The sequence below is a fragment of the Talpa occidentalis genome, unplaced genomic scaffold (assembly GCF_014898055.3).
Source record: "Talpa occidentalis isolate TD23 unplaced genomic scaffold, MPIMG_talOcc4v2.1 talOcc4.4, whole genome shotgun sequence".
Lineage (NCBI taxonomy): Eukaryota > Metazoa > Chordata > Mammalia > Eulipotyphla > Talpidae > Talpa > Talpa occidentalis.
Genome location: NW_023604295.1, coordinates 146,777,539 through 146,846,476, shown reverse-complemented (window position 1 = coordinate 146,846,476; position 68,938 = coordinate 146,777,539). Strand labels below are relative to the sequence as shown.

The following is a 68,938-nucleotide window of genomic DNA, read 5'->3' as shown; positions in this document are numbered from 1 at the left end:
GAAAGCAGCAGAGCTGCCTGCGCCAAGCCCGCATGAAGCAGTGAGCCGACAAAACGGCCTGACAGGCTCCCAGGGACGCCCCACTGGGGCAGAGCAGAGCCAGCTGACTGGGAAACGCCCTTATTTTGTGAAGGATGCCTCCTGTGCCCCACCCACAGAGCTGTGGCTGGCGGCGTCCAGTTCTCTGCAGAGACCAGGGAGCCCTGCGGGGCCCCCCCACCCCCAGCCTTGGACCGCAGTGTACTCAGAGGGGACTTGGTGTCCACGTTCGGTGCCCTGGGTTTGTGCCTGGTGCCCAGAGGACACAGCCGTGGCCAGCAGGGCGGTGGTCACGGGTTTGACAGGATGGGGTTGAAAAATAGTTGCCCACTGGCTGTCACCGCGGGCTCCACGCTGCGAGCAGGCACTCCGAACACAGAACAAGAAAGAGAGAATAGGGCCTCCCCGGTGGCTCAGTGGTTGCGAAGCTGCCCGCAGCCTCTGCAGCGCCAGTTCGATCCCCGGCCACCGGGTGAGGGTCCCACATGGTGCAGACCTCTCCTGCCGCCCGCTGCTCCCCTCAGCAGTGTCCTTCAGTCCTCCTGCCTGCTCTGCTCCCCGCTCTGGCTCTGGTGGATCCTCTCACCCTCACGCTTCTGACTGTACCCAGTGCTTGTATATATAAATAAATAAATAAACAAATAAATAAATAAATAAATCTTAAAAAAAAAAAGAAAGAGAAAGAATAGTGAGCATAGACACCTGTGCAGCACAGCATTAACCAGAAGCCATCGTGCAGGGGCCCGGGAGGAGGAGACGGAGGAGGGGCAGGAAACTGATTAAGGAATTAGTGGCTGAAAGTTTCTCTAATCTAGGGACACAGAAGTCCAGGTTCTGGAGGAAGCTTAGAGGGTTTCATTAAGGAGAATCCAAAAGACTCCCAGCAAGACCCAGTATAATTATATCGTCAAAATTGAAGAGACAAGCAGAGAATCTCAAAAACAAGAAGAGAAAAGCCCCGCGTCGTGTGCAAGGACACTCGATGACAGTCCAGTCCCCACGCTCTCCGCAGGGGCGCTGCAGGCGGCAGAGGGGCGCAGAGCGGCGCCAAGGCAGAAGTAAGAAGCGGCTCCAGCCTAGCAGCGCGCTCTGCCTGGCAAGAAACCCCTCGAACGGGGGACAGAAAGAGTTTTCTCAGATTAGACTTTCAGTGGTGAACTCAAGGCGGTCTATACAGACGTGGGTTTGCAGCGACGCAACCTGAGACCTCTGTGTTGTGGTGCAATTTTACCTCCATAAAACATTTTTAAAGAATATGCAAAGGTAAATACTTATCAACTAAAAAGAGACCATTATGGATGTTATTTTAAAGCCTCCCCCGGTAACCACAAAAGAAGAACCTAAGGTGGCCGCCCACACAGAGGTGGAATGAAAGGATTCTAAACCACAAGAGAAAATATCAAATATCCAAGACAGAGAGCAAATGAGGAAGTACAAAGAAACTGCAAAAGAACCCAACAACAAGGAGTGAAAAAGCAATTATTCTAACCCTGTCAATAATTTCTTTGGAGAATTTAGTCCATTTACGCTTAATCAGAAAAGAGAGGCTGAATGGATAAAAACAAAGCCAAACCATGTAAGTGTTGCCTACAAGAGACTCACTGTGGCCCTGGCCGGGACTGAGGTGATGGAAACAGACACTCCAAGCAAATAGAAACCAGCAGAGAGTGGAGACAGCTACACGGTGTCAGGCAAAATAGACTGTGACGCCTAAGGAACAAAGTGACCACGTAATTAGGTCAGAAACTGTGCAAGCCAGAAGCGTCAAAGTGACATCTTCAAATATGTGAAAGAGGAGATGTTTAAGCCCTGTGACCTAGAGTTCTGTTATCTGTTAATAACATCTTTCAAAAATGAATGAAAAAGGGACTTTTTCAGAAAAACAAAATCAAAGAAAATTTATCACCCCCAGACCTGCTTTCAGGAAATGTTCAAGGATGTTATTTGGCAGCAGGGAAATGTTTTCCACCTAAAAAATAGCTGGGAATTTGGATCAACATGGGGAAATTAGTCCTGGAAATGGTGAATGTGTGTGTGGGTAAAGATATTTTCATTTTAAAATATTTTCATTTTAAAATATTTCAAAAAGGCAATCGAATGGTATCAGCCAGAGTAATGACCATGTATTCTGAGTTGAGATCTAGCTGGAGTATGTGACAGCTGCTGCTCAGCGTGAACCGTCAAGGAGAGCGGACCAGAAACCATCATCTGGGTCAGAAACCAGCTTTCTCGGGACTTGGGATGGCAGGTGGGTAGGGGCGGGGGCAGCGTCTGTGTGCTGTGACCTGCGCCGACTGTCCCCTGCCCCCTTGTGTCATTTTCCTCCCTTGCCTGCATTTCTCCACGGCTGTCCTCTGCAGAGGCCTTCGCTGGGCTTTCCACGCGGGCTTGAGTCATGTGAGAATGAGTAAGAGAGTAGCGGGCGGGGGAGAGGGGTTGGGATATTACTTCTCCCATTCCTGACTGCGCCAGGGTTCTGGCAGTTTCTATATACCTGTATGGCCGCAGACCCCACTGGGCAGCCCTGCTTTAAGGGAAGCTCCAATAATGACATTCCTGGTTCTTACTTGGCAGGCTTACGGGCAAGCACTGCAACTACAGACGTGAAGACTCAACTGAGTGTTTACAAGAGACAGACTCTCAGTATAAGGACGCAGGTTGAAATGAAAAGATATAAGAAAGTAAGCGTGAAGCAAAAGAAGGATGGCGTGGCTATACCATTAGGCAAAGTAGACTAAGTCAAAGTATCCTGGAGATACGTTCAGTATCTCTAGATGTGAAGAGATAAAGCTGAGCAAATTTAACGGAGATAAAACAATTAGTTTGAACGTAACTAATTAAGCTTCAAAATCTATAAAGCGAAAATAAAATGAAAAAGAAATATAGGGACACCGGCGACTGCAATCAGGATGCTGACACACGTCTCCTATTAAACCGTACATCGAGGACACGAGAGTCAGCGCAGGCCTGGAACACTGACCTGCCCGTGAACATCACCTGAGGGACGCCCGGGACGCGGCCGAGCGGCTGCAGAGAACGCGTTCCTGTTCTTACTGCTTATGAACCCAGACCCGGCAGGGCTGGGGGAAACGGCGCCAGGAGCCCTTCAGCGGGGCTGGGGTAACCATTTAGGGAGGGGCTCACGCCCGGGGTGTCACTGGGGGGGTGGCCATGGTCCTTTGCTGGGGCTGCGGCGATTAGTGCAGGGGCGGGGCAGTTACAAGGAGAGGCTGACTGTGTCGTCCTGGGGTCTGCGGGCACAGTGTGGGCGGGGTCAATTCCAGGCCACCCCAGCCTGTGGATGACACCCCCCATGTGCCCCCGTCTCGGGCCTGCCTGTGTGCTCCAGAGCCCCTCTGACAAGGGCAGCGTCACCCTGCAGCGAGGCCCAGCCGGGCGCCTGGCTTGGGCCGGGTGACCTGCGCCTACCCTGTGGCTCCAGGCGGGCACGTCCTGAGGCGCGGGGCGGGGGCCTCCCACTGGGACTCGGAGGGGACCACGATTCACCCACCGCAGGGGGGTCTTGTGTGGCTGGGGTGGGACCTGGTGGAGGCGGGACCCGTGGGGAGGCCGGCTGCGTGGGAGGGGCGGCCGGCCGGCTCCCCGAGGTGGGCGAGGGCTGTCTGCGGAGGCGCGTTCCTGGAGACTGGGCGCGCGGGGGAAGGAAGTCAAGCACCTCCCCGGCACACGCCTTGTCACCTCAGGGAAGGTGAGGACACGCCCCTGGGCCCGGCCTGGTGCCCCCACCCGGGTCTCCTCATGGTTCCGATGGTCACTTAAGTGCTCGCTCCTACTCTGCCGACCAGTAGGTTTCCGTGCCCCGTCCCGCGTGACTGCCAAGGAGGTGGCATTTCAGCAAAGCCCTTATCTGCCTGGTCACGGCCGCGCTACCGGATCTGGGCCAGCACCTGGCGCGTGCGCTCGGCAGCGGATGACGTGAGCAGGTGCAGGTGGGAGCGCCCGCCCTGGTGCCCCAGTGGGCATCAGCAGGTGAGGGACAGGGTGACCTCCGGGCCTCTAGCTCACCTGGCTGGGTCCACAGTGGGACAGTCCAGCACGTCCTCTAACTCTGAGAAGAACGATCCGGCTGACATGGACGGAACCGCATAGTTTGGGGACCTGCGCTTGTTACCTGTTGCTTTGCTTAAAGCCACAGTTTCAAGCAGCTGCCGTGGTCCCCAGAGCAGCCCCCCACTCCCCTTGCCCTGGGGTTTGCTCCCTCCCGGACCTGGAGGCAGGAGGGTGTGGTTCATCTGCAGGAGGGCCTCCAAGGCTTCTGTGCTGGTCTCCACCTCCCTTCTGGGTGCCAGCCCCTCAGACGCCCCCAGCGGTGCAGCCCAGCTCTCCCCCCACGTCTGTGGTGACGGCAAGGGCAGGCGGAGCAGCTCCCAGGGGGCCAGGGCTGGGGGGGGCAAGCTTCTCCAGAATCTCCTGTCTCCTGTGGAGGGGTTTCAGCCCTCCTCCAAAGCTTGGGGGAGGGTGGGTGTCCTCGCCCTCGGAAGCGTGGCTCGGCCCGGCTTTCTGGAACAGCAGTCCCGCCCGCTGAAATTTACTGCATTCGGAATGAAAATGAGGCGCGTGCAATGCCGCTGGAAATAGCGGCAATAAACCCAGAAAATGTCAACATTTTGGTGGAAAATAACTATTTTCAAAGCAAATTTAAGAAGGAGACAGGTGCATTCCTCGGCCGCTGGCAGCGCTGGGCACCCCGGGCCTCTGTTCCGTCTCGGGCGCACGGCCCAGGTGGAGGACGCGCACTTCCCACGGGCAGCGGGGGGCGGCGCTGGGAACGCTCTCCTCAGATTTACTAGAGTTCGGGGGCTGGTCATTACTCAAGGACATTAGCAAAGTGGGGTTCAAAACGCAATGATTTTTGGAGCCTGTTCTGTTAAAATCCATCGGCCTAACCTTGCACCGGGAAGGACAATTTCCCCCGCGACTTCTGGACACCACACGCCCGACTTGCAAAGACCGGCTTGCCCGGCGCGCAGAGCTTCCAGATTTTGACGTCATCATGACAGCTGACATCACCGCAGAATTCAAACACGTGTTCATGTGCTGGGAACGTGCGAGGTCATGGGAGAAAATGGAAGTTTTCCAGAACGCTAATGTTCACTGGCAAACCCCACTTTATCATTGACGACACTACCAGCTGCCTCCTCCCGAGAGGCGCGCTCCATCCGGTCATCTCTGAGAAGTGTCTGCCGCGTTGCCCAGCACTTACCTGTTACTCTACTGAGTAAAACAAAAAGGCATGTTAAAGACTTTTTTTTTAAAGATTTACTTATCTATGCATACAAGAGCTGGGGTGTAGACCAGAGATGGCGGGGGTGGGGGATGAGAGGAGTCACCACAGACAGAGTGGGGAGCAGAACAGGCGGATCCATTGAAAGACACTGCTGAGAACAGCAGGTCAGACAGGAGAGGTCTGCTGCGCCCTGTGGGTAGCTCCCTGGCCGGCCTAGGGAATCAAACTCGTGCTGCAGTGACTGGCAATAGCTTGACAGCGCTGTCTTTAACCCCTGCGCCACCAGGGAGGCCTCTGAAGACATTTTAAAGACGTCCTCAGTTCAGCTGTCAGCCCGAAGGTGTCCAGAGGAGGGCTGTTCCTCAGCAGCCAGTTGCTTCACACCCCTGCCCAGCACCCTGGGCCCAGCCCCGTAAAAGGCCTTTCTGCCTCCAGGGAATTCTTAAGTTAAACAGGTGGTTTCTGCAGACCCCGTGTGTGAAGGTGTATCTGGTACACATTACACGCAGGCCAAACAGCCACTTTGGGGATTTGAGAGGAAGTTGGAGCTTGCAAATTTTGTAGTTTTTTTTTAATTCAAAAAATGGTACCAAATAAAAAGATACTGTGAGTGGGCTGGAGCCCCTCCCGTGCACAGCCTTACCTGTTCACAGTCTGCAGGGCTGGAGCCAGAACACGGCCCTGGGAGGCAGCCACGGGGCACTGCTGCCTGCAAGTAAACCAACCTCCACCTCCCGTGGCACCCAAGGGGCCAGAGAGACTTTAACCGTGGGCGCCAGCCTCTGCGCCTCCATAGCGCATTGCTCAGAAGTGGGGAACAGAAGGCATCGACTCGTCCTCAGACTGTGCTGTCTGAGGTGTGCCGTCTGAGCAAGGTGATTCAGGGGAGAAAAAAATCTAAACCTATATGAAAAGCAGAAAGGCCCTGAAGCCATGAAGACAAGTTTATCGCTCACGGCTCGCTGTCCCTCCTCCTGCGTTTCTGCCGAGCAGCCTGCAGGCCACGTCCCGCCGGTGGTCGCCACTGACCCCACACACGCTCCCGGGGCCTCAGGTAGAGGGGCCATCAGGCCTGCCCACCATCGTGTCTGCGCCATCAGCTCAACACAGCCCAGAAAGCACAGAATGGGTGGTGTCACTATGAAAATATTTATGACCTTGGACCACCTTAAAAGGTCGCGGGGAACTGTAGGGTTCCAGTCTGTCCTACCCCACCATGCTGCTGCCTCCCTGAAACTTGGCCCTCCCGGGTGGGCGGATGGGCCAGCCCCCCCCCCCCACCCGCACATGAGCTGTTGGGGGGGGGGAGTGTGACGATCTTGGCGATCAGGGTGAGCAGGGCAAGGGACACGCGCGGATGGAGGTGCAGGAAGGTCATTTATTTATTACAACTGCCACCTCCAGGGGAGACAGGGATTTAGGGCAGCAGGGAGGGAGACTTGCACATTTCCCTCAGCACTCAAGAGCGCATTGTCCAGGTCTGTCAGCACAAGAATGGCTTCTTGTTTTAATTTTACAAAGACAACATGAATGGGAACAGCCGAGCTGAGGCAGAGTCCTTGGCGGCACACCGAGCAGTCCCCGAGCGTCCTGAATGGAAGGTATTCTTGCTCAGGGCCTGCCCACTGGGCGCAGAGGCGTTCTGGGCTGCACAGGCGCCCTGTCCTGACCCCACAGGGCGGTCAATGGCTGCAAGGCTGCTAGGGCACCCCAAGGTCTCACAGCCCTGGGGTGGGGGGAGTCCGGTTTGTGGTACAGATACAAGCACATCTGCCCCCGACTGCTCCGTGGGCACCTCAGGGGCACCCCCTGCCCCGGGAGTCCGTCACTTCTCATCATTTGTCTTAGTATCACCCCAAGAAAAACTCCACCTGAACATTGTGAAACTAGAACCTCATGGGGTTTTTTGGGCGTGTTTAGTTTTAGGTTTTTTAATTACTATTTTCTATATTTAAACCCCATCTGACCTCTATTTTGGTGTAACTCATGTTTATAAGATTGTTCTGAAATACGTATAGAATTGTACTAAATAATTTGACTAATTTCACTGTTTCCTTGGAATTTAAGTGTCACTGCCATAAAGCACAAAACACAGTCCGTGTTCTTCAGGGCCCTTTGCTGTGCCCCCCGAAGGCGCCCTGTTCTGCGCTAGGAAGTGCTGTCCTGCAGCCCTGCAGCTGCAGCCCCAGTGGCAGAGACCTGTCATCCGACAGTTCTGGAGGCCACAATGGCCTCTGGAGGAAAGGCGGGGCCTCCCGGGGCTGTGTTCCTTCTGGAGCTCTGGGGGAGAAGCTGCACCCCTGTCTTGGGCAGGTTCCAACCCTCCTGGCGCCTGTCCTCCCTTGTCACTCCCTCCTTTAGGGGCCTTCGTAAGTCCTTCCAGCCTCCCAAGGCCTGGCCCTCATCTGCTTCACGGCCCTCCCCAGCGCACCCCCGTCCTCCACCAGCCGTCTTCACTTTGGGCCTGGGTGCCCCGAGAAGGCTCTGCGCTCATGGGGGTACGGAAGGCAACTTCCAGAAGCCGCAGCGCCCAACACTGATGTGCGGCGAGGACCACCCCCTGCCCACTGGGTCACTCAAAGCCCCTGCCCTGCACAGGGAGGGAGGAGAGAACCTTGAGGACACCAAAGGATAACCGGCTTCTTTTCATTAAGGCGCCTTTAAGAAAATACATTTCCGGGCCTCCCCTGTGGCGCAGCGGTTGAGCGCTGGGTTGCGAAGCTGCCCGCAGCCTCTGCAGCACCAGTTCGATCCCCGGCTGCTCCCTGGCCACCAGAGGAGGGTCCCACATGGCGCGCAGACCTCTCCTGCCGCCCGCTGCTCCCCTCAGCAGTGTACTTCGGTCCTTCTGCCTGCTCTGCTCCCCGTTCTGGCTCTGGTGAATTCTCTCACCCTCCCATGCTTCTGACTGTACCCAGTGCTTGTATAAACAAAACAAACAAATAAATAAATAAATAAAGTTATAGAGCACCATTAATAATTTAAAAAAAAAAAAAAAAAAAAAGAAAATACATTTCCAAGAGCAGCTTCTGTTTATCCTCACGCGTCCGACTGGGCGGCCCACTGATGAGAGTGTCCAGTGTCCGGCCCGCACTGATGAGTGTCCAGTGCCCGCAGCTCCAACAGCTCCATCCCACAGAAGCTCTCATTCTTAGAACCCTGATGGTGTTTTACATAAAAGTCACATTCCGTTGAGATAAAACTCTTTGGTTCAAGAAGAGAGGCTCCCTGCGGTATTCGAGTCAGTAAGTTAGTCCCCAGCACAATCCCAGCCCCGGCCCCGCTTCTAAGGTTCCCGCGAGCGCTTTAAAACGTCACGCGCGGCTCCTTAGCTGCTTCTTTTGCAACGAAGCAAATTTGGTAAAAACAACCGAGGCGCTGACCGGAGGGGGAAGCAGGGACCCGCGAGCTCCTCGGGGCCTGTCAAAATTTGAAAGCTTGGAGGCCGGTCCCTCGGGCTCCGGCTCTGTCCGCGCCCCCCGCACCCCAGGCCGCGCGGGGTGTCCGTGGGGCGTCCTGCAAGGGGCGGCGCCCGGGCCCCCCGCGGCCCTGGGGAGCGCCTTCTCCTCCGGCGCGCGCTGGGCCGCAGCGGGGCCGGCCGGGCTCCCCGGACAGCGCGGGGGACCCGCCCTCGGGGCCGGTGTCCACGCGTCCCGCCGGGAGGCCTCGGGGCGCTCCCCCTCCCCCGGCGCCCGCGCCAGCCGAGGCGGCGTCTCGGGCCCGGCCTGTCCCCAAGGCGCGGCCGCCGCCGTGAGGACGGAGCGGCGCGCGGGCCGCCCGGGGTGGGCCCCGCAGGCCCCGCGGCCTCCCCCGGCGCGAGCGGCTCCGCGCCGCGACCGACCCGGGGGGGGGGGGCCCGGCCGGCTCCCGGGGGTCCCCGCCCCGGGCCCGTCCGCGCGCGCCCGCGGCCCCCACGCAGCCCCGGGAAGGCGACGTCGGGGCCCGCGGGCGCCCCTGGGGCCCCACAGGGCGGGAGGCAGCGCGCGGGCGCCGCCCCCCGGCCCGCGCCCCCGAGGCCGCGCCCCCTCCGCCGCCGGCCGCTCCGGAGCATGCGCGTTTCCCGGCGGCCTTTGCGCCCCAACCGCCCGCCGGGCCCGGCCAATCAGCAGCCGCGTTCTTGCGGAGGCGCCCGGCCGGCGGGGGCCTTGGGAACGGGCGGCCAACCGGGGGCCGCGTTGTTGCCGCGGCGCCCCGCCCCGACCCGGCGCTGGGCGACGGGCGAGGGTCATGGGGCCGCGGCGCTCCTGAGCGGCCGAGCGGCGGCGGCGTCCCGGGCCTTCCCTTCCCGCGGCCGCGAGGGCGCCGGCCCCGCACTCGCCCGCCCGCGCCCCCCCGGCGGCGGCGCGGCCCATGCGCTGGGGGCGGAGGCCGGGCGAGTGCGGGCGGCGGCCGGGCGGGCGCGGCGATTGGCCGGCGGCGGGGAGGGGCGCGCGGGGCGGCGGGCCGGGCCGCGGCCGCGGAGATGCTGCTGTCCCTGGTGCTCCACCTGTACGCCATGCGCTGCGTGCTGCCCGCCGCCGTGCTGCTGGGCTCCGCGCCCACCTACGTGCTGGCCTGGGGCGCCTGGCGGCTGCTGTCGGCGCTGCTGCCCGCGCGCCTCTACCAGGCGGTGGACGACCGGCTCTACTGCGTCTACCAGAGCGTCGTGCTCTTCTTCTTCGAGCACTACACCGGGGTGCAGGTGAGCCCCGCGGCCCCGCGCCCCCCGCGCCCCCCCGCGCCCCACCCCCTGCACCCGCACCCCTCGCGCCCCACCCCCTGCGCCCTCCGCGCCCCCACCCCCCGCACCGCACCCCCTGCACCCGCACCCCTCGCGCCCCACCCCCTGCACCGCGCCCCCCGCGCCCCCCGCGCCCCCCGCGCCCGCACCCCGAGCACGTGCCGCCCGGGCCGTCCCGGCGGGCCCAGGCCCCGGGAAGCCGACGTGGGGGCCCGCGGGGTCCCCGCCCAGCCAACCTCGGGCCTCGGCCGCCGCGGGGAGGGGTGGGCCTCCGGAGGGCGCGTCTGGCACCTGCGGGTGGGGCCGAGGGGGGTCGCGGGGGACGGGGCGGGGGGGGGGGGCGGGCTGTGACTCCTGCGGGCCGCGTCCCGGGGGACTGGGGGCGGCGGCGGCGCGGGGCGGGCTGGAGCGCGGCCGCCTTGGTCCCTGTCCCCCTGCGGAGCGCGGCCGGCAGCGCGTGCGGGATGGCGCCGGAGCTGCCCGGAGAGGCCCGAGGCAGGGGCCTGCGCAGAGCTAGACTGGAGCTCACACCGAAGGCTTCATGCCCTTCCGTGAGCTCCCGGAGCCGGGCCTTCCGGCAGGCGGTCTCAGCCCGACCTGCCTTGGTGCCAGCCCCGGGGGGGCCGCGGCCAGCAGCCCCGGCCGACTGCCTTCCGAGCAGCAGAGGGGGGGTGTGAACATTTCATAAAAATGTAGACTCAGGAGTTTCTTGTTTCTGCTTTTCTTTTTCTCTGTTACTTGTCGGTTAGCTTCAGACACTGGGTCTGCTTCAGGGTGTTTCCTGCAGCCTGTACATAAGTAGTTTTTGTTCACAGAGTTTTTACACTGAGGAGAAGTGAGCTCCTCCTCGGGGCTTTGGCGGGCAAACCTGCTTCCTCAGGTGTGGTCGGGGGCCCCGTCGGGCTCCAGGGACTGTGCCTTCCTGCTCAGGTGCATCTTGGAGACGGAAAATATTTCAGTTGCGGTGCTAAAATTTCTGATTAAAACCTGTTTGTCCTTTGAAGTTTTTCCAGAGTTGCGTTAGTACTGACAAGCAGCCAGGTGCCTTCCTCACCCTTTATTCTTTAAGAATAAACAATAAAGGCTTTTAAAGTTTATGTATCTTAATTTGAGAGCCACTGAGATCACATCATCTCTTTACTACTTTGGGGGGTACTGAGTCAAGCACTCACGGTACTTTCTTGTGGCCGCCATAACAAACCCCTCCAACTGAGTGCCTTAAGACCACAGGGCTGGGTTCTCTCCCAGCCCTGGACACCCCTCTCTGAAATCAAGGTGTTGCTCGCCTGCCCTTGTCCCTGCCTGCTCTGCGACTCCCTGCTCCCCTGGCCAGCCTTGACCTCCACTGACCCATCGCCTCTTCCTCTTCGGTCTCACGTCTCCCTTTGCTTTTCTGTCGCTAGGACCCTTGTCATTGTCCTGTGTCCTTACGTACTTGCTAGTCAAGCATGTTGGCCTCCACTGTTCTGGCGTGCTAAAGGAGGTGAAGGAATCCTGGTTCTTTATGCCAAGTTACTTCCACAGTAACTTCCTGGCTCTTTAGATCCTTATTTACCAGGTTACCCCCACATACTCCTCCAAGAGAGCCTTTGAGTAGTTGTCTTCTTTCCAAAGCCAGTCCACACCCTGAATAATAACCAGCTTCGTATGTTCTTTTAATTCCCGAGTCTTACCATCTTGGGATATTTTACGAGCGAGAGAACGGAAAACCTGATAAATTAGAGGCAGCTCAACTAAGAACGCACTGTGCAGGCTGCGGATGCAGCGGCCTTCCCTGCTCCGGAGCTTGCGAGCTGGTGCTCAGACTCCGTGGGGCCACATGTAGGTCACGGAACTGGGGTTTAATAAAACTTCTGGGGCGAGAAAGTGAATGTGGGGAGCGCGCCGAGGAGCACTTCAGACTCCTGCCAAGGGAGCGAAGGCGCGGGTGTGCTAACCTCTGCCGCTGCCGTCCTGGATGCCGAGCGTTGCGTTGCAGAAGCACTGACTGCAGTGGTCACGATAGAGCATGAGCCGCCGTTGTTAGCGTGTTGTTGTGGAAGCTGTTAGTGTAATTTTTTTCCAAATGCCAGAAATCTGTTTTAAAATTTCTGTTTTTATCTTCATATAAAAACTGATGTTCAGTCTTTGCAGACCAGCCAGTGATGTGCCGCAGGCCTCCTCAAGACCCAGGCACTCCTCTGTTTACCATTTTGTTTCTGCTTAGATCAGTTTGTAACCTTGGAATACACTTTAAAAATTTAGTGTAAAGTGTATTTTGCTCTAATGACTCTGCCTGCTAATTCCTTCTCCCCCCAATGCTGACCTGATACATTATGACAACAGTGTGAAATTTGATGATAATCGGTTTAACTTTTCAGCCCATCTACTTCAAGGGTAAAATAGTTCAAAAAAACACTGGAAGCAAGAAACAGAATTTAAGTAATTTTAGACCCCTGTGTAAAGTGTTCAGGTACGGTGCTCAACCTCTCTAACTGGTCAGACTTTTAATTGAAGCATTGTTGAAAGTTCCGCAGACCCAGTCAAGGCCTTCCTAGCCAGAGAGGTTTGTGACTGACTGGTTGTTCTTTCTGGGGTACTGCCTCATCACAAAACCCTGCTACACGCCCGGGGAGTTTCAGCTGCCACCTGCAGCTTGCTGTCATGGCTACCTAAGGGGAGAAAGAAACAGTATTTCCAGTCAGGGAAGGACCCTGCACACCCAGGGGAGTCCACCCTTGTCTGCTAAACCGAGGCCTAGAGTCCTCACTACCACGGCCCTGCGAAGACAAGCTATTGCTTGTGTCTCCTTTATTCTGCTTTTCTCTGCTTGTTGATCATCTGCCCCAAGACTTGAAGACCTCGGCTTCCTGCAGTGGAGCTGGGAAGACCAGCTGGACAGACTTGGGTGGGCCTCTGCCGCTGCCAGCTTCAGCAGAACAGCCATGTCCCTATCCAACAAGACTCCATTCTCGCAGCTCTGGTCTGGGCAGGGCGAGCTTTATCTTCATTTGAGAGCCACTGAGATCACACCATCTCTTTACTACTTTGGGGGGTACTGAGTCAAGCACTCACGGTACTTTCTTGTGGCCGCCGTAACAAACTCCTCTAACTTAGTGTCTTAAGACCACAAGACTAATGTCAAGCTGCTGTTAGAGAACTCTAGCTAGACTCTTGTTTTTACACTTTTTATAAGTAGCGATCTGGCCTTTGATCTAGTCTGGGATCAAACCAGTTATTTTAAGTTGCACCTCTGTGTTTTTTATGTCTTATTTTTTTAATTTTAGATCACAGAGGCAATGAAACATTCAGAGGCCACCCAAATATTTAGAGAAAGTTAAAGCTCCCCCGCACGCTCCCGCTTGCTTCTTTGTCTTGTGTGCAGCAGTTGGTGTGTAGCTCTAGGTTTCTTCCAGACGCCTGTAGGTAGGGTGTGCATTGTGGGGGGACCCCCTCCATTCAGCTACCTTCTTGGCCAGGCTTTGCAGGGGCACGGGAGTTCTGCGGAGAGCAGTGCAGTGCGCTCGCCCCCCAGGCGCCATGCACTCGCCCTCTTGTAAGTCTGCCTTATTCGCTGGAGCTGAATGAGCTGAGTGTTGACTCTTAAATGGCGTTAGAGGCTTATTTTCCTTTTACCATTGTCATAGTACTATGGGGGTTCCACAGAGGCTGCTTTTCATAGACAGTCCCAGACTAGTGGCTTCTCAGGAGGCTCCCCCATAGGAAGGCACTTCTGCCCCTGCCTCAGGGCCTGAGCTGGGCCGGTGGGTACGTGGAGTCAGCCCAGACAAGGTCCCTGCCCTCCTGGAGACCCTTTCCAGTGAGACCCAGACAGTCACAAGGTCCTGAAAATGGGCTGTGCAGGAAGAGTGTTGGCCTCGTGGGGGTGGGGAGGCCTCCCTGAGCAAGTGGCATTTGCATTGGGGAAGGTGGTGTAGCCCAGGGAGGTGGTGGTCATGGCAGGGGGAGGAAGGGGGTGGAGGGAGCGAGCGGGCCCGGGCTGTTGGGAGAGGGCTCTGTGGAGGCCATGGCAGGAAGGGCAAGGCCAGCTGGGAAAGGAGAGCAGGTGCTGGCGCGTGCCCAGCTTTGTGGGGCAGAGAGCCCCTTCCGCCGGGGGAGCACCTCCCCGCCCTCTCCCGCGCCAGAGAAGCTCAGGTTTGCAGTGGGAAGCCAGGGCTGGGGGGAGGCGGCTGCCTTCAGGGCCCATTTTATCAAGATACTGTGCCAGGCGCCCCAAGGTAGTCTCAGGAGGCAAAGCATGAGCAGACACGCCTGCCCGCCCACCCGGAGAGCAGGTTCCGAGATGGGAGTGTTTGCACTCCTGGCTGGCGCCGAGGAGGTGACCTTGCTCGCTTACCCAAGAGCCAGCATAGGTGAGTCTTTCCCGTCCGAGCTGGGATGACGGGGTGTTTAGGGAAAAGAGGTGCTTGGTGGATCCCTGAGTGCGAGTGGAGAGCCCTGCGTGGCCCAGTCACCCCAGCCTTCTTCGGCTACTGCCCGGCTGCCCTTCTCTGCCTCCATCCCCCGCCCCCCCTGGTCACTGCAGCATGTGTGTGTGCCCGGAGCCCATCCTCGTGCGCGGTTGGCCCCTCCCCAAGGCGGGTGCGGGAGAGGGAGTGCGGCTTGACTTGGAGCCGCCCTTTACCAGCGGGCAGTGCCCACAGCCATGCTCTGCATTTTCCTCCTGGGACTGGCAGAAATAGGGGTTCCTTAGCGGCCTTACTGGGAAGGCTGGATCTTACAGGGCCCACAGGTCAGGGGAGTCCAGCCACATTCTCAGCTTCCACACCCAGGAGGAACCTCCGCTCGCTCGCCAGGCTGAGGACTAGGTCAGGGAGCTTTGGAAGGGAACTCGGAACAGCCAGCAGCGGGGAGAAGCTCTGCTTATTGGTCAGTAAGAATGAGTAAAAAGGTCTGCTTTCTGCAGGTTTTGGACAGGAAATTTACCTAAGGTTCACCCTTCTCTGCTGCTCTGTAGGAATGAGCAGGGGACAGCCCCACGAGCAGCGCCGCGCGGGGCTCTGAGAGGCTGCGGGTCTGGGGAGGACGGCCCTGCTCTGCCCCTGCCGGCGGGGGTGCCGTGCGAGGAGAGGGCGCTGTCGCGCCGTGGCGGCCCTGGGCACTGTGGCACCGGGAGCTGCCAGTCAGGCACACAGCGCGTGGGGGGCGCGCGGCGACCATGACGCTCGGAGCGGGACTGAGCGCTGAGCCCCGGTGGCCGCCTGACCCGCTGCACCCGCGGCCCGAGGCCTGTGCGGGCAGCCTGGGGGGTGGAGGCCGCTCCCTCTGGGCCGGGCCGGCCCGGGGAGCCCAGGGTCTGCGGCTGGAGGCCGCTGTGGTCGCCGCCGCCCCGGGGCGCTCGGGCGCTCTGCCCGCTTTGACGCCCGTTTTTCATTTTTCCCTCCCGGGTCGCGTTGCTTGCGGTTACCGCGACACGGAAACGTGTTATCAGTGTCTTCCGTGGACGCCTTCGCCCCTGCCCCGGCTGCGCTCGGGTTTTGCAGAGAACAGTTTTGTTGCAGCGGAGAGTCTTGAGTCCTGGCCTGAGAAACCGCCGTGTGGTTCCCGGTCCCCTCAGACAGCGCCTCGCGGAAGTCAGCCTCGGGCTCGGTGTCCCGGGGGCGCTCTCGCCGGCCTCTCCTCTCGAAGACGGGCTGGGCCGAGGTGAAGCCGCCTGCCTCGGCCCCCACCGGGGTGAGGACGCGCCCGGCCGGGAAGAACGGTGTGGAGACTCTGGGGCCCGGAAGGCTCCGCCCGGGCTCTGCCTGTGGCCGTGTCTGCGCAGAGTCTGGTCTCGCCTCAGGGGCACATCGAGTCGGCCCGCGTGTCGCACGTGCGACAGGGTCGTGCCGCTGATGGCGTCCCGCGGGCATGAACGTACATTTAAAAATTCATTTCAAACAACGGGCGTCCTCGCGTGTAACTCCCATGTGCCGCTGTGCTGAAAACGAGCTGTAGCTGCATTTCTGTGTCATCAGGGACCCTTTTAAAGGATGTCGACGAGACCACTCTCTCTGCGATCTGCTCGTCATTCAGTGGCGTTTTGAATAAAAAATTCTCTTCATTGGATGCTGTTAATAGCAACAGTGAACGTGTTCTGGGGTGGTCAGTATCTCCCAGGCGTATAGTTTAGTCTCATTTATTTCGCCATCACCCTGTGAGGGGCAGTCACAGCTGTCACACGCATGTCCATGTGACAAGTAGGTGTGGAGAGGCTGCGGGCTTTTGCTCAAGTTCACGGAGTTAGCAGGATGATGGGTTAGGGTTCAAATCCTAATCCTAATCCTAATCCATATTGAATTGAAGCTCAGCCCGTGTTCTCAGTGATCATAACGTGGCAACGTAGATGAGGCAAAACTTTTCCTCTGCCTTCTTGGGTTCTGTCACTAGGGCCTGCAGATTCAAGTGACAAAAGCCGATGAGCAGCAGAGAAGGCAGACACACTTGTCGATCTAACTATTACTGCATGCGCTGGGGCTCACAGTAAATATGTGAAAATCAAAATAAGCGATTAGACTCAGCGTGGCATTTATTGTCCTTTTAAACAGGGCGGGGCTGGGCCACAGGGCGGACGGACATGGGGCAGGTGGCTGGGGAGCGAGTGGCAGGGCAGGGTTGTGTGGGAGGGTCTGCCACGCCGACTCACGCTGCCGCTGCCGCCTGAAGCCTTCCTGGAACGTTAGAGGGGAGCTAGTGTCACTCCTGCAAAGGGAAGTTTATGTGTTTAGGCAGAGGCATCTCCCTGTGGGTGCTGTTCTGTGCTGCCTTTGCACGATAGTGCGCATCTCCGTCCGCAGAATCGTGTTCAGGAACAATGGACCTTTATTTTCTTTTATTTAGTTAAAAAATTTTTTTTAAGATTTATTTATTTATACAAGAACTGGGGTATAGGTCAGAGGTGCGGGAGGGTGAGAGGATTCACCAGAGAGAGTGGGGAGCAGAACAGGCCGACGGACCGAAGTCGAGCGGGTTGAGCGTCACGCTGTGGAGCTGTCCCCAGCCTCTGCGATGCGGGTTCCATCCCGGCCGGCCAGGGAGATTCCCACATGAAGCAGCAGACCTTTCCTGCCTCGCCCGCTGCTCCCCTCAGCAGTGTCTTCGGTGGACCTTTAAAAGCTGTGTTTCCTTCCCATGCTGGAAGAAGTCACATGTGATCACGATAGACGGGGGTGCGCTCTCCCAAAGGGAAGTCTCGCTCTGCGTCCTGCGCCTTGTGAGTTGAATCCGCCGTAAGTGAGGGATGACTTCAGAGTCTGCTTTGCTGCAGCTCCTGCAGGACGCGCGGGTCTCCCTGTGGTTTGCCTCTGGTGGGACCGGCAGAAAGCAGGGCCGGCTCCCGAGGCCGAGGGGGCTGCCTCTCAGCCGCACCTCCTGGACGTCAGGGTGTCCAGGAGACTGAAGCAGATTAGCGGGTCGTGTGTCGGTTGCAGTGAAGACCATTATTCAACAGGCGTTGTTCTTGTCCACTCTTGAGTTAGCACAGAATGGAGAGAGCTGTTTATTTCTCTGAAGGGGTTATGGGGCGCTGGGCAGAGCCAGTGACCGGGCCTGGCTGAGGGTGGAAGGTGGGAAGGTTTCGTGAAGAGGCTTCTGCTGCTGGCGAGACCGTCCCGGCGGTGGGCGTCCAGGCGTCGGTGTGCAAGGCGCGGGTTTTATTTTGAAGTTTAGGGCAGCGCTCTCGCTCCTCGTGCGCTTGCTAGCACGGTGCCACGGACTGCCCTGCAGGGGCTTGGGGACTGCCCCCCTAAAGCGTTTTCTTCCTCTCTTAGTACATTTGAAAACAACCCTTTTACTTAAGTGAGGGGAAGAAAGTTGATAATTTTAAGTTAGAATGAATGTTTTTTCTTGGAGCCTTGGAAGTAGGTTACGGGCGTAAGAACCGCATCGGTCGGGCGCTGCCGCGGCCGGGCCCCCTCCTCTGCGGGCACTGTCAGTCTGAGTGCTTCACCCCGACTCCTGCCGTCCCCGAGCTTGGCAGTTCTTGGTGTCGCCTTTTGTTTTCAGAACTTTCAAAGCTGTAAATATGAACGGCCGCTGTTGTTTAACTTCTTAGTTCTGCTGAGCCCCGAACCCTTGACCGTCACCGCCGAGAACCCTGAGCGAGAGGCGGCTGGGCGGTGGAGGCGGCCTGGCGGTGGGTGCTGGGCCCCTGGGTCGGGCCGTCTTCCTGGGCTGCTTTACTTTCCCTTCTGTGGCTGCGAAACAGGTTTTTGTTCCTTTCCGAGGGGTCAGCAGTGATTACGTTTCCCCGCCTGCCCTGCCCGGGGGATTTCATCACGAGGTCTTTTTTCCTCTCAGAGCGTGATGGGCCGGCACGTCGGGAGTGAGGCGAGGATGTTGGGAGCGGGCGGAGCGTGTCTTCCCGGGCCGCGGGCGTGGGTTTTTGGACAGCGCATTTTGGGCCACGTTTGTGCTCCTCGCAGAGGAGGAAATGGCGGCATTTAAGGTCAGCGTGGGTCACGGGCAGACCAGCCCCAGCAGGGAGGTGCCCACCTGGGCCTGCACCTTCCTCAGCCACCCCGGGGCGAAATCCCACGGCGGGGTTCTCCGGGCTTGTCGTGACTTCAGGGGACGTTAATTTCATGGCTTCCTTTGCACCTCACCGTGCTGATTTTATTTTAAAAGCAATGCCTTCCGTTTTACCAAAGAAAACTTGAAGTGCAGTGTTTTTAACGCTGGTTGTGGAGATGTTGGGTTTGGAGAGCGGGGTCCTTGGGGTCACTCTGGGAAGAGTTCCCCAGACCTTCCTTTTCAGCAGCACCGGCGAGTGTCCCAGGCGAGTTTCTCCACAACACAGCAGGCTTGTTATAAAAGGGAGAGAGTAAGGGACACCTGCATGGACACAGAGGGGCGGAGAGAGCTGCCCCGAAGGACAGGTTTGCTGAGAGAGGCCTGCGTGGTCGCGGGCGGACAGCGTTGGAAGCCGCCCCTGCGGAGGGAGGGCGCGGCACAGACGGGCCGAGATGGCCGTGGTCCTGCCTTCCTGCCTCGGGAGGGGCGCTTTCCCTCGCGGCGTGGCCTGCTTGTTGTTGGGTTTGGTTAACTGTAGAGTTAGAGAGGGGCTGGGGACCCTACAGCAGCCTCGGTCTCCATATCCCACCTCCCTTCTGCACCCCTGATGCTCTGCAGCCTCCGACACCTGCGTGGGTCTCGTGCCTGGGATCTAGACTTTGGTAGCAGCTGGGGCAGTGGCTGTGTCAATCCCTTCTCCCCACGCCAGCCCCAGCCCGCTGTGAGCCAGGTTTGTGGTGTTTTATGCTTGTCCTCCATCATTTTCTAGGATTGATGTTATGATCCTAAGAAAATACCCATTTTATTCATTTTTAAGTTTTTTTATTTGTGACGAGGGTGCGCGGTGTGTCCTCGTGGCACCCGCACACATGACGTGCCCACCCACCACGCATCTCGATGGCTCCCCAGGTGCTTCACAGAGTGGACTCGGGGTGAATCAGTGGAGCCACAGCCTTTAACTGTGAAGAGACCCTACCCGGGAGGCTCGGCCCTGAATTTGGGAGGGGGAGGGGCATCTGTGGCACCTTAAAGCCAGGGCATCCCACCCGTGGTCTCCAAGCTGTGGGAGCTCCTTGCTAAGGGGGTGGGGCGTGTTCCCAGGCCAGACTCCACTTTAACCTTGCAGGTATCAGAACTGCGGGGTGCCTGTGTGTGTGCGCCTGTGTGTTAGGGGAGAAGCAGCTTAAACTTGATTAAACATTATTGGAAAATTATTTAGACACGTTACTGTTCCAAAGAAGAGTAAAAGATGGTAGAAACGATCCAAAACTTTCTGTCATCTAGTTCCACTGTCTAGAGATTTTGGAGTTAATGGCTTTGTCTTTCTTCTGTTGTTAAGCTATTAATGCTGAGGGTCATGCTCCTGGGGACTTTCATTAACTCATAACCCTGCTACTCCCATAATGGCTACAGAACCTAGGAGACCCAGAGTGAAAAACGCCATTAGCAGTGATTGCCTCTGAAGCCTTTAAAGAGACACTTTCAATTTCTGTAAATAATTTATTGTGGCTGCTTAAGACAGAACTATAGAGAGGCTCCGAAAATGGCCACCTGTGGCCTCTCCACCCGTTTTAAGGAACAGGACGTGGCAGCTGAGCGTAGGCCCACCCCGCGCCCCTCTGGCGACTCCCTTCTCCTCATGCTGACTTTTACAGCGGGCACGAGGCTACATGGCTGGGCTCAGAACAAAGTCTCCTTCTCTGGCTTGGCATCCAGAAAACTCCCTGTCTGTGCCACGCGGGACGCAGCGTCCCTCACCCATCCCCGCCCGCTCGACGCGCGTCCCTTCCTTGCTGGTCCCTCCCCCAGCAGCTTCCCTGACCTCAGCCGCTGAAGTCACCCCCCAAGCAGGGGAGCCCCAGCCCCCTGCCCTGGAGGCTTCTCCCGGGTGCCCGTGGCGCAGGCTGTCCTGGCTGTCCCCCTGCACAGGCGGTGGTGAGGGGCGTCTGGGAGGACGCGCCGGGGGCCAGCACGCAGCGGGCGGGCCTGCCCTTCTCTTGCGGATAGTGACTGTTCTTCATTTTCTGTCCATTGATATGGCCCGTGCTTCACTAATTCACGTGGCCTCTGGGCCCTGGAGAAATCTGATTTTTGTTAATTATGGAAGGACATAGTCGTGACATCATGTTTGCCCCATTTTTGACATCCTGTTTTCTGTATTAGTGTGGTATGCTTTAAAATGTCAAACTAATGTTTCTTTTTTGTTTTATCTTTTAGATATTGCTATATGGAGATTTGCCAAAAAATAAAGAAAATGTAATATATTTATCAAATCATCAAAGCACAGGTTTGTATTTCACTTATATGGAACTTAGGTTTTTCTATGGAAAGTAATTGGGCATTCAAAGAAGTGTTCTTATTGCATGTTTTTAGAAGAAATTCTCTTATTAAAACGTGAATTCTCAATGAGATCTTGTATCAGTAACCCTTTGGCTTTTTGGAGTCGGGGCTGTGAGGCTTTCAATTTCTTGGACCTGCCTTCTCCCTGTGTCAGGTGTAAGTGAGCTGTTTGCTTACCCCCCCCCACACACACCCCTGCTTCCTTCCTCGTGTGTGTTCTGCCTCTGGACGCGGAATCGCGGCCCTGTGGCCCCGGTGCTTGTGCACCCTACAGCTTTGGGTGGGAGGCCGCAGGACGCGGGCCCTCGTGCGCCTGTGTCCATTCCAGGTCCGTTTCCAGCATCTGCGCCTCCTTTCAGCAGATGAGACAGGGGAACTTAGCCTGTATCCTCCCCGCACAGCGGTCACAGGAGAGCTCTGGCCTCTGTGATATGCTCGAAATGAGGTTAAGGTGCTTGCAAAAAATCTTCTATTTTGAAATAATGATAGGTTCACCAAAAATTGCAAAATTAGGACATAAAAGCCCATGGCCTTGTCACCAAGTCTGCCTGGTGGGGCACCTTCTGGAACCTTGCATGGTGCCCAGGGAGTGGACTTGAAAGTCAAGTTTTGTTCTCCAGATAATTCGGTCCCAGAACAAATCCTACTTCATGTTTTTATGACACCTGTAACTCCTGATGCATACTCTGTAAATCCCTTATTACTTTAAAGATTATTTTAAAAAAATACGGCCACTAGAAGTTCAACGTCTAGCCCAGCCTGGTCAGCGGCACACCTTCAGAGGAAGCCCCGCCTCCCTCCTGCCCGCCGCTTTTCTCGCTTCTGTTGCTTTTCTCGCTCACTGGACCACAGATGAGGTAACAAAAGTAAACAGCTGAAATGCATTTTTCTCGGTGCAGCCTATTAGTGATGGCCGCCTGTGCCCTGGGAGAACTGAAGGACGTGCAGGCAGCAAACCTGAGCCAGCCTCACGCCTCCTGCTGTGCCGGCCGTGTCGGGCCTCCTGCCCTGCTGCTCCTGGCCTCTCCACCGAGGGGCATTTCCCTGGGGTTCCGGCATCCATGTAGGCCAGGGGTGGCTCGTCCCTGGAGCCCCTGGTTAATTTCATGGGGCAGTTTCTCCTTAACGGGATCCTCAGATACCTTGCTCGAGCTCCTGCCAACTTCCCGTTTCCTAAGTGGCAGTGGGTCCTGCTCACAGCCTGGCCCCAGCACAGACACAGTGCTGGGAGCATGCGCGAGGGGCACGGCGGCCCGGAGAGTAGGGGCCCGCGGCGCCTTGGGCTGCCCCGGCTGGCCTTGTCTGCGTTTGGGGGGCTGCAGGGGCAGCAGTTGGAGGGAGTGGACCTTGTTACTCTGCTGTGTTCGGTCGGAAGGGTGCGGAGCCCTGGTCAGCCCCCATGGCGCCAGGAGCTCCTCCCATCATGGCCCTGACCCCAGGCTTGATGCCTGGCAGCCGCTTGGGCATGAGGAGCCTGCTTTGGGGATGCTTTTAAAGACCTGTCATTTCGGGACGTGACTGTTACAGGTGGTGGCTTGAACCTAGTTTTGAGCTGCAGGCTGTCAGAGGTCCAGCGCTTTCCCCAGAGCAGTGGGTGTGTGCAGAAGCGCGCTCAGTCCTGCGGCTGCAGCTCGCTGGCCCGACGCGGTCAGTCCTCTTGGGAAGACTCTTTGGACGTGAAGGGTTAACGTGTGAATGATCAAAGTAATTAAAAAGAGCAATTTATAATAATTGATAACATTTTTCCAGAAGGGCAAGTTTTACAGGTTAAATGGCTAAGCCTTGCTGGGAAGTTCTCTTGAGTGTGTTGGCCAGAGATTTCCTGAGACCCTGTGGGAAATCGTCCCCTTTGATACACCTTTCATTTCTCTGCTTGTCTCTCCTACATGGTTGGGTTTTTTTGTTTTGTTTTGTTTTGTTTTGTTTTGTTTTTAGCATTTCCACTCTCTGTTCTCATTTCCACGATCCTGATACAGCTGTGGTCTTAGGACTGTAGTTGTAAGTGTCCCATCCTCAGTCTCTGTAGATACCAGGAAAGTCCCCCTAACATTCACTGTCGAGTTTATTCTGTCCAGACAGGCTGGCTTACCGCCCTTTACTTTGGGAGTCCCTCGGGTCTTCAGAGCCCTCGACCGTTTGTCCTCTTGCTGTCCTCTCTCCCTCCTCTGTGCCCTCTCCCCTCCCTCCACCGCTCAGCGACCGCCTCTATCTTTCCAGAAGGGTCTTGTTGCTTTTGTCAGCACCTTCGTGCTTCCCTTGTTTCCGTGGCCCTGGGCTGCAGCGCCTCTGCCTCAGTGGCCTGGGTCATGGGTCGCGGCACAGCCGTGGCCACCTTGCAGGCCGGCATGTGCCGTGGCTCCTTCCTGCACCCGCTCTTGCCTCTGGAACAGGCTGTCACTGCACACACCTGTTTCACATAACCATTTTCCTTGTATGATTTTGTCATGTTTTATAGACTTTATAGAATTAGGGGAGCTTAGTTCTTCTTCATGCTGCTTTTGGGTCAGCCTGGTGGTTTCTGACTTGTGCGGTTTCCTCTGAAATCAAAGTCTTTCCAGAAATGCATACACAAGAACAAGAAACTCGGGATCCTGCTTCCTGAGTATTGGGGTGGCGGCAGGTCACGCAGCAGGGTGCCTGTGATGGGAGCACGCCTGCAGCCTCCCACGTGACGTAACTGTGTGTCTCGGCAGTGGACTGGATCGTCGCGGACATCCTGGCGGCGCGGCAGGGCGCCCTTGGCCACGTGCGCTACGTGCTGAAGGACGGGCTCAAGTGGCTCCCACTCTACGGCTGCTACTTCTCGCAGGTAACTCCGCCCGCCGTCTCTGTGGCATCAGCCGCAGACGCTCGGTTTCAGATGCCCTTGATATAAAATGTGAAATGCGCTTAATGTAAGTGTATGGGGCTCTGTTTTATTTCTGTGGGTTTAGTAGCTTGTTCTAAACGAGGTAATTTTATTTGGCATTTTTAATAGTGTATAATTACATACATGTCTGACTTCCCAGGTAAGCTCAATAAAATGTCAAAAATGCAAATGTCAAGTCAAAAAAAAAATGGGAAATTTTAAAGGTGTAGAATTTGAGTCGTTACTTTAAGAAGCAAATGATAACGGGAGTCATGCCTGTAGTATAGATGCGTGGCGCCTGCTGTGTGTGTATGAAGTGCTGAGTACGCGTGTCAGGCACATCGTGAATACTGAATATATGTCATTTTCCAAAATGCCCTTTAAGATCACATCATACTTGCCAGGCCATGAAATTCTGTAACATGTTCTTTTATGTGGTTGTAGCATTTGTTTCTGAACATATCTTCTATGTAATTTTTTAAGTATTACAAATTTTATACAAGAGCTGTGCTTTCAACATGACTTGAGCAACTGAAGAAGAAGAAGGGCTTGTGTCCTGTCCCGCGAGCTCTGAAACGTGGGGTCCTGCCCCCACCTCCGCTGCCTGGTGCAGGGACGGCCGCAGGTGTGGGTTCTGGCCGGCCTGGGCTGCTGCACACTGCCCACTCACCCGCTCCCGCCCCCGGGTCTGGGGAGGAGAGGGACATGAGGGACATGCATGTACCTTTCACCGACACTCGCGTGCCTTAAACTGTCAGGTACACGTGGAAGAGGAATAGCGGGTAATTGTGAACTTTGTGCCCGGAAGTAAGTTACAGAACAACTTGTTTCTCACGATTTGTGTGACGTGGAGTCGTGCTGCTCACGAGTGGGAATGGTTACTGACCAACATGAAGCAGATTTTCAAGGTTGTGTTCCTTGACAGCACCTGCTAACATAGATTTGTAGAAAACTAAATGCCTCCAGACGGCCTGTGGGAGCGCTGCCTGCGCAGTTCAGCGGCACACTAGTGCCAGGGCGCTCCCCCCCCCTCCCCCAGCCAGCCCCAGGGGCCCTTGGCAGCATGGGCACTGCCACCAGTCAGTGCCAGGTAGGGAGCGCCTGCCCCTGTGGCCCCGCGGACGGTGGCGACGTGCTGGCTTCTCCCACCGCTGGCGCCATTTATGGGCTCCGTCTATTTATAGTGTTGTGCAGCACAGCTGGTGGCCTTGTAAGCAGAGTATTAAATAGTGCATAAATTAAAAATTAAATTCTTGTCTTCCTGGAGAGAGACGCCTTTTCTGCAGTGGTTGTATTTTTACGTTTTACTTTATGTTTATTTCATTACTGTTTTTAACACAAAACTCACTGTTACACTGCAGTAATTTTGAAGGAGTATTTTGGGCATCATTGGCCTGGCCTATAAAATGTCCATAAAGTTGGTAAGATTTTATAGCAGATGCAGTGATAGTTGTTGATGATACAGGCAGCTGGGAAGGCAGGCCTGGCGCCTAGATGTAGGAGAGGAAAGAAATGGGTTTTGTTGGTGACGTTGTGCTTGATCCATGTCGGAGAGGCCCCGGGGGAGGACCGTTCATGAATAGGTTCTATACTGCTGGCCTCTGAAGGAAAAGAGGTCAGAGGCCTTCTTCATGGAAAGGCACTTTGCGCCTGGTGTTCCCCGTCAGGGGCTTTGCGTCTTCCTTCCTTCCTTCATTTCCATTTTACTAGGATCGTTCTCTCTCTTCCCCTCCTTGACCTCGAACCCAAGACAGACTGAGTTCTTAAAAACAAACATAGCCACAGATGTGTTTTATGAAATGTTTACAGACCAGCCTCAGTCACTCAGCGCTCCTTGAAGGATGCCTGATTTTTGGACTGGTAGTTCTCTAGCCCTGTGAGAACAGCACGCTCCCGTGGTCACCCTGGAGGGCTCTGGTCTTCCTTTTATGAAAGTCACCTCAAGCTGAACATGTAGAATCACCCCTGAGGCCCAGCAGCCGGGGCGGGGGGGGCCCTACCTGGTAGCCTGGAAATTGACTGCAGTGTCCCAGCAGCGCCTGCCAACTTGACTTTGGCTACACCAGCTGGACAGAGTGCCCTGCTCCTCTGTTCTCCCTCACCCCAAACTCCCGGCTCTGCGGTGACACAGAGAATTGGTCATGTTTTCCTGCAGCTCCATAGAGGTTTACTTCTCAGGCCCTAACTCTGAGCCTCACCTCCCTGCTCAGCACTGACGTCCTCGCCTGCCAGCTCTGCCAGCTACCTGCCGAGCCCAAATCTGTCTCACCTCCTGACCCTTCACTGCACCTGCGGTTGAGGGCCGCACCCCCTCCTCTCTCCGTCGCCCAGGCAGCTCCTTCCTCTGCCGCCCCCTGCCTGTGTTTTGGCTTTTTGTGGGGGCACTCGTGGGGCTCCCTCGGCGCTGGCGCCCACCCTCTGCTTCCCGCTCGGCTTTCCACTCGTCGGGGGCCTCCTCGCGGCGCCATCCATGGACGGCGCCTGGCCCTGGCCTGAAGTTGCTAGCGAGGCGGGGAGTGGAGGACACAGCCCTGTCCGTGGCAGCAGAGGGTCTCCTGGCCGAGCGTGCGTGCTGTGGCTGTGACTGCGCAGCCGGTGGGCAGTGGGGGTGTCCTGCTTGCCCTCTGGTTTGGAGGACAGGCGGTCCCCTCTGCACCAGCGAGCCGGTTCCTGGGCTTCTGCTCCTCTTCCTGAGCTTGTCCCTTCCTGAGCTTCTCTGTCCTTTTCCTTTTCCTCATATTCTTGACAAAGACCAGGTGAGAATCAACACTTTATTCGACAGATGAGTTCAAATTAGCAGGGAGGTGCTGGCCTGGCTGGGCACAGTTCAGAGAGGACTGCACCGGAGGCCATTGTCACTGTTATGAACGCGCCTGCCAGGGTTGCCATGACAAAATTCCACAGCCGGGGCCTGAACAGCAGAGTGTGTGTCCTCGTCCGGGGGTGGCTGCCCGGCTCGAGGCGGCAGCAGGGGCGGTGCCCTCCGAGGCCACCGCCGGCTCCCGGGCGCCGTCTCCTCCGGTGCTCACGTGGTCTCCCCTCTGCGTCGTCCTCTCCTCCCGTGAGGCACCTGGCCTGCTGGACTGGGTGACCCCTTAGGACCTCTTTTCACCTTAATTACCCTTCGGAAGGCCCCGCCCCAAGTGCTGTCTTGTGGGGGCTTTGGAGCTCAACATAAGGACCTGGGGAGGGCGCAGCTCCCGCCCTGACAGCGCCCCCCAGTCTCCGTCACGGAGTCAGTGTTTTGCTCCATGGCGGCTGCTAGTGTTGGCCTCCCTGAGGACACTTCTTACTCTTATGCATAGAAAAGCTGCAAACTGAGCTCAAGCCGATTGAGTTTTAAAAATTGTACCTTAAAAGAAGGCATTTTCAGCTGCCCCCGGACTCCGTGTGCTTCCCCACCCATGCAGCCGCAGTCACTTGGGTGATGCTGGCACGGGAGAGTCCTGGGGCCTGTTGTTGGGGCGCTGATACCTGGATGTGCTTGTTTCTGAGATGTAGCTGTTCTTCACTGTTTGATGCTGGCCGCTGGCCACTGACGGAACCCCTTCTGTGTGTGCAGCACGGCGGGATCTACGTGAAGCGCAGCGCCAGGTTCAACGAGGAGGAGATGCGGGCCAAGCTGCGGAGCTACGCGGACAACGGCACCCCGGTATGCCCCTGTCGTGCCGCGCGCCCCGGGGGTGGGTTCCAGCTCCAGAGTCTTGTCAAAGAGCATCCCCCTCTGCTGGGGTCCCTGTGGGCGGGTGGCATTGCCAACGGGACCTACTGCTGGGCCCTGGGCTCCTCCCGCCCCTGGGCCAGCTTCCTTCCAGAAGACGCAGCTTTGGGGAGAAATTTGGACTTTTCTATGCATCAAATTATATGAAAAGCCTCTCAAAAGTACAGGTATCTACAGATACAGAATCAGTCGTTGTAAATGCTGTTTTGTAAGGCTCTGCTCCCCAAAAAGGACCCCTTTCACTCTGCCTCACCTTTCACCTTCCGATCAGAAGGTCCGTGGGCCTTGAGTTTTGTTCCCCTTGCTCCTTGGATCTATTCAAGCAACAGTTTGCTTCGTGATCGCCTCTGCTTCTCTGCGGGCACTTTGATCTTGGTTGCTCTTCGGTGCTTTTTTTTTTTTTTTAAGATTTATTTATTTGTGCATACAAGAACTGGGGTATAAGCTAGAGATGCGGGGGGTGAGAGGATTCACCAGAGAGAGCACAGGGAGCAGAACAGGCAGATCCACAGAAATCCACTGCTGAGGGGAGCAGCAGGGAGACAGGAGAGGTCTGCCGCACCACGTGGGTAGCTCCCTGACCCATCGGGGATCGAACTCGTGCTGCAGTGGCTGCGATAGCTTGATAGTGCTGTCATTAGCCCCTGCGCCACCAGGGAGGCCCTCTTTGGTGCTTTTTAAAATAAAGTGATCCTCGGTTTTTGAGTTGGTTTCAGGAGGACTTTGGTCGGAGAACGTTGTCTCTTTCACTTTGGGCTGCTGGGGTTTTTCTGTTTGGCAGGGACAGTCTGGCTTCTTAATGTCTGATGTTGAATATCAAACGGGCAGGCTGTGAGCGGTGCCCGGCGGGGCTGTCGCCTTGAGGCACTTGGGTCCAAGGTCTGGTTTCTTAGACGCTGAATGGTCTCTCACTTTTTAATATTTAAGTGCTAGGAAACAGATACATGCTTCTCATGTTCTTCGTTATCCTCTTTTGTTTCTGAAAGTTAATTAAGTAATGGGCAAAGTGGAACATACTTACTGTATGGATTACAGCTTTTGTATGGATTAATACCCCTCAGTGGAATTTCTTTCAAGAGTGAATCAGTGCTTATTTAGTGTTAGTATTATTTGAGAGATTGCAAAATCTTGCTTCCAAAAAAATACATCTATAGTTATAAATCAGTAATTTTAAATTTACTGAAAAATAAATTTTCTCACTAATAACAATTATTACTGGAACAATATTTTCATAAGGTAGCTATGAGTAATGGATACAAATGATACATGTATGAATAAAAAACTGCATCGACGGAAACCACTCAGTTAGTTGACATTTGAGCTAATACAATGTGTGGTACAAACATGGAGTCTTATTCTTCGGCGCCCCCCAAACTTATTTGTCTCTCTCCAAATGGGAGGTAACCTTGTGGGTGAGAGTGTTGGCATGGAAATCAGATTTGCGTTTAAACCCCAACTTGCATTTAAACTTTGACTTTGCGCTAATTTTAAGTTTTAGTTTCCTTGTATGTTGAATCCATCAAAAATTAAGTTAGTAGCTCGGATTAAATAACATGCTTGAAATTAATCTTATTCTGTTTCCAAATGTTGCTATAACAAATGGCCACACATATTTTCCTGGCTTAAAAGAACACAAATTGGATATGACACCAAAAGCACAGGCACCAAAAGCAAAATTTTAAAAAGTGGGACCACCTCCCCCTGAGGAATGTCCGCACAACAATAGGAACAGCCAACAAAATGAGAACATCGCCCACGGGGTGGGAGCTGTCACCAACCACCCTTGTCTCCGATAAGATGTTCGTTTCCAAAATGTATGAGGAACTCACACAAATCAATAGAAAGAAAAAAAATAACCTGTTTTAAAAATGGGCAAAGTACCTAACTAGACATTTATTCAAGGAAGACGTGCAGATGTCCACCAGGCGTATGGAAAACTGCTTGGCCACCTCACGCCTGTTGGCATCACTCTGCTCCCAGAATGGTAAGGTGGTAGGTACCAGTGAGTCTGGAGAGAGAAAAAGACCTTTAGACGCCGCTGCTATGTGGGCACAGCCATCTTGGAAGTGCTAGGAGAGATTCCAAATAGAATCACCGCATGGTCTGACAGCTCAGCCTCTGGGGCCAGCGCGCTCTCGCCCAGGCCCTGCCGCGCCAGCCACGGGAACCCAGTCAGGAGCCAGCGTGCCCATGGCGGATGGTCGGGTAGGAATGTGGCGCACATGACAGGCTGTGCGTCCAAGTGAGGGGCCCCCGTCACACCACACGCAGTTATGTCCTTCCAGGAAAGGCTAGTACTGCGTGTCTCGCTGGTACGTGGCATCTGAGAAGCCAGGCTGGTGGAAGCAGAGAGTGGAGTGCTGGTGCCCAGGGCGGAGGGCGGTCAGAGGGCACCAACTCGCAGCTGTAAGAGGAGTGAGCTCTGGGCTCCCCATGTGCAGAGGGGACTACAGTGCCCATGCCGCGCCTGAGCCGGGGGAGAGACCGCGCACCCAGCAGAGGCGCAAGCAGGTGACTGGAGGGCCACGGGCTGGCGAACCTGACTGCGGCCAGCTGGGCACGAAGCGCTTATGCGTTGGAGGAGCATGTGTGCCCCGTGAGTAGGTTACCTGTTAGTCCTGCTTCAGCAACTGGGAGGTGATTTTCCTAACGGTCCTGGAGGCCCGCAGCCTCGCAAAGCCCTGCCTTCCTGGCCGTGACTGCCTTTTCCCTCTGCAGCCAGCGCTGGCTGGGCCGGCCATCTTTGGCGGGTGATCTTCTCGCTTCTCACTCTCCTGCTCCCCCTTCCTAAGAGTGAGCGCGGGGCCCAGCTGCAATCCTGCGAGACCATCCTGCCCTGAGTCCCAGCACCGAGCCGCCTTTGTGCTTCTCCCGTGAACCTGCAGCTGCGGGCTTGGTCAGGGGGTGCACATGGGGAGGCCGTGTGGCATGTGCGATTTTGGGGTTGTTTTCTGACCCCGCTTACTGCACCCGGTTAACTAACGAATACACTCTTGGAGGAAAGACACAGGCATTGTATCCTGCGACGTGTCTGGGTCCTTTCCTCCATGATCTTTAATAAGATTAATAAGAATCTTTACTGGGAGCTGATATCCCGGTTTCCACTGCAGAACACCTTGTTGTGATTTGCCCGATTGGATTAATTTGGGGAACCACAGACAGAGATGAACTGTCATGTTTATATTCCATGTATCTTGATACGAAATCACTTTTTAGTTAATGAAAAAGCATTACTTTAAAGATGTCTAGCTAGTCATAGTTCATTGTTCTATTTTTTCTATCCAAATGTGCCCCCTTTGAAAGTCTTCTGGAAACTAGATAGAACTTTTAAAAGCCAAAGGGGAGGGAAAGTTAATATGTCTTAAGAGTCAGCCACATGGTGCTTGATATATTTTCACTTTTTTTTTTTTTTGAGTTTTATTTATTTATGCATACAAGAACCGGGGTACAAGCCAGATGTGTGGGGGTAAGAGGTTTCACCAGAGAGAGAGTGGGGAGCAGAACAGGCAGACTGACTGAAATCCACTGCTGAGGGGAGCAGCGAGCGAGACAGGAGAGGTCTGCTGCGCCATGTGGGAATCTCCGGGGATGGAACTCGTGCTGCAGAGGCTGCAGTTAGGCTCATAGGTTGCATCTTAACCCCTTGCGCCACCAGGGAGGCCCCACATTTTTTCTTAATCCCACAGCCACCCTGAGTGAGAAGCGGAGACCTGCCCAGTGGGGAGAGGCCCTGCTCAGAGTCCAGTAGTCTGTTGCACTTCGAAAACGTTTAAAAGCTCGAATCACTCTCTTCTGTCTGAGTAGACGCTCAAGGTGACATCACTACTCATTTCCATTAGGGCTGGATCGTTTGTTTCTAAGGGTGCATCATCATCTTAATATAGGAAATCGCCAAAGAAAAGAGTCTCTGGTTCCTTACAAATGAAAATTTAACAGAATAAGAGGTTTATTTTGTAACCAGTGGCTGAAGCCAAAGATGATTACAGGTGGTGCTCCCTGAACGGGGGTTGCTGGTGAGGATGGATAGCTGCAGGGAAAATGCTAAAAAGCATCGCATCGGGGGTGGAGTCACTGGTAAGAAATGGAAGGAACTGCAGAAGCAGCTGCAGATTATTCAGGGTTTGGGATTCAGCATTTCCGGGGTCAGTGATTTTTGGCCCCCACCCCAAAGACCGTTGAGAAGGCTGGTGCAGGCCTCCGATGAACATACAGAGGCCTCCGGCAGCCAGCCTCAAAGAGGAAAAAAGTTTGGATGCTTTGCAAGTAGTGGAGTGAGCGAAACTGTACCTGGTTTTGCTGCTGCCACAGCCTGGCAGGGCAGGCGGAGCAGGAGCCTCGCTGAACTGTGAGTGTGGCCATTTGTCAGGGAGTTTGGCCACTGTAGCTGCTGCCTTGAGTGTCGCTTGTCTGGTGCAGCTCATGGAGCATCTCCTGTTGGGTCTTTTGTTGGCTTCGTAAGTTGGAACTGGCCTATAGTCCGGCTGCCACATGCTCCAGGTCCACGGTGGCAGGAAGACGCAGTCTTGGCACGTGGCCTGTTGTTTGGGAGAGGAACGCCCCTTCCTCAGGGGTGGGAAGACGCCATCTTAGCTGCTTTTGTTTAGGACTTGAAAACAGTGGACACTGCTTCGGGTGAGGTAAACGGCCATTTTTGGCCCCAGTAATTTTTTTTCCCCTGATTTGTTAAATCCCATTGTTCTCTGAGCCTGCGTGGTCTTTCAAGCATGTGCGCCAGTCAAGAACCAAGACAGTGACCGGTAAACTACTTGGGCAGTGTCCTTGGCCAGTGTTAGTGCCCCTTGCTGCCTTGTATCAGTTTGAGTAGTAGCAAAAAATCTACATACTTAGATTTGTTTGGAATAGTTCGTCACTGTTTTCTGTGGCCCTTGTAACTTCCCTGGCCCTGAGCAAGGATTTTATTTACACTACCCTTGGGAATGGGGCAAGAAATGTCAGACTGCGGACACTCGTGTCTGGCGCTCATGGGCGCTTTATCGTCTCCATGTCCACAGGAAAGGTAAGTGCCACTTGGCCCCAGTTTGAAAGCTAAGCAAGTATCTAGTGGATGAGAATCCCAGAAGGAGAACAGAGAAGCCTCACAGTGCTTTGAACTCGGACATCTTGACCGTCCCTGCAAGGCCGGAGGCTCGGGCAGGAGCGAGGGAGGAGGGCCTTGAGACTGCCATTCCCGTTCGCAGCCTGCAGGGCTGATGAGGGTCAACTGCTCCTCCTCCCCCATGTCGCCTCCAGCTCTGAGGCCCTGAGTTCTGTTGTCACCAACAACAAACTGCACGTTACTTGCCACCAGCCCTGCGTGGAGTAGATAGCGTCAGTCACTCCCCTGTGGCCACGCTGAGGTGCCCATGCGCAGTGGACAGCGCGTGTCTGCCCAGGCCGGGGCTTGTGGTGGTGGCTGGGGTGTGCAGCCAGCTGCTCGGCCTCCCTGGCTGTTGCCTTTGTCAATACGACAGCATCTGGAGACCACCTGCTTGCTCGGTGGCCATGGGCGACCCTCCCTGGTCCAGCGCTGTGCACCTCCGAGCTGGCTGGGCCTTCATTCTGTGCAATATGATTTTTTTTTTTTTTTTTTTAAATTTGGGAACTTACTTCCTGACTTGTGGAGACAGAGATTGTAATGAGCTGTGGGGTCTTGGGATTTTTTTGTTGTTTCAAAAAATTGAGAGATAATTTACATACTATAGATTTAACAAAATCCACTGCCTTAAAATGTACAGCTCCATGACTTCTCATGTATATGCCAAGTTGAGGGGCCATCACCATTATCTAATTACAGAATTAGGTTCCATCACCCCAAAAAGTGACTATTAGCCATTCCTCCCTCCCCGGCCCCATCATGTGTAGCCCGTCTTTTTGTCTCACTGCCCATGACTGGTGCCCGCCGTGCCTCAGGCTCCCACAGCTCAGTACCCGGCACACTGTGTCTTTTCGCTCTGGACCACCCCCCCCCTCCCCTTTTCCAAAGTGCCATGGCTGAGGGGTGACTGATGCAGTCAGTGGCTGGTGGTCACGGCACCGGATGCCCCGAGTCTGGGCCTAGAGCTCCTACCCACCAGGCCACCTCCACCACCAGGTGCCCGCATGCCCTTTCCTGCAGGTGCTCCCTAGCCTCCTGCCTGTGGTATCCGGAGCGGTCACTGCCCTGCTCTGCCCCGGAGCCAGCCGCAGACAGAACGTGCGGTTGTGCTGCTGGGGGTGTCTTGCTGCTTCCACTGAGCGTGATCATTCTGAGCGTCGCCCATGTCGTCCTGGGTGTGAGTGGGTGTTCTCGTTACTGCTGGTGTCCTGTCGTCACTGCCCCCGGGGGCTCTTGAGAGTGGCTCCTCAGAACATTCTGTACAGGTCTTTGTATCTGTGACTTGCCTTTTCATGTTCATCATGGTGTCTTGAAGAACAAAAGATTTTTAGTTTTGCTTACGTCCGAGATTTTTCTCTCATGATTTCTGCCCCACAGTGGAGCAAGGACTGATAGGACGCCAGCTGCCCCTCGGAGCCAGTCACTCACAGCACCATGTGCGGCGACTCTTCAAGTCGGACTCGATTCTAGACACACGGTTGACTGATGGATAGGGGCTCTTTGTCCTGGAACCGTGCTAAACTGACCATCTAGTAACTTTTAAAGAACATTTCTCGGGATTTCCACCTAGGTAATCTTGCTGTCTGTGTGTAAAAGCTCCCGCCTTTCTTTTTGACTCGGCCTTCTTTCACTGCCTGTTCTTGCCCGGTTGACCTGGCCAGAGCCCCGGTGCCGCGCCCAGCGGGGGCCCGTGGCCTGGCCGCCTCCGCTGGGGAGAGCTCCCCCCTTTCCCGACATGCTTCTCGTTCCTGGCGTGCGCTCCAGGCGCCTTTTCAGGGCCCCCCTTTATCGCACCTTGCTCATGCTCTTGGCATTTTATCTTTGTGTTTACTCGTCTTGTGTACAGTTTCCTCAGTCATCTGCGGAGACCCTGTCTGTCTCATGTACGGGAGCAGACACACAGTAGGCGTACAAGGACGTGTCCTTGAATGAACCCTGAACAAATATTTCATCCTTGCTCTCTTGCTGACCATCAGTGTTCTTTTAAATTAAATGTCCGAGAAGCGTGAAATTGCACCATGGGAATTATTAACTTTTCAAATCATGAATCATGTGATTCATAAATGACAGTGAAAAGCTGAAAACCAAAGCAGTCATTGCTTTCGCGACTTGGAGCACACACCGGGCCGATCGCAGTATTCTGGTGATGCGAATGTGTTTTGGACAACTTCTAATTTTAATAGTTTTTTTTCCGGTTTTTCCTTCTGGTGGCGGGGTTGGCGCAGACGGTGCCGTCTGGATGGAGAGAGCGAGCGTGTGCTGCCCGGGTGCAGGGCTGGGGCCTGCCTAGGCACCTCCGCTCCTCCCCCGCTGCTGCGTCCCGCCCGCGCCTGGGCAGCGGGGAGCGTGTCTGCTGGACCAGCCCCACGTGGTGCTGTCTTTGTGGCCTGGCCCTGAACTTGGGTGTTTTTCACTGTAGAGCTTTGTTGTTTCTGTTTTTCGTTCCCAAGCGGAAAAATGTAAACGCTTAGACCGCTTTCTTCGCGAGCATTCAGCTTGACCCCCTCTTTGATTTGTAGGCGCGTTCATATTCAGGTTATGAGGCTGCTTATAAATTGAGTCCTTCGAAATGCATGGAGGCATCTCTGTGCAGCAGGGCCCCGAGAGAGTGAGTGAGACGCAAACACTGTTGGGGAATCTCGCCCAGTAGGTGTGCGATCCCTCAGGTGAGGTGGCGTTGAGCATCGGTGCTGAGGGACCCTGGTTTCTAAGACGTGTGCCTTTTAAAAATGTCATTTGGCAGAATCTTCTGGACAAAGGCTCTTTCATTAGTTGAGAATTATCAGCATTTCACAGCCGGTTTTTAAATCAGTGCCTGTTAGCGTGTCATCGGGATGTGCTTCGGCTCTGACCCCTCCGACCAACCGGCGGGTGTGGGCTGCAGGTTAAATCGAGCCCGTGTTATGCCGCAGCGCCCCGGGCTTCTGCCTTCCGTTGCTCTGCTTGAAATGAAGCAGAATGTGAATATACATTTTTTCCACATTAGGAAATAGGCAGAGCACGGATAGGGTTATTAGCATTGGCAAGTTAACAACCACCACCAAAAATTTTGCTCACACAATATATACCAAATTTTGTTTGTGCTTTGCAGATGTTTCTTGTGATTTTCCCGGAGGGAACACGATTTAACCCAGAACTAACAAAAGTCCTCGCAGCTAGTCAAGCATTTGCTGCTCAAGAAGGTAAGCAAAGTTTTGTACTTGAAACAGTCATTTTTAAAAGGTAATAATCACCTCCTTAGGGTTTGTTGCTGGAGAAGATTTTTCTGGTTCACCACAACTGGAATGAATGGGTGGGTGCGCCGTCCCTAGGGAGCGAGGCTTCTCCTCGCGCTTCTCCAGCTACTGCAGCGTGTGCCTGAGGGTGCCGCCAGGTGCCTGCTGCGGCGGGGGTCCTGGGGACACTCGGCGCAGACCAGCCTGGCCGCGGCTGCGTGGGTGGCGCCTCCTACAGTGGGCTCCACGCGATATGAGGAACATACTGTCACCTAATGTGACTCAGCTTTGGTCTCCTCGTCCCTGAAAAGATGCAGACCCCACGGGCCTCCGTAGATCTGAATATGAGTTAAATGAGAGGATTCTTGAAGGCCCCTGGGGAATATGCCACAAGTTGTGTTCACATTCCTCAGAGGTTCTGCACAGAGAGCCTCGCCACACAGCCCCCCTGGCAGGTCCCCGTTCCGCTCGGGTGGAGGCCGGGGGTATAGAGAGAAGGGTTAGGGGTATTGACATTGGGAGTGGAGAATGGGGGTGAGCAAGAAAGAAGTCTCAGTCCTCTCATAACCTGATTTTGGAGGTTTTGCCACATTCTGTGTTAGAAGGGAGTGACTGGGTCCGCCCAGCTACTGCGGGGAGAGAGCACAGGGGCTACCCTGGGAGGTGGGCGTTGCTGGGCTCTCGAAGAGGCCAGCTGGACACTGGCATTGAAGGGCTCCACCCAAATGGTTACTGCAGGCTAGACCATGACTTGGGAGCTAGGAGCAGAGGCCATGCGGTCACGTCACTCCAGGTGTGGTGCACGACGGACCTGGTGCGGGGGGACACACCCGGGCAGAGGGGCCACTGAAGCGATGAGAAGCTACCAGGTGTCTGTCCTCAGCGAGGAGGAGGGCGGGCCTGAGCAAGACGAAGCCCGCCGCGTCACGTGGTGGAGGTGACGACTCGACTCTCTGCAGTAGTTGGAGTTCAGAGAAGTTTCAGTATCTTTTGTTCTAGCAGTTTTGCCCCTTGCAGCTGTTATAATGTCTGAGGGACTCAGTCACAAGTACTGGGGCGAGACAAAGCGAGTGCTGGATGCTGCATCCTGTCTGGCGCACTGCCCAGTCCCTGTTCCCTGTGGAGGGGAGTAGGTGCCGGGAGAAGGGGCACAGCCCCAGCTGTGCTTGTGTGAGCATAACAGTAATGTGTGCTGTTAGCTTGGGGCGCTTCTGGTTTCTTTGGTAAATAGTCTGTGTCTATGTTCCTGTTTAAATATTGGCATACTTTTCACAGTTGGGTGAGAGAAATGTTTATATGCAAATAGATACATTTACATTCACTTTGTTATATTGTTATAGTCAGAGTCCTAATTGTCGTCCAGGTCACTGTGCTGGTCCCTGCAGGCTGCCTTAGTCCCAGCCCGAGGCCTGGTGGCTTACACAGCAGACCTCATCTTCCGACGGCTCTGAGCCGAGCTGGTCCAGGCCCTGGGCCTATGCAGCTGCATCCCGGGGCAGCTCCTCCCGGTCTACCCATGGCAGCCTCCTCAGTGTGTCCTCACCTGGCCTTCCCTCAACTCCAGAGAAAGGCCTCTGTGTCCCTTCTTTTTATAGGAAACCAGCCCTGTGGGGCCTACCCTCATGACCTCACTTCACCATAACAGTTCCTGCAGCGGCACCATCTCTAAGCTCAGTCTCGATGGGGTTGGGGCTTCAGGAAGCACTGGAGGGTGTACTGGGGGGCAAACTCCAGCTCAGAGCAACACCTGAAATTATTTTTCTACATTTAATTCTATTTAATATTGACAATTCTTAATTCATCATTTTAGAACAACGAGCTAAATATATGCCTTTTATTGCCCAATCTCATTAACAGACATGATTGTTCAACATAGCTGCTAAAAGTAATTTTTAAAAAACCACATGAATGTTGTAATGCTTAAACTAATCTCTTCAAGTAAATCTAAAAGCAGCGATCATGGTCTGTGGTCCAGCCTGGTCTACTAAACCGTCGTTCCCGGTAATTGATTGACTATAGAAGTCTTTCCTCTGTGGGAGTTGTGGATCTTTCTTGAAGCTACCAAAAAGGAAAGAAAGAGAATCATTTGGCTTATGAATGGATGTGATTTTTAGCTGCTTTCTGTTCTTTAAACTGTGTAACTGGGAAAGCTGCTGTTTACTAAAGTACATTCTCCTCTGACTATAAAGGTAGTGATTTCCCACCACACGCAAAGGAAATTGATTTGTGAACAGTATATCTAGAAAAAGTCTTTCCTGTTTTCTTTCCTGTTAGGTCACGACTAAATGAGATAACTTGAAAATAAAAACAAAACAACTTGTTTCTCCATCTGTTAAGCTAATTTTTCTTCAAGAAAGTTGAAACTAATAACTTGTTAGCCTGTGATGTGTTTGCTTCAGAAGGTGATTAATTTTGCTCTTAAAATACCTTGATTTGACTCTGACTTAAAAAAAAAAAAAAACATTGAAAAACCAAAACCCACCTTTTAAATCTAGATATTCAGAATTTGGCACTTGGTGACCTGCTGTAAGTCACATCCCACACCCCTGTTCAGTTTCCTGTGGCCAGCGGTGTTGCCTGTCTAGGAAGAGTGGTGGTGGGCATGCGTCTGCAAGTCTGCCAGTCTGCCTTAACCATCAGTATTTCAGCGGCCTGTTGTCACTACTGACTACAGCTATTTTGCTCCAAGAATAAGGCGTCACAGGACATGCGGGGTCTGCGTCAGGACAGTGGTTGGAGGATGCCCGGGACCACAGCTCCTGAGTCTCTGCTCCCCGAAGAGGTGGTTTATGTCCTCCAGCCTGCTTACTACCTGTCAGCCACTCCTTCCAGAAGGTAGGAGTGGCCACTCCTTCCAGATAAACTACTGGAGACTTTAACTGTAGTCTCATCAAGCAAAAATTAAGATCTTCAGAGATCTGAAGTACAGATAGAATTTTCAAGAAACAACTACATGTTAAGTTAGCAGGATGTACGCTGAAGGCTGCTCAATTTTGTAATAGTAAATCAGGGAAAAGAGAATTCTAATTTCAGAAAGGCTCACGTGGGATTTATCATTTACCCAGACGATGGTAAAATAGTAAAGACGACGTCAGAGTGATTTATGATTATGAATGTATTAGTAGTTTGTCGTAGAATAGGCTTATGTAAATGTAAATGAACCAGTTTGTAGGTAAGAGGGTCTTTCTGTAATCATGTCTCTAAAATAGTTGCTGTGGGGGCTCAGGTCAGCTGTGGGTTAGATCTGTCTGGGCCCGTGGCTTCGCGGCAGGTCACGTCCTTGGCGGCTGTCGTGTGGCGGTGCCTGCGTGTCTGCGGGGCTTGGCTGGGCGCGGCAGCGCCATCTGCCCCCAGGAGGAGCGCCGTGAGCCCTGTGGCCTGGACTCCCACTGCACCAGGGACGGCAGGTGGCTCCGGAGGTAAGAACAGGAAAGAATCAGTGGGAAGAGCCAATCAGACCGTGCATCACTGCTCTAGTGTCTGCTGCCCCCTAGGCTGGTCATGTCTGGACAGCGGGGCTTCATGGAAGGGTGAGGGAGGGCCCCTCGAGTCACACCTGTGATCAGAGGGTGGGGGTCCGTTTCATCACTCAGGGCTCAGATTCTCCCCGAGACCCTCTCACTCCCGGGTCTGCAGGACTCCTGCTGCTCCCCGGGCTCAGGGGGCTGCTGCGGCAGGTCACAGCTTTGGCGGGGAGGGTAGGCGGCAGCCTCTGGCAGAGCTGGGAGAGCGGGGGAGGGAGAGGAGGTGGCCTGTCAGGCACGCAGTGCCGCGGATGTAGCAGCCGTCACCAACCTCCCGAGCTCTCTTTGGTCCTCGAGGCCATTTCCATATCATTTCCTTAAAAATGTTAGCAATAAATGGTCCTGCTGTCTGTCCCTCCTGTCTTCTCACACCCCTGCCGTGCTCACTGCAGGCCAAAGCAGTGGTTCTCCAGCGGCGTCTCAGCCAGCACCCTCAGTGCTGGATGGGGACCTGTTTGAGTGTAGGTTCCCGGGGCCCACCAGACCTGCTTCCTCAGACACCCCGGGGCTCAGGCTCAACCTGCCAGTGACCCCAGGCCTCTCTGAGCATTAGAATCACGGGTCTATGCAGGACTAGTCACATGCTCAGCAGCTTCGTTGGAAAGGATCCGGGTGTTTCAGCCAGACCACTTGGACAGTAGTTACGGGTAAACCTTCATTCCATACCTACGTTTCATTAAGAAAAAGAAAGAAAAGGCAATTACACTCCATTCTGGCTGTGGGAGAGGAGCCGTGAGGGCTCCCCCAGGCTCCCAGCATCCTTGGCGCGGGGGTCTGCGCTGACTTTCTAAGAGTCAGCTCAGACGTTCTCTCCGGTGGCTGTGGAGGAATTTGCAATCTCGTGCATCTTAATCTTCCTCCTGAACCTTTCAAGATTGCGCCCCCACGCGTGGGTGGTTTTGTTACCTTGGTGGCCAAAAGAGTCATTTTGAGCCCTCGTGGTAGAAAACAGGAGGTCAGTTCCACAGTGGCAGCTGTGACGGCAAACCCAATCCCTCGATGTCCACGTCCTTGACGAGGACTAAGAGCTTGGTGGTCCCGTACCCTTGGAAACAGGCGATAGATTGAGACATTCGGGAGGGGAGGGGGACAGAGAGGGTGAGAGTAGAAAAGGTGGGGGCCAGGGGAACACCATGGACGATGGTGGAGGACTGTGGGTCCTCTGGTGGTGGGAAAACTAGGCTGACCACACCTGAGGGAGAAGTCCTGTACTGTGGAAAAATAAACAAGGATGTTAGAGAGAGAGAGAATCTTGGTGGTCTTAAAACCCTTCAGGGTGTGTGGGATTCAGTTTTATTCCGTGGTGAATAATACCCACCGCTGTGTAGGCCCCGGGTCCTCCAGAGCATCAGAACAAAAGGAATTTGGCCCTTGGTAGACGTGACGGAAATTTAATTCTATCTGAAGCAGCGTCTGAACAAATTCAGGCGGCACACGGCAAGGTGGTGGTGTTTGTGTGTCAACAAACTTAGTTATAGAAGAGCCCTTGCTGGCTGGGAAGAGAAAGGCATAGACGCAAACACGGGACAGGACTGAGGAGGGGCTTCGGAGATGGGGGCGCCCGCACCTGGGAAGGTGGTCTTCATCCCGAAGTGCCGGGGGCCACAGCAGGCACGCTCCTGGCAGGAGCCGGTTGGGGGCCAGGGTGCGCAGAGGTGGGCCTGGGGCCTGGGCCGCGAGCTGTGCCGTGGGCCTTGGCGAGAGGCCCCGTGCGTTGTCCGCCGCGAGCAGTGGGATTTCACGCCGTCTGTGGCGGGCCGGCGCCTCTCCCCCTTGCAGCTCCTCTCTGGGGGAAGCGTTCCTCTTCTGTCTCTTTCACCTGCCGACTGTTCAGAGCCTGGTGACCACTGGAGCCGCTAAGCGTTCTCCCGATGCCACGGGCGCGTCTGTGGGCCTTGGGACTTAGTGAAGTTGGCTGGCCTCCAGGAGCAGAGACGGAAGTAGCAGCTGACTTGCTGGGCAAGTGTTTCCCAGCCTGGTACACTGTTCGGCTTTTTGTTACAAGTTTGTGAGTAAATTGAACTGTTTCTGCCCTGGGGACTCGGGACAGATGCGCGGCTGTGGGAACCTTCTCCTTTCCCACACCCTGCCGCATTGCGCGCATTCCTGTGCGGCCCCGGCTCCCTGCGCTGGCTCGCACGCGCTCCTGCTCCCGGGGGAGGCCCCCTCGCTCCAAGTCTAGCTTCTTTCTCGCTGTTTCATGGCACTTTTTTCAGAGAGCTGCGCTTTTCTGTTAAATTGCCAGTAATTATCCTAATCAAGGAAGAGGGGGGTGTAGGCAATGGGAGGGGGACCAGGCCGTGTGCTTCACAGGAGCAGGGCGCGGGGCGGTGCCATCCCTCTGTGCGCTGCGCACGTCCTCGTGAAGCTCTGACCCCCGCGGACGTGCTCCCGTGAGCTGGCCACGTCGCGTTCCATGGTGGGGTCGCAGCCAAAGGAGCCCGCCAGCCTAAACACCATCAGGTGTCTGGTGGGCCAACAGACGTTGCCCTGCCGCGCACTGGAAATAACGAGCAGACGCCTCAGCGTGGAAGCACCTCAGAGATGTGGGGCTGTGATGGCTCCAGACCCCCGAGTCCACGCGCTGTGTGATTCCATGTATGTGAAATGTGCCAAAGAGGCAAATTCACAGAAGGTGCCCCGGGGGTGTCTTGGGAGGGGGCGTGATGTCTGCAGGGGTGCCGTGTCTGGCATGGTGAGGACGGTGGGGGTCTGTGAGGATGCCCAAGCCCGCTGAATCGTATCCTCCAAACGGCGGGTTTTATGGCATGTCACTTACAGCTCCATCGTTTCAAAAAGTACACCAAGACTCGGGTCTCCCGTCGGCCATCACGTCACCCTGCGTGACTGTGTCTGCCCTGACGTCAGAGATTGCACAGTACAGGGTCACTGAAGTGACCTTGTCCTCGCCACGCCGCCCATGCACACCCCACACACATCACCCCCGCAAACACGCGCGCGTGCCCTCTCGTGAGTAGAAACCGAGCTCAGTCACAGGCTGGAGTCAGAGAGGACTGTGCTGCTGACCCGCGCGTGTCCGTGGGGAGTGAGGGCAGTGCTTGCCCTTGCAGAGTTGGCCAGATGGGAGGTTGCTGGAGGCCGCTGGCTCGCAGGAGAGGGTCAGGTCTCTAAATGTGTGTGAGCTGGACGTTGACGCAGAGGCTCGTGTGAGCGTGTTCGCTCAGGGCCAGCGTCCTGAAGTGAGCGGCGTGGCCCTGTCAGCCCTGGTCGGGCGCCTGGGAGTGGAAACCGCTGCTCTCCCAGCTGCTCTGACCCGCCGCGTCGCCTTCCTTTCCAGGCCTCGCAGTATTAAGACACGTGCTCACGCCGAGGATAAAGGCGACACACATTGCTTTTGATTCGATGAAAAATTATTTAGATGCAATTTATGACGTGACCGTGGCTTTTGAAGGGACAATGGACGAGAAAGGCCAGCGGAAAGAGGCACCATCCATGGCTGGTGAGTTCGCCCTGGAGTCCTGCTGTCTAGGGCGGGGATTCCCGACACCACCCCACCCCCCCGCCCCCCCCCCAGGTGGCTGCGTGGACACCGATCATCACGGGGGCTGATTGTGCTTTCCAGGCCAACGCGCTCGAGTGTTTTTCTGGCTTTTTCCATTGCTCAGTCCCCACCTGCCCGGCTCAGGGCGACCTTAACCCGGCATCTGTCTGCCCGGGCAGGAGGGGAGGGCTACGGCCGACAGCATTGAGGTGTGTCGTTTTCCTCTAAGGTTTACGAGATTTGGCATCACTGATGCCAAATGAAGACTTTTTCTTTAGTCCAACCTGGGTGCCTCCAGGGCGGGGCGTCTCAGCAAGACATGAGCCAACACACCCGACGGCCAGAGAGAGATGGGCAGGGCGGCGTGTGACCTCGCACCCTGCTCCGCAGGCCCCAGGCTGGACGCCGGGCTGGATGCCGGGCAGGGGCTCCTCAGGCCTGAGGGCACCTGGTGAGGTGCAGACCCTGCTCCGCAGACTTGGCATTCTGCCCCTGCTGCTGCCCGGGGGCGTGGGTGGCACAGCGGAGCGCCTGCGCCTCAGGGACCAAGGGTCAGGCACGCAGGTCATCGGGAGCTGCAAGGGAGCACGCATCTCTGAGTGAAGCAGGAGAGGCTGGGTCCATTTGTGGCAGGCACAGAGAGGACGCAGAGGCCGGAGCCAGCGGCCGGGCCTTGTGGGCATTGTGGCTGCAGACAAGGCCGCTCCAGCCAGGCAGCATCTGGCAGGGGCAGGCACGTGAGCCAGCGGGTGTGCAAGGGCGTCGCCTGGCCGCCTGCGACCAGCGGGACTTGGCGTCCTGTGAGCCTGCCAGCCCCGGCCGCCCCCAGCTGAGCCTGCGCTGCCAGTTCACCCCTTTGTTTTCACTTTTTTTGGGGGGGCGAGATGAAGAATCTGTACCTTTTGGCTTTTTGTGTGAGTACCAGAAAAAAACTGAACTGTTTTTCTTTCTTGTTAGAATTTCTCTGCAAGGAGTGTCCGAAAATCCACATCCACATCGACCGCATCGACAGAAGCGACGTCCCGGAGGAGCGCGTGTTCATGAGGAGGTGGCTGCACGAGCGCTTCGAGATCAAAGACAAGTGAGTAGCTGCTGCCCCTGCTCCCGAGACGCGGCTCCACTCAGGTGGGCAGTGTAAGGTGGATGCTGGCACTGCCGTGAGGCGGGAACCACCTTCTAGAAAGCAGGCTGGGGCTTGCTTGGGGGGGCGGGGGGGTGCTGTCGTCAGCACAGTGTTTCCTGGACAGCACGAGGCCAGTGGGGGCCAGGGTCGGGCAGGTGGGGGTGCGGGGCTGCCCAAGGTGTGTGTGAAACCACACGCACGCGTGTTACAGAGGAAGGGGCAGCTGGCACCTCACAGCCACGGGGTCTTTTTGCCGTTAGGGTTTTGGGCCTAAACAGTCCCTGGGACTGACCTTGAGCTTGTCCCTGCTGATGTCACCTCCGTGGAACCTGCCTGGAGGCGGCGGCTGATGGTCTGGGCACCACGGGTGAGGCGAGCCAGAGGGGCGGTGGCCTCTGGGGGCAGCCCAGGGGCCACGGGCAGGTGAGCCGCTCCTCAGCTCCCTGCTGAGGAAATTGACCTCATACACGTCTCTAAAAAATTAGGAATTTTTGGGTTTTGTTTTCTTTTTAGAAAGATAAGAAGTCGGTCTTACCTTTAGATACTGTATTTTGAAATGGAAGTTTCTGGAATGAAAACTTCATCGAATATTCTGAACTTTATTTGCTGTTTACTTTGCTGGACCTGTTGACCTCTTTTGACGCGTGTACAGTCTTTCTGAAAGATATTTGAGACAATTATACTTTCTGATCCCCTTTTTGGAAAAAAGTGGATCATCACATACAGAACGCATCGTTTATTATGATAAATACTTAAAAAATCTCCCCTGAAGTCTTGTTCTGCTTCTGATCTTCTCTGGAGACTGTCATTCCCTCCTTTCCTGACCGCCCCGACCGCCCCGCAGAGGAGCTGCTCTCGCGCCCTCCTGAGTCCACTGACACCCGTGGAGATCATTAACTGTGTCGGGAGGTTGGAAACGAGGCGTTACCAAGTCTGAACGAGTCGCGGGTTCTGTGTTCCTCTGGCTCCCCGTCATCCGTGGGGCGACTCCCTGAGCCGGCCCCAGGCCAGGGCGCTCTGGTCCTGGCAGAGTTTCTGCGCGGCAGATCTCTGCTTTGCCGTGAGGGTGGTTTTCTGGAAAGAGGCCTGAGCACGTGTTCACGCGGCAGCCCCTGGCCCTGGGGAGTTGCGGTTGGGAGGCGGTGGTTTTCCTTGGGGAGTCGGGTTTCTGGGCCTTAGAGGGACCTCCTGGTTCTGTTGTTTCCTGTTGGAGACTCTGTGTGAAGCACGTTGTGCGGGGACGACCTCGGGGTTTTGTAGCCGAGGGCCACGGGTGACTGCCAGCCCCCGCTTCTCAGCTTGGGGTGAGCAGGGCCTCTGGGCGCCCGCCTGTGTGTTCAGGGGACGCCTGGTCTCTCCCCTGGCCGGGAAGAGAGGGGAGGAGGCGGCGAGGCCGCGCGGGGTTAGCCGGGTGGGGCCTGCCCGTGAGCGGAGTTGGAAGATCTGACGTGTGCGAGCCCCGCCCGGAACGCGCCCGCGTGGTGTTCGCAGGACGTGGGTGCACGGATTCCTGTCCCGGGGCAGAGCCCGGCGCCGCGGCCCTGGCCCTGGCCGTCTTCCCCTGTGTTCCGCGCGGGCCTCTGGCTCTCCAGGCGGTACCTGTTGAAATGACGCGAACTGAAACTGCTTTTCCCCATTCTGGCTGCAGGTTACTTATAGAATTCTATGATTCAGTGGATCCAGAAAGAAGAAACAGATTTCCTGGGGAAAGTGTTAATTCTAAATTAAGTCTCAGGAAGACTGTGCCGTCGTTGCTGATCTTGAGTGGCTTGACTGCTGGCATGCTCATGACCGAGTCCGGGAGGAAACTGTACCTCAGAACCTGGGTCTTCGGAACCTTGATCGGCTGCTTGTGGGTTAGTATTAAGCCTTAGCAGGCCTCCGGCCCGGCCCGGGTGTGCGCTGCGCTTGGGGCCGGAGCTGCGCGTGACATCACGGTGGGTCCTGAGCTGACGAAGAAGTGTAAATAAAGTCTTGTTGATTGACCTTTGGATAAAACAGAATTTCTGACGGAAGCCGACAGGCAGTTGGTCTTGTGCAGACACCCAGGGTTTGGCACCTCTGGCCCCGCAGCTGCTCCAGGTGAGAGCTGAGTGGGGTCTGCGCTGCCCGTGGCGTGTCCGCGACCCGGCGCTGACCCCGACGCCGCTGGGCTGGACGCACCTCTGCCCTGCAGCTCGACGGCCGCGTTGTGAGCCTGCGTCTGCCGTGTGTTGCGCCAGATTTGTTCTTTTCTGATTTTTACCCTTGATTGGTCCAGACTCTCATCGCTAAGTATTTAGCACCTTGCAGCCATGTCACTGTTTGCTTTTTGCTTAATTCCTCCAAATCCGCGAAGGCGGGCGGCGGCAGGCAGGCCGGGGCACCTTCCGCGTCGTGCTATTAGCTGGCTTCCTTTTGTAGCTGCACAATAACTAGCGTTTCTAATATTTATTGGTACTGTTCCGTCTGTGCACCCTGTCCTCTGTTGTGCAAAAGGAAGACGTGTAACCGCCGGGGATGCGGTCAAGCCGCCGTCCGGACGCTTCACGGCGGTGGGGCTGTCAGTCCCGGCCTGCGAGGGCTCCGCGGCGCCCCGTCCTTCACAACACTAGTGCCATACGTACTCGAGACCGCCAGGTTTCCTGTGTTTTTATACCCGCGCGAGCAGCGCGCCCCTGTGTGGGGCCGGCGCCCGCGGGTCCTGGAGGAGGCGGCGCGGCGGGGGATGGGCCGGCGGCTTCGTCCCAGGCCCGTTGTTTTCCGTTGTCGCGGTCGCGGCCCCCGTCCTCGAGTCTCGCCTTTGGATGTGGCGGCGGCGCTGCTCGCTGGCCCCGGCAGGCCCGCGGGGAGGCGGCGTGCGGCAGCCGGCGCGTTGTCCTGCACGGGTGAGCCCGGCAGCGCCCGGCAGCCCAGCCCGGGCGCGTCTGTGCTGTCCTGTCCCCCCGTCGCGGCGGGGCTGTCGCTCGAGTGTGCACCCCCAGACCGGAGCTGCGTTTCAGAACCCGAGAATCACAGTTTTAAGTCACGGAGCAACACATCCGTGGAAAAGGACCTTTTTAACCTTAGAACTCACACTGGCTCCCCGGCCAGCGCCCTGCGGCGGCCGTGCCGCGGCCCGCGAATGGGTTGAGCGGCACAGTAGAAGCGCCAGGGCCCCCCCCCGCCCCCGCCCCGTGATCATGATGGGCGAGATGAAGACAGCGTGACGAGGAGCTGCGCCCGGCCCCCTGCGCGCCGCCCCTCGCCTGGGGCCCGGGCACGCCGGGTGCCGGCAGGACTTCCCGAAAGTGTTCTCATGCCAAATTGCAGTCCTCTCGCGTTCAGGGCGAAGGGTAGAGCGATTCTCTCTCAGTTCAATAATTAAAAAAAAAAACCAGTCCTAAAGTTAGAAGCTGCTTTTAACTAGATCGAGATAAAAGCGAGTCGAGGGACTTCCAACAGCAGGGTGGGCTCTGAAGTGGATCCCGGCCCTGGGCGTGGGGACGGTCCGGGCGCTCGGGGGCGGGAGCCCAGCGCCGTCGTGCGGAGGTCAGGCTTCGTGCCCGAGTCCATCCCGCTCCGGGGTCCATAAAACAGCGTTAAACATTGTATCAGAGTATTTGGAAAATTAGAAGCTTATTTTTAACATGTGTTGACATGACCTGAATTATTATTTTCTAAAATGAAGAGGCCTGTGCCTATCTGAAGCCTTCCACGTAATGCCATTTACGCCTTTGTGTTGTTATTGATTTAAGGTTTTGTTACTAGTTTCTCTTCTAAGAATGCCTTCACTGTGCATGCTTTTATGTTTTTCGGAAAGGGGTGTGTTTGGATGAAAGTAAAAGAAAAAATAAAACCATTCAATCTGGACTGTCTGTTCTTTGATGTCCCCCCGCCCCGAGCTCCCTGTGTCCCGTGACTCCACGCGGCCTCGGGGCCCGCCCTGCGCTCCGGACCCACAAAGCCGTGACGGCGCCCTTGGTAGGAGCAGCCTAGAAGGGAGACATTGACATATTCGGGCGTGCGACGCCGTGTCAGCGTGTAGCTGGAGTCTGGCTGGCGGAGAGGCCGGCCTGGGCGGGCAGGCGGTCTCTTGTGACGCGCCAGAGGGTGGTGGTAGGTTCCTGTCCCCGAGAGTTCTAGAAAGCTCCAGGCCCTCCCTCCAAACGCCCCTTGAAAGCTTGCCCGGTGTGGGGTGCTGGGCACCTTGGCCGCAGCTTCCTACCTGGTGCGGAAGGGAGCCCGTGGAGAAACGGCCACGTGAGAGAAAGACTCGGCCACTGCCTGTAGGACCGGCCACCCGTGCCCTCCCACACAAGCACCACATCCACACTCACCACACACACACTCGCACACTCATCGCACATTTACCACATACACTCACCGCACATGCTCACACGTGGGCCCCTGCAGCCCGGAGCTATCCCGTAGCCATGGTGGCCTTGCTCTCCAGGTGGTCTGACCACTCTGTCCACCACAGTCTCCAGCCCAGCGGTGCGGTGAGTGCTCAGGCGGTGGCTGCCAGCTTCTTGAGCCTTCTGCTGTCAGTGTCTCCTGTCCGTACAGGGGCCTGGGGCAAGAGTGGTGGCTGGGGTTCCAGAGCCGGCCCCTGTCCCACCTGCCCAGCCGAGGACCAGGCCAAGGCCGCACCACTTAATCCTAAACACTCAGCAACGGTGCCTGCTGGGGTGTGAGGATGACACGGAGAACCTCGCAAAGACTGGGTCAGGGTCCTCCTTTGAACCCGCCCTGGCAGCGCCCGGTGGTGGGCCCAGGATGCTGCTGGGCCGCTGGCCGTGTGGGAGGCTGCCCGGCGTCCCTGGACACCACCTCCAGTGCGTCAACCCCGAGTCCACCAGGGGCTCCTGCGCTGGCCCTCGGGCCTCTAGGCCGTGTGTGGGGTCTCTGGAGCATGAACAGGGAGGTATGAATTGCAGGGAGGGTCAGTGGAACACTGCCCGGCACTGAGCCCTCGCTCCTCATCCCCGTGTCCCCCGCACTCCATGTCTGGGGGGATAGTGGAGCAGGAACACCCCAAAGCCACACGCGCCTGGGCACCATTGTCTGGGCCCTGCCATGGGCACCCAGTGGCACCCTTCGCTCCTCTGCTGTGACCCCGTGAGCACTGGCCTGAGCTCTGATCTGACCCAGGACTGGCCAGGGACTAGACCTGGCCTTGGCCTCCCACCTGGCAGTGGCAGAAATACCAGTCTGGCGTCAGGAGGCCTGGCTGAGAGCAACAGGGGTCCCCCCTTCCAAATCCTTGGCGGAGGATTCATCTCCCTCTGGCGCGGGCACCCGCCCCGCTTCCCCAGCCCGCTGCCTCCCTGCACCGCTCCCACATCCTGGCTCCACCGGCCTCCTCGGCCCACCCCCATGGCCCTGCCCGAGCAGGGCCAGCCCCGTCCACACCTGACCGTGGCCCAGCCATGGGGCTGTGCTGTGTCACCTGCCTTCCGGGGCTTTCAAATTAGTGCAGATGACGTGAAGGAGCTCACTCACCCTTCCGCGGCTTAGACACGGCCAGGAGCTCTGGGATTCCCCGCGCGCGGGAACACCAGAGACGGCGTCCATGCTGACCAGGCACGGCCGCCGGGAGGGGGGCTGTGGTGGTGTCCGCCGCCGCACGCAGGCGGCCTGGTCTCCGCTGGACCCCAGCTGCCCGTCGCCCTGCACGTCCACGTGCGGCCGGAGCAGCCTTCGGTCCACACGTGGCCACCATCCTAGGTGAGGTGACACGCGGGTGGGAGGACAGCAGCCCCGCCAGCTCCAGGATCAGCCCCACGGAGAGGGGCCGGGAGCTGGCGCCCGTGCTCCCCAGGGCCTCGCCGGGAGGGCCCCACCCGCAGCGAAGGCACGATAAACCTCATCGTCCAAAAGTGAGAGGGGGAGGCCTGGGCTCTGACGCCAGCGGGGCCAGGACCTCCCGATGGGGTGGGGCTCTCACCACTGGTCCCAGGGACCAAAGTCAGGGCCCCGGAAACGAGGCTGTGCGTGGCTCCCGACTCGTGAGCCTGTCTCCGCGCTTGCAGATGGGGGCCCAGCTTCACCGACAGTGCGGGGTCAAGTCAAACCTGCCAGGCAGGTGCAGGTCCCAACGAGTGGGCGGGGGTGGCAGGGGTCTGCCCAGGTGTGAAGGGTGAAGTTACAGGTGCGCATGCGCGTGGCCAGCACACAGTAGGTGCACAGCAGCACTCTCCCTTCGGGGTGCAAACCTCAGGGTCTCTCCGGGGCCCGTGACAGAGGAAATGTCTGGACAGAGGAAATGATGGTTCTGGTTTTGCAAGGGAGGCAACGACTCACGTGGGAGCTGGGGGGGCAGCCTCGGGGGCCGGGGTCGTCCACGGGGTGCAGTGAGCTGAGAGCTCTGGCCTCGCAGGGGTTTCTGTTCCGTGACTCCTGTGCTGGAGCCCTCACCGTGACTGCACGGAGCTGGGGTACTCCCCAGGGGTGACCAGGTGGAGCGGGGTCTGCAGGGTGGATCTTAATCCCATGGCGCTGGGATTAAGTCAGAGGCAGAGGCACCAGGGTTCCAGAGGGGAGGCCAGTGAGGGTGTGGGGGACAGCGGGCTGGCCCCTAGCCATGGGAGCGACCCCAGGAGAAACCCACCCATCGACCCCTTGATCTTGGACCCCACCCAGACTAGAGAGGGACAAATGTCTGCTGTGTGTGACGCCCACCTGGCCTGGCTGAGACAGAACAGGGACTCGCTGCTGGGCTCAGGGACCCCCCTGCGGGCCTCCCCCATTCCGGGCTGAGTGCCCCAGCCCCCAGGCAGCCCCCCACCCACCCCCCGTCAGCAGCGGGCTCTCTGCTGCCCCCAGGTGTCCCTCCTTGCCTGGCGACATCACCTGCTCTGACGTGGCCTTTGCTCACACCAAGCCCATCTGCCTCGAGGCTTTTAACTGTCCTGCTGTCCTGCAGTTGGCCCGGATGGAGAAGCAGCCGGAGCTCCCTGCCGCCCGCCCGCGTGTCTGGAAACCAGGCTTGGGCACAGCAGGAGGCTGCTCCAGGCCTCTGCGAGGTCGGTGCTTGGCGCTCAGTCGGCTTGGGGGCGGCTGGCCGGGGAGGGAGGCGTCGCCGTCACAGGTTAAGCGCCTCTGGCAGGGGCGAAGGCGGGCTGGGGTAACCGTTCTGCTCTGTGAACGATCAGGAAAGGAAGGCGCTGCCGGGCTCAGGGGGCTCCTTTCCCCGGCAGCCGGGCGCCTCGCCCTCGTCAGCGCCTGCGCATCTCTCAGGACCCCACGCAACGTAGCGGGTTGTCCTCACCAAGCTGAGCCGCCAGCCCGGCTTCAGACTCGCTCCTCTGGGTTACACCCAGGACCGGCCTGCTCTGCGCTGAAGGTCTGTGTCCCCCGGCGCGCAGGGGCTGCACCTGCCGGCCGGCCTTTCCGAGCTGAGCGGGCAGAGGAGGGGGCGATGCCCCGAGGCGGGGCTGGGGCCCAGGAGAGGAGGCGGTGGGGGCAACTCCCCTGCGCTCCGCCAGCAAGGACACGGCAGGGCGCGTCCTCGCCAGACACCAGCCACGCCGCCTGCGTCCTGGACGCGCGGCCCGCGGCCCTCCCCTCGGCCGTCTGCCTGGCTTTGCCCCCGCAGTCCAAGCGCCCCGGGCCTGGCCCGGCCCCATCTGCTGGGGCTCAGGCTGCACCCATGGGACCCTGAGCTGCCGGGGAATCTGTTATAGGACAGGGAGCGGGGTAGCCCAAGCCCCGCAAACCTGCCTATTCTAAATGGGTTCTGCCATCCGCCGCATCAACACAAAACATATAAGACTTTAATGGGAAGGAACTTTAATAAAACTAGGAAACAATACAGGAAAGGCAAAGAGTCTAGTTTCTAAATGAAGCATCCAGAGTTACCCGTCCCCTCGTGGGTAAAAGTCCATCCAAATGGGATTGGCCCAGAGCAAAGCCCCAAAGCCTGCCACAAGTCTAAAGCATCTTCCAGTGGGGACCCACAGCAAAGGGTCAGAAATAACCAGACAAGCCCAGAAGGAAAAGAGCAAAATCAACATCAAGATAAAAGCTGCCATGGTCACCTCCCCATGGGTCTCACCCACATCTGTGTCACCCAGTCCACGACCAAAAGACAAGCGCAGTTTCTTCACGTGTCTCTAGGCTCCATGTGCCTCCTCCAGGGCTCCTGGCTCCATCCTGCTTCCTTCCTCAGTCTCTTCTGCTTCTCCTCTTCCTGCTCAGCTCCACCCTCCCTTGGGTGGGGCAGGGAACCTCCCCCTTTCCTGGGGACCACCCTGTTACAATCCCCCCTTTTAATTTTTATTCCACCATATCTATGGTGGCACAGATTTCAGGGTGTAGTCTTAGGAGACAGTCTTTTTTCAGGGTTCCAATGTGTGTAAGAGAAGCAACAATTAGCAGCATTGTCCATGAATGTCCAGTATGACAGTTTCATTACTTAAAAATAGTCCATTATCCAAGCCAAAAGAAAAAAAAAAATCTGGAGAATTGGCTAAAACAAGACAGCAAATATATCAAAATCACAGGGAAAAAAAATGTTAAAATGGTTCAACTGATGTAAAACACAAATTTTCTCAACCTTGATCCCTGTTCCCCTTCAGCACAGGGAACTGTTTGGGTTCAGCTTACCTTGGAGGCATGGGGGGTGGGGTGGGGGAAAAGTCCCTCAGACCGTCTTCCGAGGGGTGGCGCAGGAGGGCCGCTGGGCGGGGGCTCCATGCCTCCCCGGGCCTCCCCGTTTCTCCTGGGGCGCCGGCTTCCTGCAGGCTCCCAGACAGAGGATGCTGGAGTCACAGAGCACTGGCCCCAGCCGCGCCAACAGGGCCGCTTTCTGCCGGGCAGAGATGCGCTGCCTGGCGGCACAAAGGGATGGCTCCCGTGGGGCGGCCGCGGTCCTGGACCCGAGTGTGTGTTTGGGGGCCCCTCCTGGGGACGCAGGCTCAGCGGGGCTTCCTGGGGGGCAGGGATGGTGGGAAACAAAAGCCGACCCCTGACGCCGGCCCAGCTCTGCCCTGGCTTCGCGGGGCAGGTGGGCGGCCTCCTGGCTGAGGCTGCGGCCCAGGTGTCCCCCGCCCTGCGTTCACGGAGTAAAATCTCCACGGGAGTCTGATAAAGGGGGACTCGACCCGGGAGCAGCCCCCGACAGAGCCGACTCTTGCAGAGCTCTCCACTGAACTCGGACGTGAGCTTAGTTTACACAGCAGGGGCGGGGGGGCGCGGGCCTAGGGAATGTGGTGGTTCTGGCACGCTGGCGCCGGGCCCAGGTCACCCTGACCTGAAGCTCTGCAGACGCTCTGGCCACGCTGGCGGGGCCGCAGGGGGCAGCCGCGTCCTTCCTGCAGTGTCCTGCACGGCCTGATGGCCGCTGCTCCGCCTGCTCTGTGGGCCTGGGCCTCGGGGGCGGGGGCGGCCGGCTCCCCAGGCCGCAGGCTCTGCTCACCTGCCTGCCCCGCCAGGATGTTTGTGGTCTGTTCACATCTCAAGGTGCTGTTGGCCGGCGTGACCCCCGGAGCATCCGGTTTCCGTGACCCAGAGTTATTTGACTCCATGTTTTTCCCAGAGGGGCTGGTCTTTTTTCCTTGTTCTTTTTGAAAGTCCCCTCAGCTCCCCTCGCTGGCACGCTGGCCCCCCAAGGGCAGGGGCGCGGGCGGGGACTGGGCACCACCTAGCGGCCGGCGGGGCGGCGCCGTCAGCTCTCAGCCACTGGAGGCTGGAACTGGAAATCCCTGGGCGTCCGTCCAAGTTGTGAAGCGATGGCTGCAAGCACAGAGATCAATAGGACAGACGGGCTGGCCTTGGGTCTGCCTCGGGCCTGGCCTCAGGGGCCCTGCGTCCCTCCCTCTGCCCTGGAGTGCGCCTGAGCAGAGCTGGCTGCCTCCGTGCCCCCGGCGGTGGGAGAGGCGCCCACCCCGCAGCCCCCTCAGGCCAGAGCCTGCATGCTGGGGATGGACTCAGGTGGGTCCAGCTGTCCTGCCCAGAGGCCCAGGTCCACCCTCCAGAGACCGAGTCCTGGACACGAGCTGTTCCCACTGCCCCAGGGTCCTGGCGGAGTAGTGGTGGGTGAATCGGGGGGTTGTGGGGTGGGGGGGCGAGTCTCCAAAGGTGAAAGATTCCAGGTGAGACGTGACCTCCACGCACGGGGCCCAGCTAGGACACCACCTCCCCTTCTGCCCGGCGGGCCCGAGGCTCTCCAGAGCTGACGTCAAGTGACAAGTGCAGGGACTGCTTTTCAGCCTGTGCATGACACCCAAAGTAGGCCCTTGTGCCTTCTCTCTGGACGCCAGAGGAAGAGTCCCTGCAACATCCAGCAGCTGCCCAGGGCTGCCGGGAGGCGAGACCCGGCTCTGCGGCCCGCGGGAGTTTCAGAACCAGCATCTCCCGGCAATTCCTCGTCCCTCCTGCTTTCCGGAGGAGTGGAAAACGCTGCCCCGAACGCACACGCAGGGTCTGAAGAAGGGCTTGGGAAGACACGCGTGTGGAACGTTCTGGAAATAGGGAGGGTCCCGGGTGTGGCCTGACACATTCGACCTCCATTCATTTCCGGGTTGGATGAAGCTGGTGTAGGCACGAGGGGCCTGAGGCTGGATGCCCAGCGGGGGTAGGAGTTGGGGGGCTCCTTGACTTTGGGGTGGCCCCGGGGAAGAGGCTGTGTCTTGTTTCCTCATTTGCAACATAAGGAAAAGGCAGCAGCTCCTTCCGCGGGGAGCACCCGTGGAGCAGCCTCAGCTGCCCACAGCAGGGGGCTGGGCGAAGGGGGGGCTGTCCGCGCTGTGAGCACGCTCAGCTCTAAGGAGGGCGAGCGCCCCTTCACGGGAGGGGAAGAAGCGGGGGGCCCCGCTGCGCAGGAAGGCAAGTCCCCGCTGCAGAACAAACCCTGGACCCTGACCCGGCGGGCGGCCATGGGGCGGAGAGCGCAGGGAGGAGAGGCCGAGGGACAAACGGGAGAGGGACTCGCGGCCGCTGCCCCGGGGAAGAGGCGCGGAAGGACGAGGGACATTCAAGCAAGAGAAACGTTCTGAGGGAGGTGGGCTGGCTGGACGCGGAACCCGGGGACTTCGGTGGGCGTTCCAAGCTGGCGTCCTTCTGGGCCGGCAAACCATCATCTTTAGTTAGTGTGGTTTTTCGTTTAAAAACAACAACAACACAAACCTCTTTCCAAACACAAACTGGCAAAGAACGGAGGGAGGTTCCCGGCTGCAGGGCCGGGCGGGGCACTAAGTGGCGAGGCCTCCGGGGCGGCTGGAGGTGGCAGCTCCATGGCCGGGGGCCGAGAATGTCCTTCCCCGGGGCCTCGCCGCCGCCTCTCCGCCCAGGGTGCCTGTGGCCGGGAGGACGGTCCGGCCGCCTGTGAGCATCGCGGGCCGGGGCCGGGGCCGCTTTCTTGCCACGCGGACAACCGTGTTTGCAGGGAGACGCTCGGCTCCTGGGGACGGCCCTGGGGGACGGGAGCTGCCCCAGCCCAGCACCCTGTCCCCCACCCGCAGGCGGGAGCCCGAGGCTCGGCCGCTGTAGCCGGCACCCCCGGCGCAGCCCTTCACTCCGGTGGGAAGGCCGGGCGGGGCGGCGGGGCGGGCGGGGCGGCCGGCCGGGGTGGCACCGCTGTCCGGAAAGCCCTGGTTTGGGCCAAAGAATCAGGTCTTCCACCCTAGGGGCGTTTATTTACAAATGTGAGATCATGACAACTTCTTCATTTTCAGTTTCTGTGTCTTCCTCTGTAAAACGAGGCAGCAAAAAGGACCTAACAGGGTCGCCAGGAATAAAAGGGATCTCGTGTTGGCCGGGGAAATGCATCAAATGCAGGGACAGGTGCTGCCTGTGCCGGAGAACAGGCCAACTGTGCATTTACAGAGGGCGAAGCCAGGCCAGGGACACAGGCGACCCCCCCCAGCCCCCCGCCCACCAGAGGCCAGCTCCAGGCCCCTTGCTGTTCTTTCTTTCTTTTAAAAACTCAAGGTAAAATCTCTGCGACCGTAGCCATTTCTTTCTTTTTTTTTTTTTAAGGTTTGTTTATGCACACAAGAGCTGGGGTGCAGACCAGAGGTGCAGGGGGTGAGAGGATCCACCAGAGACAGAGTGGGGAGCAGAACAGGCAGATCCACTGAAATCCACTGCTGAGGGGAGCAGCGGGGAGGCAGGAGAGGTCTGCCGCGCCCTGTGGGTAGCTCCCTGGCCGGGGATGGAACTCGTGCTGCAGCGGCTGGCGAGAGCTCGATAGCGCTGTCATTAACCCCTGCACCACCAGGGAGGCCCAGCAGTCCTTTCTCCAGCACCCACTGTGAGGCAGCTGTTATCCAAATTTGACAGCACAGAGACAAGGACAGAAGCGTCCGCTAGAAAACCAACAAACTGGAAGTCAGACAGACGTCATGGAAATCGGAAATCCAGCCTGAAACAGGCCACCGGGCAGCAGTGCTTTTTCCTTAAATATTAGCGGAGCTCACGAAAGGAGGCCACTGCAGAGAGGCAGCACCGGGGTGAGGGGCGTCCCCTCGGGGCAGCGGCCGGTCCCGGCAGGGCAGGCTCCCCTGGGGCACCTGTGGGGGCACCTTCTCTTCTTAACAGGTCAAATACAAAAGCAGCGATCTGGGGAGTTTTCCCCGGCAAGTAGTTTTCCACACTGGCCCCGACGGGGGCGGATGGAAGGAACTCCTGGCTCGCTTGGCTGGGGTCTGCCTCCCTTGTTTCAGGAAGTGACAGGTTTTTATTTTTGTTTTCACCCCAAGGAGGCAAGGAGCCCCTGACCCCGGGCAGCTGGACCCGGGTCTGCCTTGCTGGAGCTGCCCCTGCTTCCTGCACCCGCCAGGTTCAGGCCCCGCCTGTCCAGGTTGGGGTGCAAAAGGCATCCCGCACCCCTGGGTCTGCCCTGGTGGAGGAGCCATGGAGCCTCCCTGGACAGACACGTGGTGCCATGTGCAACGGAGGAACAGGGAGGCAGGGACATTTATCCCGTGACCTGGCGCCAGAGATGGGGGCATTTCATGTGACAGACAAGAAGGGGGTGTCCCTGTGTGTAGTCTGAGTGCACAGACAAGGTGGCCCTGAGAAACCTGCAGCTGGACGGGCCCCCACGGCGTCCTTCTGGGTCACGCAAGGGACGGTGACGGCGTCTGCATTAGGAAGGGGCGAAGGATTCGGGCCAGGACGGTGAGCCCCTCGGCCTCCACCTGCCGCTCCCACCCCAAACCACCGCCTCCTTCGAGTAGCGGGCACAGGCCTCCGGGGCTCACGGGGCCTGACCGGCCTCCAGAACCCACAGCAAGGTGACCGGAGGCTACGCTGGGCCTGGTGATGGAATCAATTTGACCTTGACGGGGAAACTAGCCCCACACTGGATCGCCCCGGGGTCACTCTCTCGCTTGGCTGTGGTGGGGGCCCCTGCTCCTGAGTGTCCAGTGGGTGAGGGCTGGGAGGCCTGGCGACCCTGGCCTCCTCCCGGCCTGACGGAGAGCAGGGCCCCCCAGCTCAGCCCGGCAGCCCTCCCCCACCTCCGGGCCAGGCTGCTCCGGGTCATGGCCCAGCCGCAGGAAGTCTCCTCCGCGGGGCGCCCACGTTTCCTTAATGACATCCCATCACTCCCACTGGGGGCCTGCCTGCGCCAGGCAAAATACTGGCCTTCCTGCTGTTTACACCTCCCCGTGCTCCTGGCGAGGCCACAGCCCTGCCCTCTGCATCCAGCTGCAAGACTCCACTCCCGGCCCAGCTGCGCCCACGCAGCCCTGCTGCCTAGCACACCTGCCCGCGGGCACGCCTGCACCCTGCCGGCACACGCGCACCCGGCACACACACTTACCTGCCTGCAGCACGCCTGCACCCCCGCCAGCACTCACGCACCTGGCACACACACCTCACAGACGCTCACACACACAGCTGACACACCAGCACACACTCGCGTGCACACACCTCCGGCCTGCACTCTGCCCCCTCACACCAGGACACCGAGCCCTCCCCTCTTACTCCGGGGTCTGCATGTCTGGCCAAGCCAGCAGGTCCCTCAAAAGATGGGGACCGAGTGGGTCCCCCTTCTCACACGGAGGGGCTTTCAAATCAGATTCACTCTGACGCCCACCTTCCACCCAGCGGCCCCAGCCGGGAGAAGCACCGCTCCTTCAGCTGCTGTGGGCAGGGACACCCGTGCCCCCCGCTGGCCCCGCTGGCCCTGCTGGCCGGGGCTCATCCTGCGCCGTGGTGGGGGCGGCTCAGCGCAGGTCCTATGCGTGCGCAGATGGGGGCACCCAGCGGGGGCTGGGTAGGTCCTCCGCCCCCCCCCCCGCCCCTTGTTCTCAGTGGCAGCCTCGGTGCCTGTGAAATGGGGGTCCGGGCAGCTGGGGTGCCTGTCACAGCTGTGCCTAGCTCAGTAGGCAGCAGCCACGCTCGGGGTGCAGCGTGACAGCTAGGATTTGACTCTGGTGCCGCAGCCAGCCCTGCAGTGTGGCCTGGGCCGTCACCCGGAGAACCTCACTGCTTCTGGTCTCTCCTGCTGCTCCCGCTTCTGGGACCTCCCAGAGCTGCTCCCGCACAGCGCCCAGCTCCTGGGCTAGCCCAGGGCACCGGCCAGACCAGCCCTCTGCAGAGAGGCTGCCCAGCCACCCTCGTGGCCGGCCGGCCTGGGGCACAGGCAGGAGGCAGGGGGCGCGGCTGGGGTGCAGGGGCCTCCAGTAGGTGGAGCTCAGAGGCTCCAGTACTCAACAGCTGACCTGCCGTGCGCCCACAGATGCCTTCTCCCTGAGTCTGCATGGACCTCAGCCAGCAGCAGATCCCGGGAGGACTCAGAGGGAGGCCGAGACCCACTGCAGGCCCATGCCCCCGCCTCGGAGGCCTGTCCACTGGGGTCACAGTGGACAACCACGGCCGGAGGGAGAGGGATCGATCAGGGGACCGAAGGCACCAGCCTGGACAGGAGGCGCCACCTTCCTCCAGCGGCACCGGGCGGGCTGCCAGGGCAGGGGCGCTGGCCTACCCAGGTGGGGCTGCAGTGGCTTCAGGTCCCCTCCCTGCCAGGCCGGCCCCACGCTGGGGTTTTTCTGTTTCTTGTCTCCAGGTCAGCGGAGGCCAGCTAGGCCAAGCCCAGGAGCCCTGGGTGCCCAGTTGATGGCGACTCCTGTCCTCCCCCACCCACCCCGCGCCCCCTTGTTTCCTTGAAACCCATTTGGCAGAGACCCGACTGTACACAATTTGGGCTAATACTCAAGTTTCTGCTCCCCGACTTGCGAATGTAAGACCCAAAGTTCACACTGCTCTTTCGTTGTAGCCCGGCTGTCCTTTCCCGGCGGGCACCTTGCAGAAGGCAGCTCCTGCTCAGCCCCCGGGGCGTCTCCGGAACTTTCTCTTCGGGTAAAGAGACGACCCTCTCCACCCCAGCCGCCGGGTCCCCCGAAGGCCCTGGGCGGCAGGCGGAGGCGCGGAAAGTGGGCCAGGGCGCTGGGTGGGGCCTTAGGCCACAGCTGTGTGAGTGCCCGGCTGGAGCCCGCTCAGGCCCGGGTGTCCTTTGTCCCTGCAGGACCGAGCCCCTTGCCCAGCAGGGCCCAGCGCAGAGCCAGCAGGGAGGCCGCCCCGCCGCCCCCACCCGCCTGCCCGGAGTCTGGACCACAGCCCTGGCCTGGTCTCTCCCAGGCCTGGGAGCCTCCCCTCTGTGTGTGGCAGCTGGAAAGGCCCCAGCCCAGGGCCCTGCCAGGGCCCAGAGTCTCTTCCAACTGGACCGCGAGGCCTGTCCCTCGGAGCCTCAGGCCTCGGAGGGGGCCCTTCTGGGGTGCTCCCAAAGACAAACGCCTCCTGGGGAGCGTTCCCAGGCATGTTCTGCGCTGGGCTGGCCTCAGCGGGTATTTTCCTTGGCCCGTCCCCAAACCCAGCTTGCCTGGACGCGGAGAACCCAGCTCGTTCATTCTCAAAAGAGAAAGGCCCGAGTAGCAGAAGAGGTGGAGGGGAGAGTCTGGAGGCGAAATCTCGGGCGGGGCAGCCCTGCCCTGCCTGCCCCTGGCTCCCACTCCGCGGGAGACCCCCAGGGAGCCGTCTCCTCGCCCCCAGGCTCCGCGGGCCCACACCCGCCTCCTTTCTGACTTGCTGCTGCTTGTCAGGACGACCACCCTGCTTCGAAGCGCCTGCCTCTGCCCCGGGCGGAAGTTCCCCAAACCCAGGGCGTCTTTGTTTGGTCTCCTAAATAGGCTTGACTTGTTCTTTTCGAGTGGTTTTAGGTTCATAGCGACATTGAGAGGAAGGTGCAGATTTCTCAGGCTGTCTTGGCCCCCCGCGCACCGCCGCCTCCATCAGCACCACCCCCACCAGAGGGGCAGTTTGCCACACGACACCACCACCACCACCGTGGCCACCAGGGTCACCCTGGGTGTGTCCACTCCGTGGGTGTGGCGGTGGCTCATTGAGACACACCCACCATTCCAGCGTCCTGTGCGGAGCACCCAGCGATCTTGCTGGCCCCCACCACCCCGGGCACCCTGGTCTTTATGCATCGCCACAGTCGGGCCTTTTCCAGAAGGTCACACAGCTGGACTCGCACAGGGTGCTGCCTTTCAGACTGGCTGCGCTCAGGCCTGCGCATTCAAGGTGCCGTGTCTTCTCATGCTGACAGCTGTTGTTTTTAGCTCCAAATAATATTCCACTGTCTCAATGGGCCATGTTTATGTACCCACTTACAGCTGAGGGGCATCTGGGCCACCCTAAGTTTGGGCAGTTAGGAATGAACCGTTTGGCGTGCCCCTGCAGCCGTGGACGTCGGGCGAGGAGCGTGGCGGCCGGGTCACACGGTAAGAATAGCTCAGTCTGCCAGAGTCACTCCTACAGCCCTCCACGCGGCTGAGCCCCCTGCACCCAGCCCCGAGCGCGGCTCCTGCGCCCGGCCTCCTGCCAGCCTGCGTCGTGGTGCCTGGTCCGGCCGTCGTGGCGGGTGCTGCGCGTCCGGCAGTCGGAGCTGATCTCCTGTGAGCAGGACCAGTGCCGCGTCTTCCTGGGCTCGCCCCAGCGGGCAGTGACGGGGTCCCTGCTGGGATGGAGGCCTTTGTCTCCCGAAGCCAGGACAGGGCTGACCTCGCAATGTCCCCTGCCGCGGCTGGACAGGGCCCGAGGAGCCGGGGCAGGGGCTGCGTGGTCACCGGGAGGCGGGAGCGCAGGCCCCTCCTCAGAGCGGCCTCAGCAGCAGCTGTGCCGACACGTGTGGCAGGACGGGGCTGGGCACCTCGGGCACTTAGGAGGCAGGAGTTGGTGATGACAGTTCAGTTTGCCTTCTGGAGGAACGGCCAGGTTCTGCGATCCCCATGAACAGCTGCGCGGGGCAGGCTGCTGCTCCCCTTCTCTGCTGCCAGGAAACGCGCAGCCGGCCACGGGGGCGCTGATTCGGGCATCTAGGGGCTCTGGGGTGACGGCCAGGTAGGACAGGTGAAAGCAGGGGCCAAACCCCAACTCCCAAAGCAAGAACTGGCTGGAAGCACAGTTGCAACCCGAGAATTAAATGGAGAGATTAAGAAAAGTCCCTTGTTTGGGGCTTCACCCAGGGGTCGGGCTCTGGGAGCGACCGGGTCAGCGGCGGAGGCGCCCGCTCCTGGGTCACTCGCTCCGTCTCCAGCCAGCCTGGCCCCTGACCCCTGGCCTCCCCCGACACTGACACACACGATCAGTGAAGGCTGGGACAGGCCCAGATGAAAACTTGTTTCGGGCACGGCCGCCATTTCACCGGCACAAACATCTCTTCTGGGCTTGGCCCTTCCCCAAGTCAGATGACGCGACCAGCGACCAGTGTGCCGGGACAGAGATCTTCAACTGGCTGTGTCGCAGAACACCGTTAAAAAAAATAAAAACACGACTGGAAGAAACCACTAAGTGGAGAGGCTGGAGCGGCAGAGCTGCATGCGGTTCAGAAACGTCTTCACGGGCCCTTGGTTCACTCCCGGCCGCGGGGACTGGCCCGGGCAGCTCTGACTCACCGCGCGTTCCCAGAGACCTGGCTTCTTTCCCTCTGGCCTATCCAGAGTGCTCGCTCTCAGTTCTAGAGGGTAAAAAAGGAAAGTGAAAAGTTCACGGCATCAATTCGCTGGCTTGAGCTTGCTGAGAAACCCGGCGACGCGGCCATGGCTGGAGCTCACCGCGGGTCGGCACCGGGCGAAGAAGTACTTTAACCCAGAGCAGGCCGGGGACGGCGGTTTCCGTGCAGCCTCATAAATCTCCTGCTCGCTGCATCTCAAGTCTCTGATTTCCAATAAAATTCTCATGAGAACAGAGAGCTGCTCCAGCCAGCCCGCTCGCCCTGCCCCTGGGAACCGGCCTGCTGGAAGGGGCCACACGCTTCGCGGCTGTGGTTTATTTATTAAAAATTTCTCAGTAAATATATCACAGTCCACTGGCTCGGCCCGGGAGGCCGGGGAGGCCAGGGCGCTCCTGCTGAGCCCCAGCAGGAAGGAGGGCTGGACGGCAGCTGGGAGCTCTGTCCACGGGGGAGAGCTGTGCCCCCCGCCCCCCAGAAAGTCCTAAGTTCGTCCTCTCAGTTCTTTGTCTTGACCCCAAAGCCCGACAGGCATTTGACATTTGTCTGAAGGAAGTCTGAACCCACCGGCCAGATGCAGTGGGGAGCCGGCTCCCCCTTTTGTCCCTGGCTGGGGGTGCCCCTCCCACGGGCATTGTGACAGAGTCCGCCGAGGGGTATGGCCTGTCTCAATTCTCGGAGCAAGAAGAGGATTCATGTAGTCTTGGAGGCCGTGGCTGGTGGCTGCCTCCCCGGTAGGCCGTCAGCACCCACGGGCTCCCCAGCTGCCGGCTCGGGCTGAAGGTTTACCAGACTGGACTTCGCTTCTGCACACACCCCACACCTGGCCGGAGAGAGGGGACACCCCGGCGGGAAGGTGCCAAGTCAGGCACCCTGGGGGCAGCAGGGGCTGTGCTAGGGCGAGGCCCCCACGAGGTGGGCAGCGCGACCCTGCCCTCCCCGGGCCTCTCGTCGGGCACCGCAGGGTCAGGCCTAACATCCCACACCGTGCCTGGTGTGGGAGAGGGGCCTGCCCTGGACAGCCTCACCCTGCCCCACGGCCCTGCCCCGGCTGACCCTGACCACCCCCTGGTCTTCAGAGCTGGCCCTCAGGGCAGGCCCAGCACACACTGGCGCCCCAAGCAGGCCCAGAAACGAGAATAGATTTCACTCCGTGCCTGAAAAGAGCACAATTAAAAACATTTCTTTGGTAGACTTTGTACATTAGAGCGGTTTTATGTCCACAGCAGACTGGGAGGAAGGTAAAGACCACTGTCCCGGCCCCCCGGCATGCACCCCCATCAGCACCCCACCAAGGGCACATCTGAGGACGCCCCCACCACCAGGGAGCCCGGTGGACATTGGGGCCACCTGGGTGGTGCCCACCCTGTGGGTTTGGACATATGGAAAATGACCTGGGCCCTCCCTGCAGCGCCACACGGAAGGTTCCAGGCCCTGAGAGTGCCCGAAAGGGCTCTGCGCCCCGGCCCCCGCCCCGTGCTGCCCCCGCTGGCCCTTCCTGCCTCGTGGCTCTGCGTCTCCCGGAAGGCCTGTCGCAGAATCAGAGTCTACGCTGCCTCCTGCCTCCGCGCTCGCTGCTTTTTCCGTGCTGAATACTATTCCGCTGTTCAAGGAGAAACAGGCTTCACCGTGTAGAATGAAAATCACTTTCTGGGTCCCCAGAATTTTAACTAAATGTAGGAGCTGGGGTCCCCGTCATGTGGCGGCAGATTCCGGAGTCCGCTGTCTCTGAAGGCACGAATGTTTTTTTCTCACCGACAGTGGCCACGAGCCTGACTCACAGGTCCTCGTTAAAAATAAGCCAGGGCCTCCCTGGGGGCGCAGGGGGTTACACCGCACCGGGACCGTCCGCAGCCCTGCAGCGCGGGTGGATCCCCGGCCGGCCAGGGAGCTACCCACAGGGCGCGGCGGACCCCTCCTGTCTCCCCGCTGCTCCCCTCAGCAGTGGCTTTCAGGAGATCTGCCTGTTCTGCTCCCCACTCTGTCTCTGGGGAGTCCTCTCCCCCCCACCTCTGGCCTGCACCCCGGCTCTTGCGCGCATAAATAAATAAATCTTTAAAGAAATAAAAAACAAGGCCGCTCACGCCGCATCCTGAGCACACCTGAGCACACCTGAGCACACCTGAGCACACCTCCCCCGCGGGGGCTGCCTGATGCTGACAGCGCGCGCGAGCAGCTCCTGCTGCCAAGGGGGGCGCTGGGAGGCCCGGGGACGCCCCCACCCGCGCCGGCCGCCCCCACCCCGGGGCCTCCCCCTACCCCGGCCCCCCCACGCCGGCCGCCCCCACCCCGGGGCCCCCGCCGGGCGGGGCCTGCAGGGGGCTGGAGCCGCCGCCCGCCGGGGACACTCGCGGGTCTGGCCGGGGCCGCCGCGGCGGAGGGTTCGGGCGCCCCCTGGCGAGCGCGCGGAGGAGCGGCGGCTGGGGGGGCGGCTGGGGGGCGGCTGGGGGGGGGCTGGGGGGGCTGGCGGGGGGCAGGGGGGCGGGGCCAGACCCTCCCGACGAGCCGCCCCGACCTCGCGGGGACCCGAGCAGCCCGGCCGGCCGGGGGCGGGGTCCCCGAGCCTGGGAGCGGGTGCGCCCCGCGGCAGCTCTTTAGAGTGAACCCCTGGAGCCGCACCCCGCCCTGTCCGCACCCCGCGCCTCCGCACGTGCGGGGCGGAAGGGGGGTCGTCCCCGCAGCCTGCGCCCTTCCCCCGCGGGGTGCAGCAAGTGGGGGGGGCCCTTCCGACTCCAGGGCGGGCACCCGAACCCGGGGCGCTCCTGTGAGCATCCCCCGCAGCGGCCCCTGAGCCCGCGGGGCCGCCAGGACCAGCCGCACCCCGGGACTCTGCGCGAGCCTCGTGCCCCCGGCCTCGAGGTCACGCGTGGCGGCCGCCCCCACCACCCCTCAGAGCAGGTGCCTCGCTCGCGCCCTCCGGGAGCCCCTGCCAGGCTCCCCTCTGCGCCGCCCGATGCCCAAGAGAGCCAGAAGCCCCGCCTGACGTCTGGCTGGGGCCTCGGCCCCACTGTCCCCCACTGTCCCCCACTGTCCCCCACTGTCCCCCACTGTCCCCCACTGTCCCCCACTGTCCCTCACTGTCCCCCACTGAGGTCTGGTCATGTGGCCGGAACCCAGGAGACGCCTGCGAGGGCAGCTCAGCGGGAGGCTGTCACCCCTTTGCTTCCAGTGCCCTCGTCCCTGGGTTCTCTGGCCGGCAAGTCCCACTGTCGGCCCCCCGCTTTGTCAGGCCCCCCGCTGTGTCAGGGACCCCGCTGTGTCAGGGACCCCGCTGTGTCGGGCCCCCACTGGGTGCCCCCGGAGGCTCCCCGTGGTGCGCACGGGTGTGTTCCGAGGGCCCTGGGGTGCAGCTGTCCCTGTGAGCAGCGCTGGGCGGCCACGCGGACACTCGGCATAGGAGGTGAGGTCATTGCCTCCCCGATAAACACTGCTCCCCACAGACTCCCCCGGGCCGTACTTTGTGGGGTGTGGCCTGTGAGCCCCTCACAGCAAACACGCCCCTCTGGTGTGGCCAGGCACGTAGTTTTTAAACGAGCACGTGAAGATGGCCCTGGGCCTCCGGCCGCGCGGGGCTGGCGCGTCTGGGCCCGTCTCCTGGGCGATGCCCTGGCAGCTGCGGGCGCCAGCCCCAGGCCCTCCGAGCCCTCACTCGGGGTGCGGAAGCTTGGAGGGGGCCTTTGGGAGCTGCTGAGGGTGTCTTGGGGGGTCCTCGTGATGGGTTTCATGCCCTCAGGAGACACACCTGGGCTTGCCCCCCCCCACTCTGCCAGGTGAGGCAAAGGCAAGAGCCGGGGGAGGGGGACCCCACACCCAGAGCAGGGCGCCCCCGTTTCTGATGACGAGCTCCATCCTGCGCGTCTGCCCGTGTGCCCGAGACCACCGCAGCTGGCAGGGCTGGAGCCCTCGGCAGGACGTGCTGCGCGCGCCCCAGCTCCCGGTGCTGTCTCCCCAGACGCCTCCTCGGGGCGCCCATGCCGTCCTGGGGCCGGGAGAGGCGGGCCGTGCCTCCCCACAGCCCCCCGTGCCGACTGCGCCTGTGGCTTATGACTGGCTCCCAGATAGAACGCAAATGCCCCCTCAAAGCCCGTGTCTCGGGGAGAACCGGGAAGAATCAGGGTGGGGGGCGGGAGGCGGATCCCTCCTGCGGCGTGAGCTCCGGGCCCAGCTCCTGCCCCACACCGGGGAGGGGCTGCAGGGGGGGCTGCGAGGCGCCCTGCTGTGCGAGGCTTCATCAAACTCGGACACATTTTTAAAGAGAGTCAAACGAATGCTAGTGCCAGGGAAGGAACCATCAAGAGACCCCAAAATAAATCAGGACTCTGGGTTTTTCCTTTGAGTCTCCTCAAAGCCACAGCCAAAAACTTAACACAGGCCCGGTGGTGGCGGGAGGGGAGCCACGGTGCAGGGTGGGAGCCCGACCCCAGGGGGGCGTCCTGTGCTCGTGGGCTGCCCAAGGCCTGGGTGCCTGCACCCGCTCGCCTCAGTTTCCCCGGCGCAGAGGCCGGGGTCTCCTCCCCCCGGCTGTGCTCAGATGAAGCTCGTCCCGGCCTTTGGCCTGTCCCTCCAGCCGCTCTGCCTGTGGGCGGCCGTGGACTTGGGGGTGGACGTGAAGCAGGGCTCGTGCGCAGGCCTCACCTTCGGCAGAGGCCCCTGTATGCGCCCAGCGGGGTCCTGGGTGAGGGCCCCCATGCGTTGCTGCTGCTCCCCACACCCTGAGGTCCCCAGGGTGCCACCAGGGAAGCCGGTGCCGGGGCGGAAGCTTCCTCCTGCACCCAGGCCCAGGATGGGGCTAATGTCAGCCATGGTGCGGGGGCAGGGCCGAGCGGCCAGCAGGTGAGGCAGGCCGCCCCCGGCTGCCCCTTCCCAGTCTCTCCCCAGAGCCGGAGGCCGGGGCTGCCAGCACACCCTCTTGGTGCGGGGACATGGCTCTGTCGGCGGTGGCACTGAAGTACAGCATGGGGCTGTCCTGTCCTGCCCCCCTCTGGATGCCCTCCCCTCCCCTGGGCCCCAGAAACAGCCCCAGCCCCAGCTCCGTCCTTGGGGCCGCGCCCCCGCTGTGTGGAAGCCTGGTGCCCGTCGCTGCTGGCGCGAGAGATGCGACTCGAGGATTCCAAGAGCTCGGCCTCTGCTTGCGGGCGCCGTGCGAGTCAGCTCCCTGCTCTGCGGTGAGGGGCCCGGGGGGCAGCGGCGGGGCCTCCTGCCGGGGAGCCTGCAGCCCCGCTCCGCGGGGGGTCGGGAGGGGCCGCGGGCGTGCTCCCCAACGGTCGCGTGGATCTTAGCCACGTCTCCCGTTTTTAGGGCAAGTTTCACCAGCAGCCAGTGGTGGGGACGAAAGAATGAGCTCTCCCTGGTGGCCTGGCTTTCCTGCCCAGCCTCGGGGGGGCCCACTGCAGGCTGGGGGGCTTCCCCAGACTGGACAGCTCACAACCCTCCTCTGGGCACACGCCCAGGCTCCTGGGCCTCCCCCCTGCCGGAGCTGGGACGCAGGGGCAGTCTCCCTCTGCTGCCTCCTTGAGTCCCCGCTGGGCAGCAGGGGCATCCCCTGAGGCCCGGCCCGAGGTGCTGGGGTGCAGCAGACCGTAGTGGAGGGCCAGCGAGACGCTGCCTGCAAGACAAGGGGGAGGGCACGGGTGATGCCCCAAAGCCCTGCTCCCCCACCCGCCACGGCTGCAGAGTTCCCGGCTCTGGTTTTCGGGCAGAGTCATAATCTGGGGCCGAGAACCGGACTCTAGGCCGAGCGTCAGAACCGGGTCTCTGGGGCCGGCACTGAGGTGGGTTCCAGCCTCCATGTATTGCGGACTTGGAAATGTAACAGGTTTAAGTCCTGTTGCTTCTACGGCTTCTTCTCAAGGGCGGCCCTAAAGGAGCACTCGGCTGTGTGCGAGGCAGTGCCCATGTGGGCACACACCCATGCACGCGTGTCTGCTGAACCCACACAGGCACACGCTTGCACACTCGTGCTTGTTGTGGGTGCACACGTGTGGTGTTCATGCCCACTTCGTGAGACGCTTGGTAGGAATGCGCACTCTGCTTTCAGATACTGGGTCAGACACTCAGAATCCACCCCACACGCTGGCCCCTGGGGCCCATGGCCGGGAGCGAGTGGGAAGAAGCTGCATAGACCCGCCGGGGCCAGACGCCTGCGCCCCTCAAGGCCTTTCCGTGAGCAGAGCTTCCTTTGCGCAAACACCTCGATCACGTTGTCACGGGGGTTATTTTGATCAGAAGTGTTGACCATGGCAGTAATTTCTTTAGCAGAGCCTTCCAGCACCTCCCACGTTATTTCCAGTTTCCTGTTGTACTGGACGGGGCGCCTGGCTCCCGGGCGTCCTTACAAACAGCAGGAATCCTCAGCGAGCGGGGGCAGGCGTCGGCGGGGCCGGAAGCCTCCGTGAGACGCACGGGGAGGTGACCCGCCAGGGCCAGGCGTCTGGGGTGAGCCGTGGGGGCACAAAGCCCCTGCCCAGGGGAGCAGACACAGAATCCTGCCCAGGAGCCCTTGCTAGGGCCATCGCGACGCCCCCAACCAGCCCTGAGGGCTCGTCCCAAGCGTGGCCAGGGCTGCAGGCTCTCCCCAGGCCGTCCCCGGCCGCGGCGGGCCCTGGCTGGCGAGCAGCAGGCACGAACATGCCTTTGCCAAGGGCTCACATGTGCGCAGGCTGCCTGCTCCAAGCCTGTGCCCCTGGCCTCCCTGAACCCTCTTCCTGCGAGGACGCCCCTGGGAGTCGGGGCAAGGCTGGGGTCACGTGGCCCCCTGAGGTGGGAGAGGGGCCACTGCAGCCACAGACCCCCAACCTCGGCGTGGAGGGAGCCCACTGGCCGGGCAGGGCAGCGGCGCCGAGCGGAGCCGGGCTCAGGAGCTGGCCTGGGTCACGGCCGGCGGCGGGCGACACACACTGCGGGCAGTGGGTTCCCGGCCTCTCCCGAGCCAGCTCCCCGCCCGGGAAGGCTGATGGGGAAGAAACCAACGGGGCGGGAGTGGGGGACGCCGGGGGTGGGGGGGTCTTACCGATCAGAAAGGAGAGCAGGACCCCCACGGCGGCGCAGACTGGCCCCTGCCGTGCCCCTCGGGAAGTCGGTGGCCGACGGCAGCAGGACCGTGTTCTCCAGCAGCATGATCTGCAGACAGAGGCGAGTCAGCCCAGCCGGG

The 68,938-nt window shown here is 58.9% G+C and overlaps 1 protein-coding gene across 1 annotated transcript; it reads left to right on the top strand.

Moving 5' to 3' along the window:
• The first annotated feature begins 9,746 nt into the window (after window positions 1–9,746).
• AGPAT5 (1-acylglycerol-3-phosphate O-acyltransferase 5) lies at window positions 9,747–46,586 on the top strand. Its single transcript, XM_037526699.2, has 8 exons — window positions 9,747–9,968; window positions 20,715–20,784; window positions 23,531–23,646; window positions 27,248–27,337; window positions 35,593–35,683; window positions 42,539–42,700; window positions 43,700–43,823; window positions 45,514–46,586. The coding sequence occupies exons 1-8, from the start codon at window positions 9,750–9,752 to the stop codon at window positions 45,737–45,739; spliced, it is 1,098 nt and encodes a 365-aa protein (XP_037382596.1). The 5' UTR covers window positions 9,747–9,749; the 3' UTR covers window positions 45,740–46,586.
• The last annotated feature ends 22,352 nt before the right edge of the window (window positions 46,587–68,938 follow it).

Excerpts from the sequence above, each read along its gene's own strand:
- AGPAT5 (XM_037526699.2), top strand. The coding sequence starts at position 9,750 with ATGCTGCTGTCCCTGGTGCTCCACCTGTACGCCATGCGCTGCGTGCTG. Across the intron at positions 20,785-23,530 it reads ATCAAATCATCAAAGCACAG|TGGACTGGATCGTCGCGGAC; the intron begins GTTTGTATTTCA and ends GTGTCTCGGCAG. Across the intron at positions 27,338-35,592 it reads ACGCGGACAACGGCACCCCG|ATGTTTCTTGTGATTTTCCC; the intron begins GTATGCCCCTGT and ends TGTGCTTTGCAG.